General features: G+C 38.7%; 2 protein-coding genes across 2 annotated transcripts; both read right to left on the bottom strand.

The window, feature by feature from the left end:
• Positions 1–4,128: 4,128 nt before the first annotated feature.
• On the bottom strand, positions 4,129–11,712 carry LOC131928834 (sodium-dependent multivitamin transporter). The gene is made up of 9 exons (XM_059284972.1): positions 11,568–11,712; positions 9,958–10,166; positions 9,121–9,186; positions 8,669–8,720; positions 8,314–8,381; positions 6,878–7,032; positions 5,085–5,225; positions 4,371–4,494; positions 4,129–4,266 (listed from the first exon to the last, which is right to left on the bottom strand). The coding sequence occupies exons 1-9, from the start codon at positions 11,710–11,712 to the stop codon at positions 4,129–4,131; spliced, it is 1,098 nt and encodes a 365-aa protein (XP_059140955.1).
• Positions 11,713–35,645: 23,933 nt separating this feature from the next.
• On the bottom strand, positions 35,646–59,658 carry LOC131928726 (sodium-coupled monocarboxylate transporter 1). Its single transcript, XM_059284819.1, has 17 exons — positions 59,501–59,658; positions 51,542–51,709; positions 47,185–47,605; positions 45,248–45,456; positions 44,673–44,738; positions 43,405–43,456; positions 42,552–42,619; positions 41,988–42,142; positions 40,426–40,566; positions 40,151–40,277; positions 38,686–38,774; positions 38,388–38,515; positions 37,935–38,092; positions 37,307–37,539; positions 36,891–36,988; positions 36,456–36,523; positions 35,646–35,882 (listed from the first exon to the last, which is right to left on the bottom strand). Exons 3-17 carry the CDS (start codon positions 47,327–47,329, stop codon positions 35,709–35,711), a joined length of 1,911 nt encoding a protein of 636 aa, XP_059140802.1. The 5' UTR covers positions 47,330–47,605; positions 51,542–51,709; positions 59,501–59,658; the 3' UTR covers positions 35,646–35,708.
• Between the last annotated feature and the right edge of the window lie 9,192 nt (positions 59,659–68,850).

Below are 68,850 nucleotides of genomic sequence, written 5' to 3'. Positions count from 1 at the left end.
ATGACAGCACTAGAGAGGCTAAAAAATACCTGCAGCAGAATTGTGCTGCAGTGGATCCCGGGCCACTGCCAGATCCAGGGTAACGAGATCGCAGACCAGCTGGCAAAAATTGGGGGAAAGAAACCACAACCGGAAATTTCGCTACACCCAAAAGAAATAAAAAGAATAATTAAACACAAACAAACGCAAATGTGGTCTGTCACACACCCTCACTACATTAAAGACGACGGCTATTACAATTTAACACGAAAACAACAATACATAATCTTTCGACTTAGAACAGGCCACAACAGACTAAATCAACACATGCACAAAAAACTGAAGGTTGGGTGTAGCGAAATGTGCCCTTGTGGCAAGGCCCCGGAAAACACGGAGCACGTACTCCAGGATTGTACTCTGTATAGCCAGGCAAGAGGCAGACACTGGCCCCAGCCCACCCCACTCAGGGAAAAATTATATGGGACACCTGACAAACTGGAAACCACAGTCCGGTTTGTCCATGAAGTTGGACTTGTTGTCTGAATCCTCCACCATATTCAAAAATTAAGAACGAAGAAGAAGAAGAAGAAGAAGACTCATCTGTTGTGGAAAAGGAATTTACAATATGGTACACATCCAGATTTATTGAAACTTCAATGTGAAGTGTATGGTATGGGCAACAATTTTACCAAACAACACATTAACAAATAATTATGCTCACAAACATTTCATTTATAAATACAACATAAAAGGATTTACTTTACATATGTACATTTTGTATTTCACATTTATTTAAACTTAGAATCATTGAAGGCTCTATTCAGTTAGCTGTATACATCATATAGCTTCATAAAAAATGATAAAATAATCTAATTTGTATAGTTATGGAAGTTGGGTAACTATGAAAACAAGTTTTAAACAAACTTGTTAGATTTATATCCCTTAGTTTCCAACATTAAATGTTTCAAAATTTTGATTAAGGCTTAATTAAACGCTTGATTAGTGTAGGCATAATCTGGTAAAACATGCTTAGTCGTGTCCAGCATCCTAACACCAGGGCTTTCTAGATCACTTAGCTTGCTGTCTTGTTGCTGTCCAGATGTGATGTGGTAAACAGGGCTGTTTAGTCCATGTGGTTTGTGGTCTTGTGGCTGCCCAGGTGTGGTGATGTGGTACACTGATGAAGACTAATGAAAAGAAAATACATATAAATGTTAAAGTTTGGAGATGAGAAAACTGGTGGTATAAAATAAGAAATGATGAGTTCACATTAAAATATATATTTCATTGGGCAAAGAGGATAAACACAGGACTCATTAGAGAGGAATATGTTAACACTATGGAACAAAAAAAATTTCAGAAAGAAAAGATGGCACCATCAAAGTTGTAGGGTTTCTTCTTCTTTGTCATAACAACTTCAATACAATGATCAATTCAATAAATAAAAAACTTCAAACACTAACCTTTCTCCAGCTCTTGCAAGAATATTTGTAGTATGTCCGTTCATCTATTTCCTTCCCTTTATTGCAGCCTGCTCAACGTATATATAAATAAGTCATATATATAAATACATATTTTCATGTCTTTTTATCTTTGACTCACAATATAGGACAGACACTATCATGGCAACAATTATATGACTTACATGTGAGGGCAGACACTATCATGGCAACAATTATATGACTTACATGTGAGGGCAGACACTATCATGGCAACAATTATATGACTTACATGTGAGGGCATATCATGGCAACAATTATATGACTTACATGTGAGGGCAGACACTATCATGGCAACAATTATATGACTTACATGTGAGGGCAGACACTATCATGGCAACAATTATATGACTTACATGTGAGGGCATATCATGGCAACAATTATATGACTTACATGTGAGGGCATATCATGGCAACAATTATATGACTTACATGTGAGGGCAGACACTATCATGGCAACAATTATATGACTTACATGTGAGGGCAGACACTATCATGGCAACTACTATTGAAATAATGAGAGCAAGTGTTGCATAGTGGATATAAGACAGGCGAACTGGAGCACTATGTGAAAAAAAAAGAAATTTTATAAATTAAAATAATTACTTGCTAGATATACAGGTTATAAATATAATCAGTTTAAATTTATATGAAAGTAAATTGGATTTGGAAATTCTAAAATACAGGATTAAAAACAAAAAAACAATGAAGAAAAACACTATACAAGTAACATTTAGATTATATATATATATATATATATATATATATATATATATATATATATATATATATATATATATATATATATATATATATATATATATATATATATATATATATATATATATAAGGGTCCATGTTATGGGCTATGGTCTGGTCTATATATTTAGAGTCTATATAATATATATTATATAGGCCTATTATCATTTTAATCGAAATTCATAAAAAACTATTTTTTTTTTTATTTCTAAATTTTAATACAAATATCAGTGTTTTATTTTAAACAAAAGCTGCTTTATTTAACTAATTAATTTGCTTGCATATCTTAAATCATCCCAATAGTAATAGTGTACAGTGTACACTGTACACTACTGACACAGAATATGAAAAAAAAAACAACTCACGCCTGAGTTATGGGGATTGATGAATCATTGAAGTTGATGTTTGTGCCCACAATTTGAAAAGTATTGTTTGTGTCTTGACTGGTACAGCCATCTGTTCTCAAAGGGAGATCAATATTTGGCCCTGGGGTTAGAATTGGTTCGATTCCCACATACAAGGATACAGCCAAGCTTGTTACAAGTCCTGCTCCAGCCCCCTAAACAATAGAATTCAAGTTTTAAATTAACCATGGGAGACAACTCATTGCATAGTTTACAAGCAAGTAAAACAGGGCCTAGCAAAGACCATCTTTCGGTTATCATGATTAACTTACTTGCCACATTTGTTTACAATGTACTTAAATGAAGGATATGTAATAAAGTCTAAGATTAATGTATTCATATTTAGGCCCAATTTTTATGAAGTGTTGATAAAATTGGAAATATTATAAAAAACATAAAAAATACAAAACAATAGGCCTATTTAAAACCTACTAACTTTTGTTTTGGGATAGATCTAGAATAGATCTACGTCAAAATCAAAGGGTCAATATCTTTTGTTTTACATAGGGGAGATAATTCGTATTCAAGAAATTACATAGTATAATAGAGTTATAGAACATTACCTATAACAAAAAATATTGCATATGAAGAACCTACCCAGCTATTTACAAAAGGTATAAATATCCCGTTGATGATAAGACCCAGCAGGGGTCCACCGATGACACCAAAAACTATGAAGGACAAGGCCAAAGACGTTCTGCCCAAGAGGTCAGCACCATATGTAAGTCCAATCGTGACAAAGCCAAATAGAATCGCTGGGCGAAACAAACAAAACTTATAACCTGTGTACTCTCGTAACATAGGAGACACGGCGTTATAGAAACAAAACTTATTATAACCTGTGTACTCTCGTAACAATAGGGCTGGTAAGTAGGTCACCAACCAGTTTTACGGCTCAATAAAACCTGCATGAGCCATAGAACTGGTTGGCGACCTACTTACCAGCCCTATAGGAGACACGGAGTTATAGAACATTTGCATGTTTCTAAACTACAAAAATTAATTAGGAAAATATTAAATGTCGATCGTGTATGTACTTTTATGACAGCTAATCTAAATTTAAACAAAAATAAGTCAATGTATTAAAATTGGTCAGTTTTGAAAAACTAACTTAAATTAAAAAAATTTTCAAAAAAAAAAAGTTAAAATGTTTACACGAGTTATTGGCCTTGGCTCTAATAATAACTGAATATCTACATCTAATGCACGTCATCAATGTTCAGTAACTCTCAACATCTAATCCACGCCATCAAAGTTCAGTAACTCTCAACTTACTTAACACAGTGGCAGCTATCGTGGAGACACGCTTTGATGGACTCTGCTTGTGAACTCGTGAGTGCCAAGGTTTGTAGAGGTCTTCTAAGGTGACAGCAGCCAGTGAGTTCACGCCCGAGGACACGGTACTGTGGGATGTGGGTGGGGGGGGGGGAGATGTGTGGGGTTAGTTAGTATAGATAACCCAAGTTTTAAACTTAAGAAAGGGAGAATCAGTAGTAAGTACTGACCGAAGTGATGACAACACTGCTAAACACGTACCTTATTGACGCACCAAAAATAGCTGCTACAAACAACCCAGGTAATCCGGGGAAAGAACCCAGAGTATCCAAGACAAACAAGGGAACTAACTGAAAAAAATAAATATATTTAAAAATCTTTAAAATATATAAAAATCTAATTTTTCTTCAAAGATTAACTGGAGTATGGTTAATCTGAGAAAAGATCAACACACCTGGTCTCGTTTAATCCCTGCCGAGAGAGGGTCGCATGTCTCATAGTAGGCGAACATGACTAGCCCTAGTAGACTGAGTATGGTCAGGTAACAGAGCCACATGGGCAGGTTCAGAAGCAGGGCCCTGGTGGTAGGTAGATGTTATGGCATAATTCAAGCACATCCCCATACACATATTGCTTTTATACCCTACCACAATAACCAACTGCTTGTATAATACAATATTGGAGAGTGCATGGATATTTATGGAGGATATATATATATATATATATATATATATATATATATATATATATATATATATATATATATATATATATATATATATTGCTAAGACGTTTAGCACCTATTCACAATCGTTTATGAGTTTATGAAAGCCGCAGTGCCACTGTGCACGTCGTCCCTACATAACAGCTTCACCCTCCCTACATAATAGTTCCACCTTCTCATCATAATAGCCCCACCCTCCCTACATAATAGCCCCACCCTCCCTACATAATAGCCCCACCCTCCCTACATAATAGCCCCACCCTCCCTACATAATAGCTCACCCTCCCTACATAATAGCCCCACCCTCCCTACATAATAGCCCCACCCTCCCTACATAATAGCCCCACCCTCCCTACATAATAGCCCCACTCTCCCTACACAATAGCCCCACCCACCACAGAGTGACAAATGTTAAAGCCTCCTCTGAAAAGACAAGCGACTCACAATTTGGACTCTCTCAGTGTCCGAACACTGGCATATCTCTGTAGGTTTGCCTGATTGGCGCCATACACTGTCATCATGTTGATGCCCCCGCCCACCACCAATGTCCAAAACGTGTGACGAACAAACGGATCGGGATTCATGCTAGAAATCATTGGAAGAACACACAAAAGTATAATTTGGTTATTAACGTCATGGAAAGTGTATGAGTATATAATTAGGATCTGTTTTATCTGTCAGTGTTTTTTTAAAAAGAGGATGAAATGGATTTTTTTCTGTTTATTTATTGATATCTAGGCTCAGATGTTTATTACTATCTTAATACTCAGTCAAACTTTCTTTTCGATAACCGTATCAGAGTAATAACGTTAAAAAAAAACAACTGATAGTTTGTTATGCTGATAGGTCACTTGTCTTTCTCGCTTTCGTTAGAAACAGAAACATGTTAGATAATTATAGAACATTGATGTCACGATCTATAAATAGATTTGTCTGCATCCCCGAGCAAATGATTAAAGAAAATCCCTTGCTAGTCGGAAATAAAGCGAAATACTAAGGGATTAGTGTAATCACGGCCTGTCAGCTGACTGATCACGTGTGAGGGATCTGCTGGATTGTCACGCTGATCGCCGCGGGGAAGTGACGTCACCAATGTCATGGCTGTCAGTGTCGCATGTCAGTGATACGTGTTACTATAATGCATCTAACCCGGACATTTCCGTTCTAAACTTTCGAATCAGTTCGACTTGTCATACTGTTTCGCTGACATTGTAGTCAGTATTTAATGTATTCACACGGGATGGTCCGCTACAAGAAGACTTTCTGTCAGCGTGTTTATACAATATTTGCAGGTTAAAGGATCTGTATTGTTTCCGCACAGTAGTTTTCTGTACACTGTCATGTACCAGGAGAGTACTAATAACAACTGACAACTATAAGCACAACATACTTCCAAAGTCATCTAGAGTTATCCCTATTGTCAACGATTCTTGCTCTCTCTTTCAAGGCAAATGTCTGTCACGAATTATATGCTAGTGTTTACTCTTCCATTCCTATGCGTACATCTGACAGCTCTGGTCAAGCGCGTGCCCCTATCACGTTCAGACCTTGTTGTTTTGACCTCTGTGACCCCCCACATTCACGCCCCTGCATACCATACGCCACAGGTTTCTCGTTACAATAACATTAATTAGTTTTCTCCTGGCCTTAAAGTAAGGGGTTAACCCCACCCCTTGGAAAGCTGTCAAACAGTGTTTGTAACTATCCTCTAGTTACACACACACAGACACACACACACTATATATATATATATATATATATATATATATATATATATATATATATATATACATACAAATATCCGTATGTATGTATTTATGTATATTACCAAGACACATCCATCAATAATTAATACATAGAATGTATTATCGGCTGTAGATATAATTTTGACTTTAAAAATAACCCCGTGAAGATAGATCTCTGTTCACGTTAAAATATCTGTCAAGGAAGTCACCGGATCCCTCCCCTGTCAATCCACAGCCGAAATAGCAGGTTAATCCGTTTTATTAATTCTTATAACCTGAGGCTTTACAAAAATTCTAAAAGGATGGCTCGGTGTCGCCTGTACTAAGCGGACATCCACGAGGCGAGAGAACTACAAAAATAACAGCTTTAAATTTACATTAGGGGACTTTACATTTGACACCATTTACGTGAACCGCGACACGTTATGTGATAGTTTAACACCAGCCATTTTTGTGACACAGTTATACACCCGCCATCTTTGATGCACTCACTCAAACCGAGGCAGCCTCGCGCCCGTCCTGGAAATGTCCCAAACTTGTGTCCAGCCTCCCACGTCCTCGGCGCCCTTGAACATGACGACCAGCAGGCCGACCCAGACGACCAGCAGACGGAAGGCGTCTGTCCACACCACGGCCTTGATCCCGCCCTGAGGAGGAAACAGTCAAGTATAAACTCTCTCTTGGTTTCAGTCACGTCTACACTCTATTTAATGAACTGTTGCTCATTTACATTGGTTTCACGATCGTATGGATTCTAAACACCAGATTAGACCCATGTAAACACACCAGCAGGTGCCAAAAGAGTGAACAGCTAGGTGATATCATTGCTGTCACTTTGTCTAGAAAACTCGACCTTTACCAACACAGTTCCAACTAACGTAGGCTATGGTTTAAGCACCAAAGAAATAAATCAAACAATAAACTAAAATTGCAATGAGGCCTGTGTTGTATAGTTTAGTTTTACCACAATGATGTGCTCTGAGGCACGTACGGACTAGTATGTATTACAGCCTGTCCCTCCATTATCTCTCCCCCCCCCCCTAACACACAACCAATGGTTCAATTAAAAATGTTTTTTTTTATCTATGCATGAAGATTGTAGTATTCGTATTTATAAAAAAATAGTAAAGTCACTTTCTGTAACAAAAGTTCACAATAAAGTATGTGTCCTGGATGTGTGTGCACATCTGAATGAGAACCACTGCCCAGACTGACATTGATAATAAAGTCTATGTCCGGGGGATGTGTGTGTACATCCGAATGAGAACCACTGCCCAGACTGACATTGACAATAAAGTCTATATGGGGTGGGGGCGGTGTGTACATCCGAATGAGAACCACTGCCCACACTGACATTGATAATAAAGTCTATGTCTTGGGTGTGTGTGCACATCTAAATGAGAACCACTGCCCACACTGACATTGATAATAAAGTCTATGTCTTGGGTGTGTGTGCACATCTAAATGAGAACCACTGCCCACACTGACATTGACAATAAAGTCTATGTCTTGGGGGTGTGTGTACATCCGAATGAGAACCACTGCCCAGACTGACATTGACAATAAAGTCTATGTCCGGGGGATGTGTGTGTACATCCGAATGAGAACCACTGCCCAGACTGACATTGACAATAAAGTCTATATGGGGTGGGGGCGGTGTGTACATCCGAATGAGAACCACTGCCCACACTGACATTGATAATAAAGTCTATGTCTTGGGTGTGTGTGCACATCTAAATGAGAACCACTGCCCACACTGACATTGATAATAAAGTCTATGTCTTGGGTGTGTGTGCACATCTAAATGAGAACCACTGCCCACACTGACATTGATAATAAAGTCTATGTCTTGCGGGTGTGTGTACATCTGAATGAGAACCACTGCCCACACTGACATTGCGTACAGACAAGAAAAAAAAACAACTTACAATCGAGGTGTACAGCGTACAGAACAATCCCATGGCTAGTATGGAGATTTCCTTCGACAGCCCAGTTACTGTAAACAATTGTTCTAAATTTAGTTCATATCAAAGTGCAACGTAAGGATGTCTGATAAAGGGAAGTAAGTACAAGGGGACTATTAACTGGGGTCAAAATAGCAATGCTGAAATTTTAAAAAAGCTAGAACTGCCTAAATTGTTTTCAATATTGACGAATTAAATTCTTACACTTATTTCACAATCATGTGTTAACAATTAAAAACATTGAAAACGTAGTTTTTTGTGTGTGTCAATAAAAAATTTGAACACTTCCGGTTTCGTCAACCGGAGTGCAGTTGCCTACCTTGACTTAATGCAACAGCAGGAGCGTACAACACGGCCGCCATGTAGGTCAGCTGGAATAAATAGATGACGTGTTAGCTACAGTTTCTAAAAATATCCGGTGTCAGACAACATTGTCTTTTAAGTAAAAAAATATTTTTGTAACGATAAAATTAAATATAAATGAAAGTTTATTTGGCTAATAGATCTAGGCAAGTCCAGCAGTGATATATGAACAGAATAATACGTTTATTATAGACAAGAATAATTAACTCACTATGATTATAGACAAGATTATACTCACAATGATTATAGAGAGAAGATTATACTCACAATGATTATAGAGAAAAAGATTATATTCACTATGATTATAGAGAAGAAGATTATACTCACTATGATTATAGAGAAGATTATACTCACAATGATTATAGAGAAGATTATACTCACTATGATTATAGAGAAGATTATACTCACAATGATTATAGAGAAGAGTATAGAGCCACTGTATCGTATGACGTAGTTGAACCTCAGCTCCAGGTACTGTTGGGTTAAAACATTTTTAATCGAGTTACGTTCAACAGTAACGTATTATTTTCAAAAGTAATATGGTATATTCAACTGTAACATGTTACGTTCAACAATAAAAGTTTTTTTTGAAAAGTAAAATTTTACATTCAATAGTATCATGTTACGTTCAAAAGTAATATTTTATATTCAACTGTAATATTTTATATTCAACAGTAACTTTTTACATTGATCAATAACATGTAACATTAAACAGTAACATTTAAAACAATGACAAGAATGTATTGACAATCTGACCGTAGACAACTTACATAATGAATATTTTAGAATCAAAATTTAACTTAAAAAACTAAAAGATATAACAGTCAACATTGATAGATGAAGTAGAGTTATTCTGTTCTCTAGACATGACATTTTGAACACCCCAACGAACCGGAGTGCCTGAGTGTTTAAACGTCACACGAAGTTACACTAGTAGTGAATCTGTGCTAATAGTGACGTCAGTGTTTCTTTCAGACTTTTTTCTCCGGGGGGGGGGGGGGGGAGGGGGCACTGAAATTTCCGAGGGGGACGGGGCGTACACTGCTAAAAGGATATATTTCCTATATAAATTCTATTTCGCTCGGGGGGGGGGGGGGGGGTCGCGAAGAGATGCATGAAAGAAACTCTGAGTGACTTCATATAAAAAATTGGAGATCTCACTGAAACAAGAATCAACTTGTCTGTGTTCCCGTTAAATTGTCAAGGCCACGGTCAAATGATGGGTCGTCTGCTAGTGAAACTCACCTCATAGGCGTTGTTGAGGTGCAGCTTGTAGAAGATGGGCAGTATGAAGTAGGCCACGAAGAGAAAACAGGGGATAAAACCCAAGGCCCACAACCACTGCTCGCCTCCCCTTGAGTAGACCTCAACGGGGATTCCCAGAATGGTGGTGGCGCTAGTGAAGGTCGCGCTCAAGGACATTGCTACCGGAAGTACTGGGAGTTTCCCGCCTCCTGTAGAAATGTTCATCAATGTTTAATAAATATTTATAAAATCAATTTTAGGGGGCTAAATTTATTTTTGGAAACAGTTCATCGATTTTCAAAGAAGTATTGCACAGGGTGTTAAAAAGATTATGTTGAATTTTTAAAAATTCAAGGTCACCGAAGTCACGTGTTTCCTTAATCACACAACAGATCTGTGCGTGACATTACAAGACATTAAAGTCCAGGTAACAAAGGGAGGGAAGTCAAATCTGCTATTTCATCCCGCCCTGATTATCAAACCTTGTTCTAATTCTGTCTAATCCCCTGCATCCATTTCACCTGATACCTTCAGTTTCTCCATAAGCCGATGTGGATTATAACGCGTATGTTTTAAGTGAAATTTAATCTGTTTGGATATTTACAATTATTTGGCTTATTTTCAACTTTGTCTAATCGTTTCTTAATCCTTTAGCAACAGCTTTTTCCCACAACAGTACAAAGTATCATGCTCAGTGTTACACAAAGTAATGCTCAGTGTTACACAAAGTAATGCTCAGTGTTACACAAAGTAATGCTCAGTGTTACACAAAGTATCATGCTCAGTGTTACACAAAGTATCATGCTCAGTGTTACACAAAGTATCATGCTCAGTGTTACACAAAGTAATGCTCAGTGTTACACAAAGTAATGCTCAGTGTTACACAAAGTAATGCTCAGTGTTACACAAAGTATCATGCTCAGTGTTACACAAAGTATCATGCTCAGTGTTACACAAAGTAATGCTCAGTGTTACACAAAGTAATGCTCAGTGTTACACAAAGTATCATTCTCAGAGTTACTCAAAGTATCATGCTCAGTGTTAGACAAAGTATCATGCTCAGAGTTAGACAAAGTATTACTTTCCGTGTTTAGGCTCCCGACCAATAGGCTCCCGACAAAATGACTCCAGACATATTGACAAAAGAAATCGTATGACCACTTTGGCATAAGCGTAACCATTTAATCCAACCCACCAAAGACACGCAGAACCTACATACACTACCACCATCATCTCTTTAAATGCCTGAATGAAAAACTCCGGGAACTAGCAATTAATAAACAAACCGAGATTTAAAATTTTGACGATGTTTTATTAACCTCCGATTGCTTACGTTAAAAGCGAGCACAGAAGTTTAAATGTATGACATATATGATGTTTACAGGATGAACGACGGGTTGTTTGAATAAACTACAAACAAGGTTACTTATGACGTCACTATGTGAAACAAACGGACTTAAGCTCGGTGGAGTTGAGATTTTCGGAATTGCAATTGTGTGCTCTACTGCTCCACCACGCCGCTACATCAAAACATTAATTAATTAATTAATTAATTAAGATGGACGATTAAAGGGATTAAATTGACTATAACACAATACAAGTTGACCTACCGGTTATCATGTCGTTGGCTCCAGACTTCTTTTGTCGCCTTGACCTGATGCCGAAGACCAGCCCAACGACTGAAGACACGGCCAGGATGACACTGAACACCAGGTAGTCCTGCCACTTGAAGGTCACGAACGTGCTGGCCCCCATGACGATTAGAAGCTACACTCACACACTACACACGTTTGTTTCGTTGGTTTATATTCGCCCTGAATGATTCCTACTTTTGAAAAAAAATATTTCAGGATGAGATATCAAACAAAGCTCTCACAATAGTACACATAATTGTCTCTTTTACATGAGATTAGAATGATTCCCACTTTTACAGAAAAATATATGAAAAAGATATGAAACAAAGCTCTCACAATAACAATCAAATTTGTTTCAGTGTTAGATTCGGTTTGAATGATTCCGAATTTTAAAGAAAAAAAAATGTCGGAGTTGGATTTCTAACTAATCGCTCACAGTGGAACAAACAATTGTTTCGTTGGTTTATTTTCGATTTGAATGTTTGCAACTTTTAAAGAAACAACTTGTTTATTTGTGAGGTGATCGATGTCCTGTCAAGTAAGAACTTGACCATTGGTTTAAACATGGCCTTCTGACGGAGGTATCCGTCGTTGTTTGTCATACTTACATGTGACTGTCATACTTGCATGTAGCTGTTACCTCTACAGTGCAACAGTCACAGCCTACAAAAACATTGCGTCACTAATGTCAATTTATACGGAGCTGTGACTGACAAAAAAAAACTCACATGGGCGTCCTCGGATATGTTTTAAGATGGGGTTGGTGATTGTCTAAAATTTCCTATGTTTTTGTTTATGAATATAACTTAAAAATTGTATACTGTTGTGGGCTGCTTATACACCCTTCATCTTAGCTTTCAACAACCGTTCTTTCACCACATATACAGAAACAATAAACCGGGAGTGATCTCCCCTAAACTTTCTCGAATATTCTTATATGAAACAACAGGGGATGGCAACTCGGGATATAGATCTAGACATGATTTTTAATCCATTTTAAATACTTAAACTTTTAAAAATAAAATAGAATCTCATAGAAAAAAGTATTGCACACCAAGCGAACGCCGAATAAAGATGTTCATAATGGTGCGCAATATTATAAGTATGGCCTACTTTATAAATTCACATGCGTTTTTTTGAGAAATCGGAAATAGCAAAAATTACTACTTCTGGTCAATGGATATTACTCAAAATTTGACAGAAGACAGAGAATAAGATATTTTACTTCCATGTGAAATTTCATTTATCCATCTGAAATAGTACTCAAGTTATAGGCTTTTAAAAAAATTGAAAGTAGAGAAAGTTCCACTTCCGGTTATCGGAAATTGCGCAAAAGTTGATACGGATCTACGATTTTGATATAATATTTATAAATGAAATTTCATCAACCTAGCTGTAACGGTACTCAAGTTATCGTGTTTACACACACACACACAGACACACATACACACACAGACATACGGACAAGAATGCGAAACTATGTTTTTCCGACCCAGGGAGGTGTAAAACGTCGAGATTTGCAAAAATCTTGATTTTTTTTTGCACGATTACAAGACTTTCTCTATACTTCGTATATACGAGAAAGAAAAAATACACGCATCTAGAATTAGATTTTTGAAGTTTATGTTAAAAATTTAAACTTTTACATTCTGTAGGTTAGAAACAAGAAAAAAACGAAAGTTCTGATCAACTCACCAGATAGTCAATGTTTTGTGTCTAATCTCGAATGTTCTTATCACGTATACCACACGCGTGTAACTTTCACTAATACCGTCCACAACAACAACAGAAATGTAACTAACAAAACTGTCAGCACAACAGATCAAAGCAATTAACAGCACGACCACGAACCACTGACTGCCACACCACCGATAGGCGACCAGCAAGTGCCACCCATCCCCTCCCCTCACTACAGGTGGGCTATTGATAGGCTGTGATTGATTTCTGTGGCGTCACAACAGCGGCGTGACGTTATTGGATGGTCAGAAAGGTGTGATCTATCAGGAAATGTTCTCACGGGATAACCCAGGAGGAGTGGTCGTTTGAAGCTCATGAGGTGGTAGTTTGAAGCTCGCTCAGGTGGTGTTACTCATGAGGGGGTAGTTCAGACACCTCTCATAAGGTGATAGTTCACACCTCTCATGGGGGGGGGGGGTAGTTCAGACGCCTCTCATGAGGTGGTAGTTCAGACACCTCTAATTAGGTGTTAGTTCAGACACCTCTAATGAGGTGGTAGTTCAGACACCTCTAATGAGGAAAGTCAATGTGGTTAATGCGAATCTACAGGCCGTGAGTTGTGTGATGGTTATCAAAGACTTGAAACTTCGAGAATGTATTGTGACTGTTGTGTACATATGTAATAACGTCCCCCACCCTACCATCACAAAACCATCGCCATCAACTTTTCATAGCGTAATTGAGATGGTAAATGAGAGGGGGGCGGCTAGAAATAAATAAGAGGGAGGGGGTTGTATTATTGAAAACAAAATTAAATGTGATTTTGATTTAAAAAAAAATCTTGACCATTGAGACTCAGTATGGCGGTAGATATATTACTAAATTTGTTTAACGGGCGGATCTATTTCATATTTTATTTAAAAATATCAAGAAACAAGATTTTCAAAAGAGCGTACTTTGACAACTAACCTACTACAGGTACTAACCACCATACATCTTTATAATAATTAACTCTAGTTACGATGATTAATTATCCCGCCCGAACAGTAGACATGCCTGTCAGCTATTTCAAAGTTTAACGACCTACAAAACGTAATGAGTTAATCTCATTAATGACATAAATTTCCCCGTTTTCTGCTGAGCGCTACATTCTACTCTTGTTGGCAGATGGTTGCTCGGTCTTGAGGTGAATTAGTTTTTAGTAAAGTTATTCAACTACAGATGAAAAAAAGCTTATTTTTACTTTTGGGAAATTAAACGTATTGTATAACTCCCCAGGTAGACCTTAGAGTCCATGCCATAGAAAGACAAAAGGGGAACCAGCAATCTCACCGCGAAAAAAGGCCACAAAAATAAAAGAAAACGTTGGTCTGAAAGATACTGGCTGCTATGGACAAAATAACTTATGGCATTCGCCTCCAAGATGGCTGGCACGGGTGAATGGCTCATGACAGAGAAACATATAGAGAACTCTGGACAGCCTCAGTTGACGGCCCATACCTCAGCAGGACAGTGAACTCAGGAGGGGTGTAGGACATAAGGCCTTATGGTTTTGTCGGCTTTATGGTTTGTCGGCCTTATGGTTTGTCGGCCTTATGGTCTGTCGGCCATTTGGCTGTCTGCCTTTTGGATGTCGGCCTTATGTCCCGTCGGCCTTTTGGCTGCCGGCCTTTTCCCGGGTCAGCGTTTTGTTCAGGTCGGCCTTTTGTCCGGATCCCCTCTGGAGAGCTGTAGTTGGTGGCCCATACTCCAGCAGGACAGTGAACCCTACACATCTCTGTTGGCGGGCGTGTGAGTACCTTCTGGAGGCTGAAGGTGCTGGAACTCTTTTAAAATGGACTGCGCTCGGTGACTCAACCGACATTAAATTTAAACATTCTTGTCATTACCCCCCTCCCCTCTGAAAGTTTGAAAATGCTTCCCCCACCATAGCAAAATGTCTGAAAGGAACCACGAATGCATGCTAATAATACATTAGTTCTACCACTAGCGTGTATTTATATTTTTAATTGTTTTGATTATAACTGAAAAGTTTTGCTGTTAAAAACAATTTAATCTAGATCTAGGCCTAGATGTTTTAGGGTTGACAAAATTAATATCAACAACCTTTAAATAAACCTCAGGTTTGTTGTGTGGTAGCTGTTTTTGACCACGATTCACGACAAACTATTGTTCCATCAGCGGTGAGGTAATCAATTACAACAGAACATGCCATAAATTCATTCAGTATAGCCCATAATTATGATGTAGCGCGGTGTATCTAGTTTTACATTAATCGCGTTTCAAATTTTCTAAGCCAGTTTGCCATAAAACAATAACGTTAGGAAATTTGTTTAAAACTGAAGCTCAAAAATAAAAGTTTTTACTTTATACAGAATATAGAGCAGTGGTTTTTTAACCTGGGTTTGATTGAACCCCAGGGAGCTCGGTGAGTCAGTCGCAGGAGTTCGGCGGAGGTCAAGACACATACACCGACTCATATGATTTGCGATGGGGTTTACAAGTATGAAACAAAATTGTAACGTAACGTTCTTTCAACGTTTGAGGGATTTCTGCTAACCGGAAGTTTTACTTACTCTACTGCCGGTTTCTGAAAAGCAAACAACTTGTTCCGCTTAAGTTAGGTGAACGAAATTTCAGTTAGATTCTATAAGGATTAGCTGGTATGCGCAGATTTCTTTCAACTTTGGAACGATTTCCTGTATCCAGAAACGGTATTTTACTCTAATATTTTCATGGGAACAAGACAATTTAAGTACGTTTAAAGTTAGCTAGATGAACGTTCATATATAAGTATAAGATCTTATACTTTGGTACTTGGATTAATCTCAATACCAATAACATTGGCACCGTTTACGGTAGGTAGAAGAAATTAAAAAAATATGTAGGCCTTTAAGATTTTACTCTCTTGATTCATACCAATTTTGAATGATCTCAGGTGACCGGAACTACTACTTTAATGCTATTTCCGATTTCTAAAAGACATAAGAAATTGATAATTTGATATCAATTTAGGCGCTTAATGATTTTTCCTTCGTGATTTTATTCTATTTAAAGTGTTTGTTAGCAGAAAATAGTGCTCTCGCCCCATTTCCAATTCCTAAAAGACCTTCAGAATTTGATAATTTTATTTCATTTTCTTGTTATCGAAAAAATAAATACACCTCTAAAAACAACAAAACACGAGCGGTTTTGTCAAAAAGATCTGAATTTCAATAGCCAGATTGCACAGAAAAGGTCATCTTACTTACTGTTAATATATTTAAAACAGAATATTCGAAAAAGTGAAAGGGAGATCACTCTCGCTTTCAATTCGGCAAGAACTTTTCATCTTTACAAAAAATTATTTTATTTTGTTTGAAGTAGCGACAGCTTTTTTTTTTTAGTTTCGGTATTTACATATCCATAACTTAACTGTTTAAAAAAAAAATGTCTGAGGGGTATAATAAAATAACAATATGTCCAGCACTTAGTTTAGTAGGTCAAATTGGTTTGCTTGTGATCTATCCCAGATGTTTCTTCAGCCAATCAGATCCGGTATTTTTATAGCCAGGTGATTAACGTGTCGGATAAATCAAACTTTACTTCCTCATTTGGTCCATTCGCACCGGAATGACCATCACCCCTCCCCTCTCAGCCCCTACCGGATGTCCCACCCCTGACATTAACACCTGGTCAATTACCTCCCTGTATATAAAAGTAAAAGTACATTTTTCCTTTCGGACCTAAAGTTCTAAGGACAGATGAAGTAGAGTTCAACACCATGCCCATTCAACATTAAATTTGACTAAAAAATGGAGTTGGCATTACAAGTTAACCCTAAATCTAACAATAGACAAAGGTAAACAAACGTAAACAAAGGTAAACAAAGGTAAACAAAGGTAAACGAAGGTAAACAAAGGTAAAATTCGAGTTAGGGATTTTCTGGAGGACATAAGCTTTTACTGTTTGTTGTTTGGCTTTTTGTTTAGTTTTGTTTGAAGACAGAAGTCTGTGTGTAAACCTATGATAGCAGGTAATTTATTCAACCTGATTTGGTCGATGGGAAGCCATGAAAGTTAATTAATTTGATTGGATTTGACCGTGCTTGATCAGCCATTTACCACATGATTGATTAGATAAAAGATTTACTTTGACGAAAGTACACCCTCCAAGCTAGACACAAACGAATGACTTGCGCTTAGGGCGCTGTGGGGTCGGGCGGGGTGAGAGGGGGGTGGGGAGGTGTGAAATGTATTGAACTGAACTAAGACTATCAACCATGACTAAATCAAAGGTCCCAAATCTGAGGTATGTTAAACCCCAATGGAGGAAACATGTCGATTAAGGATAGCCAAATTTATCGAGAGGCGTAATGGTTCAAATAAAAAAAGCCCATAGTTGTAAAGGAAAGATAAAATAAAATAAAATAGGTGTATACTACCGGCGACTAAACGACAGGGCTATATAATCTGTGCAGCTGAGGTGTATATTCAGCCTGATGAAGTAATTAAATAAATTGATGACAACGATGTGAAATCAGTTAACTAGTGCACACCTGTAACATATTAAAAGTTTCAAGTTAGACAGGTGTGAACACAGTTAGTAGACACCACGACGTAAACGTAAACTATAAAGAAAAAAATTCTATATCCAACTGTATTATAAACAGACTGTAGATAAACATCGTTACTATTAAGTCTGCAGTGATTAAAGCTTATACACGTACATGTACTAGCATGTGGCATATATATAAATTTTAGGTCTATGTAGGCCGATGCACACACACCAATTAAACAACAACAATAATAACAAAACAAAGAAAAACCAAATACATCTGGGTAGAATATTTCTATGTACATTTTATTATACGACATATCCACACTTTATTTAGAGTTACGTGAGATATCTTTCTTACTCTGTACAGTGATGCATCACACTTGTGAGCCAACACACTCGCTTTTACCACACACCCAACCACACACTCAGAAATATATATATATATATATATATATATATATATATATATATATATATATATATATATATATATATATATATATATATATATATATATATGCTTTGTTTCCTGGGAGGGGGGTGACACTACGAACTGCCGCACCGGGTGACACCCGACCTAGCGACGCCACTGGCCTAACGGCTGATAATTTTTGCATAGGGGCCCAAAAATCCTAGCTTCGCCACTGCGTCAGATTCTTAAAGGTACTACAGCATCTTACCGACAGGTACTAGACAACATTTCACCGACAGGCACTGGACAGCATCCCACAACACGTACTAGACTGCATGACATCAGGCCGCACAACAAGACTACACCTTGTACAACAACAGCGACCAGCCTTACCACTCTAACAATAATGCGACAAATGCCCAAATGGACACTTGCCCGAATGGACTCTTGTCCGAAAAATGTTAACATTATATATTACCAAATAGTCATTCGTAAGTAATTTAAATTTGAAATTTTGATAAACAATACACATCTTAACAAAATAAAAGGAAAATAATTATTATAATATATTAACACGCAGAAATTCTTAATTAATTTGTATTTGCTATATAAAAAGTGTGCAAACATATTGAATATAGTATTGAACAATTAGTTACAAGCTTGATATCAGTATAAACGTGTTTTTTTAAATATGTGCAATAAAGATGTTTACTTGTTTTTACGCCATCGCCTACACTATATAGCGCCTGGTCGAGACATCTTACTCTAAAATAAACGTGACTTCATTGATGGACGACTGATAACAAAACTCAGAACGTGCTGAGAAGAAACACTTATGATAGAAAATATAACGTAAATAATTTATTTAGATATATAATAATACACTACGAAAATAACTATAAAGAAAATCGTTGGTCTCTTACTAAATATTATCAAAGGTATTATTTGATGGCTATTTAAATAGTACAGTATTATTAAGTCTTGACATTGGTACTTGCCCTACGAGCCAAGTTTCATAGAAATTAGCCTGTTAGAAATGGTCGAAATTTTTTTCGCCAGTTTCAACCTATGGTGGAAGAAGCATTTAGCACGATAGACAGACAAAAGAACGAGGAAATAGGTTAAATAAAAGCAATTAAAGACAGATACATATCACAACTTTATAGAACATCTTGTAAATTTCTCAAAATAATGTTTCCACACTTAACTGATAAACTTTAAAAAGGTAGCAGTTTATGCAATTAGCTTTTCAATTAAATAATTCTGTATATAATTATATATATATATATATATATATATATATATATATATATATATATATATATATATATATATATATATATATATATATATATATATATATATATATATATAGTTTATATTTAATCGAAAGAAGTTTCAAAACGGTGATTGATTTTTTTGTAAGGTTGATGTATAAGTACCTGGCCAGAAAAGCAATCTTTTCCACACCTCGTCTATTTTTGTCCCATCATCCTCCCATCTGAAGTCCCCTTCAGTCACAATGTCATTCAACCCAAACCATGCATTTCTCTTCAGAGGGTCCAATAATCCTTTCATGATCTTTAATTTCTCCGCATTTATAGGCGTGAAAAGATGTACTCCTCAGGCTTGAAGGACAAGAACATTCTAGATAGAACTGAATTGTTTTACACATTCTTGATATTATACGTTGCTTTGTAAATACATCCCATTGCACGTTGCTATATCTTGTCTTATATTTTTCATGCTAATTAGTTGTTATGAGATTTATCAAAGAATTTTCAGTGTATAAACGCTAAGTTAAACTAGTATTCCCAAATAAAATAAAATAACATGAAAAAATAAGATTAAAATGAATAAAATAAAAAACAAAATGAAACAAAACTAAAAAAAACAACAGAAAAACAATGAGATTTAGTTGTTTAAATAAAATACCTTATAGCAAATACCATTATTTTAGACTTTGAAATCAATTAGATTTTCCATTTATAAAAACAGCACTTAATTTATTGAAAAGGCCTGTTATAAAAGATACCTTTACAGTCAGCTCTAGCTGTGATGTAGTCTGCTGTTATATTCGACAAGAAGATGCAGTAGGTGTTGTTCTCCGTTGTTGTGATGAAGAAGTCGGTCGTGTTACAGAAGTTGGTGCTGTGTTAAATCTTCTCGTCGTTCACAATCTGAGTGCTGGGCCCGGACGTCACGAGCCAGGATCCTGTAAGGTGGAGTGAAGAAGTGATATATTGAGGAGATATTAGCTTTTTGACATACATATGATCAGCTGCTGTGTTTGTAGTGAACAATATCGTAGTCAGTCTTATACGTTATGGTTAAACCATGTAAAAGACGATACCAAATGGGGAGGGGGTGACACCAAAGTTAAAACAAAATCGTAAAATTAACTATCGAAACATAGGTTGATCTAATTAAAATAATAAAATAGAGGGAGGGTGACGCCAAACCAAACATAAGGAATTGCTTGAGGGGGATAATACCTTTAGTTTCTTTACCAGGTAAAACATGTCTTTGTAACGTCATTAATTTAAATTTTAATGTACGTAAGTACATTCAGGGGGGGGGGTCAGTGTGATGACGCAAGATTACGTCAGACATGTTTAGCAGATATAGTTTAGCAGAAACAGACTATAGGCCTAGTTGGTTGGTTAGAGAGGCCAATGGGCGCACAGGGCTGACCGGTCACGTGGGACGGTCAGCTGACCACTGAGGCGTGGGGCAGTAGAGAGATTAGCGGGTTGATATGTAGATAGCGAGGAGAGAAGGTGTTAGGTAGTGGTTAGAGACGGTTGTAATTTGCAGAGCTACGGAACAGTTAGTTAGTGTTAGGATTGGTCATGGGAGTGCGTAGTAGTAGGTAGCATGTGGTATGAACAGTCAGTAGTAGAAGTAAATAGTACAGTGTAGATCAGTTAGGTAGAAACTTGAACATATATATCATTTTAATAAAGAACAATTATAGTTGAACTTGAACTGTGTTGTTGGATTCATTCGTTCCGCCTTCATAAAATCCCCACCCTCACAACTGGTGGAGCGCGGGTCGAGTACAGGAAAGACTGGGTATATCGGGTTACTCATGACGGAGTACATCTGGTGTACAGCTTTCTTCAACTCAACACAACAGCGGGTTTCTTCAACCGGAACGAGTTTGGATTAACAACACAAGGAACCAGTCTACATATTAAAAAAGATAAGTACCTTCCAACAATTTTTTTAAACGTTTGGGTTTAGACTCGTGCTGGATATTTTGTACCAGCGGGGTTCCTGTCTGTTGTTTCTTCGTTACACTTACACCCTGTTGCCTTAGTTGTTTTTTTTTAACTTCCTCAACACTACACACAAATACACCATGGAAGCAGAATTAGAATTATATAAACAGGGTATGGCAATGAACAAAACGGGCGAAGAGCTAGACGCATGGGTAGATGGTAGGTTAGAACAACGGCTAGAAAGAGAGGCTAGAGTAAAAGCAAAAGCGGCAAAAACATCAGCAGAGGCAGACTTGGAAAGTAAAAAATTGGAAGCAGAAACAGCTAGGCTTAAAATAGAATCGGACAAAGCAATAGAACTAGAAAAACTGAGAATACAGCATGAATCAATAACAAACAACCAAAACAACACTATTCCTGCTCCAGTAAAACAAGAACAAACCAACACCCATAAGAGCATGCTTTTTAAACTGCCAAAATTTCAAGATGATAGAGATAGCATAGACGCATACATTCGCAGGTTTGAAACTATAGCAAAAGGAGAAAACACACCAGAACACCTCATGAGCACACACTTACTCTCCCAATTAGGAGGTAAAGGATTAGACGCTTGCCACACGCTCACCGAAGACGAAATAAAAGACTACAAAACACTCAAGCAAACACTCCTGGAATTCTATAATTTAACAGAAGAAAACTACAGAAATAAATTTCACAAATTACAGCCAAACAAAGAGGAAGACTTCAGAGTTTTTTCAAACGAAATTAAGCTTACATTAGACAAATGGATAGAATCATCAGGCATCAACAAAACTTACGAAGACCTCCTACAATTCATACTTATAGACAAAGTACTAAACAGTGTACACGCAGATCTATTTGCATTCCTACAGGAAAGGAAACCCAGAGACATGAAAACAATAACTGATCTATCCCAAAAATACATTGCTGCCCACCCCACAAAACCAATTAGCAAACGAATCGAATCAGAAATAGTACCAGTCTACGTAGCCAACATAAACGATGGGGACAGAAGCCGTAACCGCAGTGCTAACAACAATCGCCCACACCCAAGTAGACCAGAGCAACGCCCACTGCCAAGAAATAACCTTTACCAGACACCAAACAGAGAACCTCGATGTTATAGATGCAATCAAGTTGGTCATATGGAAAGAAACTGCACACAAAACACGAACTACAGGACCAACAACGCCAACTACACATACAACGGACCTAGGAACAACAGATATAACACACATGCAGCATTTATAGCCTCCCAAACGAAAAACAGTAGACTCAATACATTCCAGGCAAGAATTAACAACACACCAGCGTACGCAATGAGAGATACAGGTTGTTCGACCGTTGCAGTACGCAACACATTCGTACAACAGCATCAATACACAGGCAGATCACAAAGAATACAAAGTTTTGGAGGTGCGATACACACATGGCCTACAGCTATTGTTACTATAGAAACACCAACAGCATACAAAACAGTTGAAGCGGTGGTATTCAAACATGGCCCTTACGACATGATTCTGGGCAACATACGAGGTGTAAAAAGATTCCAGGTAGAACACAACACACATAGACACGCGCCAACCCCATGTCAACAATGTCCTGCAATAGAAAGCTACAATTCTCTCAAGTTAGTATGTACAACACAACAGCAAACGATTGCCAGATTACAAAATGATATCACACAACTCATAGAACAGCTACAATGTAACCATCTACCCCATCGGTCTTAGCACATTAACCCCATGACCAAGCATTTGACCCGGAACGCCCCCACGAATGATTTTGAACAACGGACTAAAGTCAAGTCGATGTTTTTTTTTGTGTGAATCTAAGTCGTCGAGAAATCGGCGTGAAGTCAAAGAAGTTATTTGAAGTCAGTCAAGTCAGTCAATAAGTTGTTGAAGTCGTAGTTGGAATCATAGTGACGTAGTGAAGTCATGTTGCAGTCAAAGAAAAGTCTTTGAAGTTATATTAAAGTCGTTGAGGTCATAGTGAAGAAGGGAAATCGTCGAAGTCAAGGAAAGACGTTTAAGCCGTCGAAGTCAAAGTGAAGACGTTATTTAAAGTCGTCGAAGTCAAAGGGAAGTCTTTGAAGTCATATTGAAGTTGTTGAAGTCAAAGTGAAGTATTTGAAGTCATATTGAAGTCGTTGAAGTCAAGGAAAAGTCATTGAAGTCAAAGTGAAGACGCTTAAGTCGTCGAAGTTTAAGTCGGTCAGTGAAGTCTTTTAAGTTGAATTGAAGTGAAGTCGTCGAGGTCAAGTTAGTCTTCAAAGTGAAGTTAGTCGTCAAGTTGAAGTAATTGAAGTCGTCAAAGTGGAATCAGTCGTTAAATTGAAGTCAGTCGAGTTACTGAAGTCAAAGTGAAATAAGTCAAGTTACTGAAATCAGTCAAGTTACTGAAGTCAAAAGTGAAGTCAGTTAATTATTCAAGCCAGCCAGTTTAGGTCAAGTCAGAAGTCACATAGTGAGAGCTGCTCCACTATATGATTACGTTGGAATATTGATTTGAAATGGCACTATATTATTGATATACACTTACATGTCTATTCTTTTTGTGAAGCTATTTCTAGGCTCTAGTAGTGTTTACGTCTATTGAGTTTATTAGGCTTTACAGATTGTTGTTAGATTAGAGTGTACTGATTTTTGTATTTGGTCATTTTTTGTAATGTTATATTTGTAATGTTATTTTCTTAATGTTGTTATGCCGCCAGACAAATGTTCAGCACGTATAAATTTGGGATTGAGGTTTATTTTTTTTCAATGGAAGGTACCTCTGTCTGAATACTTGTCTGCGCGGGCACTAAGATAGTCACGTAAAGCCATTGCTCATGGTCTTGTAACACAATTTTCAGACCCACTACGCTTATTCAGAATGAGACGAGATAACAGACACTTTAAAGAATGCCGCCACCTGAAGACCTGATTACGTTTCATTACCTGGACAGCGAACAGCCCTGCTGAACAGAGAATTGCCCTGGTCAAGACAGCGGACGCATCGCCACCGCTTCGCCCCACCCTTGGGTTATCTAACAGGCCGCAGCTACGTACACCTACGTCGGCACATACAAAGGGTAGAAGACCCATCGTCCAAGTTCCCAGCGTCGGAACGTTACGTCATTGTTCGCCACCGCATCAGACAGCTCCAGTTCATCGTATAATCACTCTACATGGACGTCTCAACCAGCGTTGAGATGAGATTGTTGCGTCATCACATTGACCAACAAAGTTACGCCTACACCCGCCTCACGGGAATTTACATCAAAACTCGCCACAACCCACCCACCACAGAGGAACGACAACAACTACATAACACTTCCACATACACTTACACTGCTCGCAGAGACCGTTCAACCAGTTACACATTCTACTAAGATTAGCTCAAGGCCAGTACACGACAACCTAGCCAGAACTGAGTTACACATGAGTGAATTCACACATACCATAACATAGACATACATTAGCAAGCAGAGACACCAGTCACACCACAAGATTTCAGGAACTAGAACAATGACATTTCTTTCAAGAACACAGACACAAGAGTTTATGTTTTTGTAAACTGTGCTGTCCCATTTTGTATTTGATTTACATGATTGATGTTAGGGATAGAATAGAGTAGTAAGATAGATAGTTGTTGATGTATTAGATTAGTAGTAGACGCTGAAAAATATAATTTGTCAGCTACAGAAAGGGAGGGAGATATGTGATGACGCAAGATTACGTCAGACATGTTTAGCAGATATAGTTTAGCAGAAACAGACTATAGGCCTAGTTGGTTGGTTAGAGAGGCCAATGGGCGCACAGGGCTGACCGGTCACGTGGGACGGTCAGCTGACCACTGAGGCGTGGGGCAGTAGAGAGATTAGCGGGTTGATATGTAGATAGCGAGGAGAGAAGGTGTTAGGTAGTGGTTAGAGACGGTTGTAATTTGCAGAGCTACGGAACAGTTAGTTAGTGTTAGGATTGGTCATGGGAGTGCGTAGTAGTAGGTAGCATGTGGTATGAACAGTCAGTAGTAGAAGTAAATAGTACAGTGTAGATCAGTTAGGTAGAAACTTGAACATATATATCATTTTAATAAAGAACAATTATAGTTGAACTTGAACTGTGTTGTTGGATTCATTCGTTCCGCCTTCTTAAAATCCCCACCCTCACAGTCAGTCGAATTTTCATCAACATATCTTTACATTAAACAACCAATGTTTGGTTAGAAATGTTGAGCAGTAAAATGAAGAATATAAAACTTTAATCATGCTACTTTATAATCAAGTAATGGTGATTCCAAAATAGAAAAAAAAAATTAAAATAACCATTTCTATTGACGTCTTGATATGTCTAGGTTTTAAATTTTTGATTAATATCATATTAAAATACACCCCGAAAACATTATTTTATTTAGCCTTTTTTTGTATTTCCTAATTATCAGCATCAAAGGCACTCCCCCATTCCGCCACCTCTCTTAGCTACGTTACTTAATTATTACATTTGACTGAATTAAAAAAGTTACAAAAATAGAAACTCTACTTCCTCTACACTCCCCAGTCTGTTGACTGTGGATGAAGCTGCGACAAAAGACGGATGACGTCATGCACAAGACGCCACAGGAAATGGCTGTGGTGTTGCTGAATCTGTAACCCAGGTCCCAAATGGTTTTCGTGCGATCAGTCAGTATGGAATATGTCTGTAGCTGAGTAGATGCCGTCACACACACACTAGACGATGTAATAAGGAACAAAACCGTACACTACAATGTGTTGATGGGCAATTGGTTTAGCTATTTTCGAATATTCCCGCATTTGAATATTACATTTTGAATATTAATAATTTACAATTATACATTTTAAATTGAAGGGCTCGAGTGGTCGAGTCGGTAAGGCTCATGGTTGCTAAACCGATAAGTCTCGAATTCAAACTCTCGGGCAGATGAGGCTCGTTAGCTGGGGACAGCCACTCTTCTAGGAGAGACAACTCTAAAATCAAACAACTTCTGCCTTGTAGTTTGTTCTTGGTTAGACTAAGGCTATGGAAGCAAATCCAAAAAGAAAAGCAGGCTGAAATCGGAGTCAATGGCCTCAATGTTGCATAATCAGTTGACACGTATACTTAATTAAGTACAAAGAAAAAGAAAGCCCTGAAGTTTAAAAATAGTTTACGCGTATCCAATTATGCAAAAGTATTGTATACTTTCGTAAAGTGAAACCAATAAGCTGAAATTCGTTCGAGTGTAAAGGCTTCACTTCTTTGACAACTTATTTTTCACACAATAAAATTAATTCCCTAATGAGTTACTTTTTTTACTACCAAAATTTTTTTAAATTGACTAACGAAGTTAGAACAGTATGCCCGAGACGCATGGGGCAGATAAAGTAGAGTGGACACAGGGACTCGAGGCAGGGGTCCCAACTTTCGAGCTAGCTGTTATAGGATTGCATCTATAGACGACACTAATATATATGCTTCCAAGTTTCATGTCATGTTGAACATAGTTGTGAACCAGTTGTAACCACAGAAAACATAACCTTTAACCCTCAACAACCGTAATTGGTTTGTTGTAACTGGTAAGCCATATACATAAATGGAAAAAGATAAATAATTCTGGACTTACGATTGAAATAAAGCAGAACAGTCGCCAAAACACATTGCAGTAGATCAGCTTGCATTGTCGTATAGAAGTCTGGAGTAAGTAATAAACACATATGTATACATTTAAGAAGACAGCAAAAATAACTATATAGAGAGTTTATTTATGAATTCTTAATTTTAAAAATCGTACACTCAATACAGAGCCAAACATAGACCTCAATGAATTTTATTGTACTATATATTTAATTGTACTATATTAGCAGTATATGCTAGTGACGCTACATATAGTTTCACGGATTGTAGGAAAAAAAGTCACAAGAAAATAAAAACACAGAAAAAAACCACAGAAAAACACCGAAAAAAAAAGTCACAGGAAAAAGTCACAGAAAAAAGTCATATATATATATATATGTATATATATATATATATATATATATATATATATATATATATATATATATATATATATATATATATATATATATATATATATACTAGCTGCATCCCGTGCTCCGTCACGATAAATCTTTTTTAAATGTACCATGTATATATATAAAGATATATATTTATATATATATATATATTATATATATATATATGTATATATATATATATATATATATATATATATATATATATATATATATATATATATATATATATAGCTGCATCCCGTGCTCCGCCACGATAAATCTTTTTTAAAGGTACCATGTATATATATAAAGATATATATATATATATATATATATATATATATATATATATATATATATATATATATATATATATATATATTATATGTATGTATATATATATATATATATATATATATATATATATATATATATATATATATATATATATATATATATATATATAAAGAGAGAGAGAGAGAGAGAGAGAGAGAGAGAGAGAGAGCGTGTGTACAACTACATAAAATAAATGTTTCACGGTCTTCAAATAGTTATAAACTAGCCGTCCCGGCCAGGCCCTGCTCTGGCTTCTGTGAAAAACCTTTCTGTTAAAGATCATTACCTGTGTTTAGTAATCATCATAAACCCGGCATTGCCCACCCAAACCACAACCAACCAAAACCAAAACAACAAAACGCAAACATAACGCTAACACAATTACAAATACAAACGAAAACAAAAACCTAACAACAAACCCAACCACAACCACAAACACCAATACAAACACAAAGAAAAAACAAACAAAAAAGCAAACGAAAACAAAAACCTAACAACAAACCCAACCACAAACACCAATACCAACACAAAAAAACAACGAAAAAGCAAACGAAAAAAACCAAATCCAAACGCAAAACCAACCAAGACACAAATACAAACCCAAAGAAAAAAACACAAACAAAAACGAAAAAAGAAAGAACAAAAACGAACCAAATCAAAACGCAACCACTAACGCAAACCCACCTAAACACAAAGAAAACACTAACGCGAACATAAACGCCCGGGGCGGAATCACCTGTTTTAGCTTAATGAACGACTATAGTACCCCAACTTATTCATAGTCTTTTGCACTCACTTAAACGAACGCGCCTGTTTCAATTTGATGAACAATTATAATACTCCAAGCTTATCCGTAAAATACCTACAACATTTGCACTTGATCAATCCCCGCTAATTATGTAATTTTTTTTTTCCCAACACCAAAACAAAGTAATTAAAAAGTAAATCCTTTACACAAATGCAATGGTTTTATAAAGGGAAGTAATTGTGTTTTCCTAATTTATCAAAGGGAAGTAAGTGCTATAGGACTAAATAAAGACATAATTAGAATTGTTGTAAAAGATGATATTTTTTTAAAACTTGTGTTTAATGAACATGCCGAAAATTATTACTTTCAGTTTGATAAATGAAAATTATTTCCCAAAACTTTCAATAGTAATTTTTTAACTCATAAATGTAGACCATAAGGACTTTAATTATCTAACACTTAAATCCATGGAAGACCAACGACAAACATATGTTTTACATACAGAACTGAGCTTTATATATTAGATAAAGACGTACTTTTTATGCAATCATTTTTAAAATTAAATATATCACATTGTAATATATTATAAAGCTACTTACATAGACAAGAAAATTAATGTCACATCTAGCAATCTTCACAAATACTCAATGTTAAGAGGTTAATATTTTTAAAGAAAGCATTTGTTTAAATACAAAAATGTAGAATTGCTTTGATTCATGCGGTCTTTATCAATTCAAACATTATGTTCTTTAAAATAAATTTAAAAAATTTAAAATAAATAAACTTACCAAAACAACCAATCTGTTTTAAGGAAATTTTAAGAATTAATTTAAGAATTAAAATTTGCTGCAAGTTGACAAACGTGGCACTCCGCATAAAACATCTACCAAACAACGCATTGTTTTATGGGCCCGCCTATTGCATGCTCCTCACACGGGAGGTAACAAATACAAAAAAGAAGGAAGAAAAAAACTGATTGTTTTATAATTAAACGATAGTGTTGTAGAACTCTGGAGATGTTACAACAGTGATCAATGATCATTGATGTGGTGACTGCAAAACTATTTCGTGTAAGTTGTAAGATCGTTACTTGAAGGATATACAAGTGAATACTGGGGCTAAAGTCACAGATAGTCAAAGGGCAGGAGGGCTAGTCAAAGTATAGGAGAGTAATACTGGTCAAGTCACATAACATTAGGGCTAGTCAAGACAGGTAACAGTAGGGTTAGTCACATATCAGTAGGACTGGTCAAGTCACATATCAGTAGGACTGGTCAAGTCACATATCAGTAGGACTGGTCAAGTCACATATCAGTTCGACTGGTTAAGTCACATAACAGTAGGACTGGTCAAGTCACATAACAGTAGCACTGGTCAAGTCACATAACAGTAGGACTGGTCAAGTCACATAACAGTAGGGCTAGTCAAGTCACATAACAGTAGGGCTAGTCAAGTCACATAACAGTAGGACTGGTCAAGTCACATAACAGTAGGACTGGTCAAGTCACAGGACAGTAAGAACAGCCAAGCCACAGGACAGTAAGAACAGCCAAGCCACAGGACAGTAGGGCTAAATTCAATGACAGTGGGGCAAAGTTTAAAGTAATGTTCTCAAGATGTTCCCGGCATGAAATGCAAATAACGCAAATTAAGCTAACATTTGCTTCTGTAGAAAATATAGGACGTTTCTGTAGCCAAGATAGCATCATGAATCCTTTGTGCGTGTTCTTCTTAACACGAGCCCATGAATATTGGAATTTTTTCTTGTCAACTTTTAACAACATTTGTTTTAGAGAGCATCAGTAAAGGGACATAAAAACGCTAAATGAAACATGAATAGAATATTTAAATAGTTCAATAGAGATAATATTAATTACACATTTCGGAATATTAAAATATGCAAGATAATTCAATTTAAAATAATATAAGATATGCTAATTATATATTTATCTATATTACGATTGTTGTATAGATAATTTTTCTATATTATGAATAATGATTAATGAATTATGACTTTCTTGGGTTATATAAATGCTAAAAAAAACTGTGTTGATTAAAACCTTCCAGCTGAAACATACAGGTGATTAATTTTTTTAACTAACCTGCAGAAGGCTCGTCACATTATTTTTGTATTGATTAACATACAGCTCCGTACTTTAGATCTGCCATCAATATAAGCATTAGCGATTTTTTTCAAGTTAAAACTTTGATATTTTTAAACTATTAAGCGTAAGTTTTGTTGTATTAGAAATTCTGAAATAGATACTATTCTCTACATAAACTTCATGAGACATTGCTATTTGTTTTCCAAATGTTTTAGAGTCTCTAAATTATGCCCTTAGTCTTTGTTTATATGAAACTCTTTATCTCAAGTCTGTTTTTGTTGTCAATTTTGAAGTGGCAGTTTTTCTTAACTAAGATGGTTACGTTAAAACACGAGTATTGCTAATTGTGTTTTCATTTTGATGTTTACACACGTGTTTAATACTTACTTCAAAACATAATAAATACACAATTATAGAATGTCTTATATTTGATACGTTTTTATCTCTTCTTCTCCTTCGTTCTTAAATCTATATTAGGAACATATTCCCTCCAACACAATTAAGTCTTACGTGTCACCATGTGTGCGATATAGGTCATTGACTACGATTTCAGCCTGCTTTTCTTTTTGGACTTAATTCAATAGCCTTTGTCCAACCAAGAATTGTCTCTCCTAGAAACGTTTCAAAAAGGGCTAGCTCAGGTCTAAAATTTTTTTATAAAATGAGCGAAAAAATCAACACGCAAATACAGTAATATGTAGGCTTAACTTTCTACATTTGTCTTTTAAACTTCGCCAGAGTAATTTCTTTACCTGTTTATTGTATTTCAGTCAAGTCAAGATGAATATATTGGTCAAGTGTTTCGTTGTGTTACTGGCCATGGTATCAGTTGGTGAGTGACATATAAGTAAACAATTTGTTCGTCCACTATGGTACATACACATATATTGTCCTTTAGGGGATGGGGATTTTAGCTTGTGTGTCCTCTTGGTATGTTTGGTGAAGATATTCTACGTGTTGGGTTGTGGTGGTTGTAGTGTGATGATGTGTGGGGTATCTGGTAGTGGTGGTGTAATGATGTGTGAGATACGTGTACTTAGGGTTTCTTTCAGATTTTTTTCTCAGGGATGCAAAAGCACTTGAAACTTTAGGGTTAAGGTGGGGGGGGGGGGGGGCTGACGTACACTGGTCAGAGTATACATTTTTCGTAAAAATTATAATTTTTCTATTTCGTCCGTGGGGGAGGGGACGGTGATTGGAGGTAGGGGCGGTACCACCTCGAATAAATGCCTGAAAGAACTCTATGCTTATTGTTTACACAGCTTCATCCGGGGTGATTATCCGCAAGAGAAGCATCTTCAACCTAGCGGGACTACTGACCCAGGCTACTGGAAGAGATGGCGCCATATACTACAACGCTACGGCTGTTTTTGTGGTTTAGGGGGGTATGGAACACCCGTGGACGACACTGACAGGTATAAGCTAGTAGTTACAATAATAGGTCTTCTACGCGGTAATATGTCCGGTTCCTTAATCTAAGTCTGTAGAAGGTACATGAATCCACTCAAATTTGAAGGTACATGTATTAAGGTATGGAAAGGAAAGGCCGCTGAGCATAGTGCTGAAAATGCCGAATTTACAGAAAACATTTGAACTCTACTTCATCTATTGCATTGGTGGCCAGGTTCAAAAGGGTTACTTCACATAGACTGCAATATTGTAGTATGTGTAAAATTTAATGTTAAATTAGTGATAACTCTGTCAATTAATGAGTTCTGGTGAAACCAGTAATAATTCTGTTCGACAAAAGTTGTCAAGTTTAACTATTTCTAATGTGAATCAATGGGTGCTGGTGAGTGTTCATACAATTATGAGTATAAAGTAAGCGAGAAATATTTCCCTATTTCAGATGCTGTAAAGCCCATGACGACTGCTATGGTACCATCATGGATTGCTGGCCTTACGTCGTAGACTATAAATATTTTTGCAGTGGCAACAACTGTACTTGTGGTGAGTTTACTCACACACACACACGCGCACACACACCTAACTCATCAATGGCGTTGCTTGGTCGGGTGTCACCCGTTGTGGTACCTAGCGGTGAAGGTTGGTGTCACCCCTCCCCCCCTCTTTTTTTGGATAGGTCTAATTTTTGCACGGACAATAGTAACGTTGTTTATCTATCGTCAGTTATTAATACAGATGGGTGTTGGGTGTTACATTGTTTTCTCTATTCTTAGCAAGTGTACGAAATAGTGTCACCCCCCCCCTCCTGTTCGGGTTTCGTCAATTTTGCTCTTAAAAACAATTTGTCTGTAATTAATTATTCATTTAAATGGAATCATCTTTTTTTTTTCTACATAAATGTTGCTATTTTTGCCTGGGTGTCACCTCCCTAAATGGTGTCACCCGGTGCGGTCCGTATCCCCGCCCCGCCCTCGTTACGCCTCTGTAACTCATGTATACACAAACATACATACACACATACACACATAACAACAAACGCTTACACCTACACACATAGTTCAGCCAATGGACGAAAGCTTGTGACTACATGACAAATGTTCAGTTGACAAGTCACACCTTCTAAAAATACAGCAGGAAATTTGCCGTGAGATGTTTTAAATCCGAGATAATTTATAATTAATATATTTTGTCCTGAAATACTTTGTCCATAAAATATTTGTTCTGAAACAATTTGTACTCCTCAGGTATGAAAACCTTAAAATCACATAACAAATATTACGATTTTAGAAATCGTCTAACAAATTAATTAACTTACAAGTTCCATCTTTATTCTATAAAATAAGGATAACAAATTTCTCAATTTATTCTAACGCAGCACCTTCTAACACCTTCTGTGGACAGAAATCCTGCAAGTGTGACCTTGACTTTGCCAACTGCGCAGCAAGGTCCAAGTACAACGCCATCTACTGGAACTATGATAAGAAAAACAAATGTTAAGTTCCAGCCGTAACATTTCTGTAACATTCAAATAAAACGTAAGCAGAAGTAGACTTAGACTTAAAATTTTGTTCACGCTTTTGTAAGTTTTTGCTTTTTCTTAACGTGTGCTTGTAAGGCCTTCGGATTTTTAATAGAAAACCAAGATAGTACACATTTACAAAACAAATCATCTCTATACTACTAAAACTCAAGTTGGTTTACATGTTTGAATATTTATTTGTTTTTTTTTTGTTTGTTTTTTGTTTGTCTGATTGGATACTGGAGAGAATCTGCAATATGTGTAGAGCTGTAAAATAGTATATAGGTAGGGGGTCATCCATAAATGACGTCACGCTTTTTTGGACGATTTTTACCTCCCCCCTCCCCTCCGTCACACGTCGTCACAAAAAGCCAGACCCCCCATAACATGACGTCACACCTCAGCCTACTGTTGAATTTTTCTTAAAACATCGATATTTTTCCAAAATCAAGTGAGGTGCATTGACGGATGTTTTTATACCGGAGTAGGGCTTGTGAAATATGGCAGGGATGTTTTTATAGTAGGGCAATGTCGTAACTATTATAGCGAGCAATATTTTTACTAAAGAAAGAAAGTTTGTTTTATTTTTAACATTTAAGTGCATTTGAAAGGTTTTTATTATTTTTAAAAGAAATTTATAATTGGTTGAAAATATCAGTTTTATGCATTATCGTATATGTGGTTATTTTTTTTTATTTGTAATACAAAGTTAAAATCATATAAAAATGTGTTACAAATAATCAAACCTCAGCTTATTATTAATATCTCTTGTATTGTATGTATGTGAAATTCCAGTAAATGTATTTCTAGACAAAACATTAGCAATTTAAACACAGCTGTTTATTCTGGAGCCAAGTAGGTTACCTCTACATAATCACATATAATCAATCAATAGAAAACATGAAGTCAATTCAGCAATTATTTAATAGGTCAGTCAGAAAAAAACTCATTTCCTCAGCAACAATATGTTTATAACAAAGATTGTTGATCACAGAATGGGATTCAAACACATTATAACATGTCGCGTCTGATTCAAACACATTATAACATGTCGCGTCTGATTTAAACACATTATAACATGTCGCGTCTGATTTAAACACATTATAACATGTCGTGTCCGATTTAGAATAATGGAAAATCATATATTTTACATTATTTTAAATAAAACAAAATAGAAACATTTATAAATACTTACAGGAATTTTTATAAAAGTAACATGAATGTATTTAAAAATTGGTAACAAATATAAAAATATTACAATAATCTGTAAAAAACATAGGTCTAACACTAATTTGTACATTTGTAAATACTTGGAATCTAAAAATTTAGATTGCCTTCAATGCACAAACAAACAAAAGCACATTTTTAAATAAACCGGGAGTGATCTCCCCTAAACTTTCTCGAATATTCTAATATAACACTACGGGGGGATGGCAACTCGGGATATAGACTTCTAGACATGATTTTTAATCCATTTTAAATACTCAAATTTTTAAAAATAGAATATAATCTCGTAGAAAAAAGAAATGCACACCTAGAGAACGCTAAATAAAGATGTGCATAATAGTGCGCAATATTATTAGTACTTGATAAATTTACATGCGTTTTTTGAGAAATCGGAAATAGCGTAAATAAGTACTTCCGGTCAACGGAAATTACTCAAAATTTGACAGAAGGTAGAGAATTAGATCTTTTACTTACATATCAAGTTTCATTTATCTATCTGAAATAGTACTCAAGTTATAGGCTTTTGAAAAATTCAAAGTAGAAAAAGTACCACTTCCGATTATCGGAAATCGCTCAAAAGTTGATACGGATCTACGATTTTGATAAAATACTTATATATGAAATTTCATCAACCTAGCTGTAACGGTACTCAAGTTATCGTGTTTACACACACACACACACACACACACAGACACACACACAGACTCACAGACATACGGACAAGATTGCAAAATTATGTTTTTCCGTATCAGTGAGGTGTAAAACGTCGAGATTTGTAAAAATCTCGATTTTTTTTTGCACGATTTCAATACTTTCTCTATACTTCGTATATACGAGAAAGTAAAAACAAACTCTGATCATCAAGTTGGTCAGTGACAAAGGTCCTTAAGACTGCTCTTTGAAATCATTGCTCATTAAATGTAGTATTTGAGTAGGTATAGTAGGATGATAAGGTTGTGACAGTGCCATTTCGAGAGATGGAATCTTGCTCACGAAGGACTTCTTTATGGACTAGATTGTTGTTACGCTTATGTCCGTTAGCATCATCAAAATGGTGGATGTTATACGAGGAGCATTTCTGGGGAACAAATTATTAAATACAAGATTAAAAAAAAATAAAAATGCATAAATATTAATATAAATGCCCCTCTCTCTTTCTCTATCTCTATATATAGGCTACATATATTTATGAAAATTGTATATATATATATATTTATACATATGTACATACAGTGGCGTAGCGAGGTCGGGTGTCACCCGGTGCGGCACTTAATGGTGTCACCCCCAGAGGCGTAGCGACCCTTCCCGGGGACAAACTTTCAAATTTTCGATTTGCACCCCTCCCCTTAAACTTTTGATTTACACCCCCCTCGAACTTTCGATTTGCACCCCCACCCCCTCAAGTTTTTCTCTATATATTTTGCTATTTTTTGCCTTGGTGTCACCCCCCTAAATGTTGTCACCCGGTGCGGTCCGCCCTTCCGCCCCCCCCCTCGCTACGCCTCTGTGTAAATGCAAATACATATGTATATATTTACATAGGTATATACATGATTCAGCTAAATTATTTGACCTGGGGCAGACCCCACCACTCCATACCTGGTTAAATTTAGTTTGTAAATAACAAAGAAACTTGTCTATAAAAATGTACCTTCTTTGGACAGCACCACGAATAGTTCAGGTAAGTTCTTGGATCTATTTCTTTACCTTTGTTACAGCCTTCAAGAAAAAAAACAACAACATGAATTCTGATTTTTTGAACATTTACGTCATGTTGGCTGGGTAAGATGTATGCATTTACCAGGTTAACATGTTACAAACGTTTAGCTCATAACTTTCTAAGCCAATTTGTTTGCCAAATACTACATCAACTTACATGTCAGAAGTGAGACTATGATTACAACTATAAACAACTTACAGGTAAGAAGTGAGACTAAGATTACAAGTATAAACAACTGACATGTAAGAAGTGAGACTAAGATTACAACTGTAAACAACTTACATGTCAGAAGTGAGACTATGATTACAACTATAAACAACTTACAGGTAAGAAATTAAACTATGATTATAACTGTAAACAACTTACATGTCAGAAGTGAGACTATGACACCAACCACTGCTGACACAATCAATGCAAGCGTTGAGTAATGAATGTAGGATAAATAAAGGTGATCGCTGCTTGCACTGGAGAATAATTGGATTGGACTCATTTTTTAAAAACATTTATTAAGCTTTGATGCAAAAAAAAAAAACAAAAAAAAAAACAAAAAAAAAAAACAACAAAAAAACAAAAAACAAAAACAAAACAACAACAACAAATAAAGCAACAAAAATCAACGATTGTGAATTCCAAAACCTCGATAAAAAGGCGCCCATACTATTAAAATAAGAATATAGGATCAATTTTTTAAAATGATTCGAACGTTTATTGTGTATTTTGAAGAATTAAATATTATTATGTTTTCCATGTTTAAAACAAAATAAACTAAAAATTCTACATACGTTGTGGTTACAGTGGCAGACGACACATTTAGAGATGCTGCTGTAGTTGATGTGAAAGATGATGCTGTAGTGGATGTGTTCCACTCATCCAGTATTCTAACGAGACTGGAGTTGTCATAGGGGCAGCCATCAGATCTCAGTGGCAGATCATTGCTGGGGGGTGGGTATAGCACGGGGTCGATGCCCACATAGAGGCAAGCAACTAGACTCGTGATGAGGCCGGCGCCCGCGCCCTGTGGAGGAATTAATTGCACACGTTCGACATGAAACTAGAAGAACTAGTGATGTGGACTGTTTACATTGTTTTACTAATATTTTTTCTTCTTTGAATACAAAATGCAGAAATTAACATTGTATATCTTGAAGTTAGATGAACATTAAACTTTTAAAGCTACAAATGATAGTTCATTATCAAGGCTTATGTCTGCCTTTTGTTCATAGTAGTATACTATCAACATAAGGTATTTTGGATGGGGCTATTTTTGGCACTAATACATAGATCTAGAGCTAATGAGTTATTACAATTGATTTAAAAGCTTCTTTTAAAAGCACAATTTATTTTATTAGCTTTTTCAGATTTTGTTATGAAATTTACTTAGAAATAATTAGATTAGCGCAAACAATTTACCCAGCTGTTGATAAAAGGAATGAAGATTCCATTCATGATCAGGCCTAGCAGCGGTCCTCCCACCATACCGAATACACCGAACGATATTGTGAGGGCCGTTTTACCCAACAGCTCAGCTCCGTAGGTCAGTAGAATTGTGAGGAGACCAAAGAAAATTGCTGGAAAAAATCTCTGTTATTTCACCTCATCAATAAAATATAATCATCTCTGTTATTTCACCTCATCAATAAAATATAATCATCTCTGTTATTTCACCTCATCAATAAAATATAATCATCTCTGTTATTTCACCTCATCAATAAAATATAATCATCTCTGTTATTTCACCTCATCAATAAAATATCATCTCTGCTATTTCACCTCATCGATGATACATGAAGCAATGCGAAGTTTCAGACACTACTAACGGCATGACGTGTCTCAAACAGTACTGACGTCATTTCCACAACTTACTGAGGCAAATGGTTGCTATGGTAGCGATTCTTTTTGAAGGTTTTTCGTTCCTGGCTCTCTTGTAGCAAGGCTTGAAGAGATCCTCAAGGGTGACGGCTGCTAGAGAGTTCACCCCAGAGGACACAGTGCTGTGGGGGGGGGGGGGGGGTCATAGGAAACACAAATAATGAATTACGGAAACAAATATTTAACATAATTAAATGGTCTACTTGTCCAACATAATTTAAATTTTAAAATTTGTTTATTAAACTAAAATTGGCTAAAACTAAAATAAAGTAAAGATTGTTGATTGAGGTACCTGATGGAGGCGCTGAAGACTGTGGCAACAAACAGGCCAGGTAGGCCAGGGTACACTCCCATGGTTTCTAGCACAAACATCGGCACCAGCTGGGGAAGGTAAACATTTGTGGGACCAGGGTAAACATTTGTTTATGTGGGACCAGGGTAAACATTTGTGGGACCAGGGTAAACATTTGTGGGACCAGGGTAAACATTTGTGGGACCAGGGTAAACATTTGCTTATGTGGGACCTGGGTAAACATTTGTTTATGTGGGACCAGGGTAAACATTTGTTTATGTGGGACCAGGGTAAACATTTGTTTATGTGGGACCAGGGTAAACATTTGTTGATGTGGGACCAGGGTAAACATTTGTTGATGTGGGACCAGGGTAAACATTTGTTGATGTGGGACCAGGGTAAACATTTGTTGATGTGGGACCAGGGTAAACATTTGTTGATGTGGGACCAGGGTAAACATTTGTTTATGTGGGACCAGGGTAAACATTTGTTTATGTGGGACCAGGGTAAACATTTTTTTATGTGGGACCAGGGTAAACATATTTTGTTGATGTGGGACAAGGGTAAACATTTTTTTATGTGGGACCAGGGTAAACATATTTTGTTGATGTGGGACAAGGGTAAACATTTATTTATGTGGGACCACGGTAAACATTTGTTTATGTGGGACCAGGGTAAACATTTGTTTATGTGGGACGAGGGTAAACATTTGTTTATGTGGGACCAGGGTAAACATTTGTTTATGTGGGACAAGGGTAAACATTTGTTTATGTGGGACCAGGGTGAACATTTGTTTATGTGGGACCACGGTAAACATTTGTTTATGTGGGACCAGGGTAAACATTTGTTTATGTGGGACGAGGGTAAACATTTGTTTATGTGGGACCAGGGTAAACATTTGTTTATGTGGGACCAGGGTAAACATTTGTTTATGTGGGACAAGGGTAAACATTTGTTTATGTGGGACCAGGATAATCATTTGTTTATGTGGGACCAGGGTAAACATTTGTTTATGTGGGACCAGGGTAAACATTTGTTTATGTGGGACGAGGGTAAACATTTGTTTATGTGGGACCAGGGTAAACATTTGTTTATGTGGGACCAGGGTAAACATTTGTTTATGTGGGACCAGGGTAAACATTTGTTTATGTGGGACCAGGGTAAACATTTGTTTATGTGGGACCAGGGTAAACATTTGTTTATGTGGGTAAACATTCGAGTTTACCATGTTCGGATTCCGGGCGTCAGCCTGTAGGATGGGTACCTGACCATTACCAACGGCGGCTGGGCATGGGGTTGACCACATCCCCTGTATGCCATTAAAATATATAAACTCAACTTCAACTGCCCCATGTGACACGGGCACGAACGGGAAAAGATGACGATGATATAAAACAATGTACCTAGGTGACACAGTTGACCATGTCTATCATGTGACGTTGTAGTTGTGTGTGCCTGTACTCACCTGGTCACGCTTGAGGTGAGAGAAGCTGAGAGGGTCACAGGTCAAGTAGTAAGCGTACATGACTAGACCCAGCAGGCACAGGATGGTCAGGTAAAATATCCACATGGGCAGGTTGAGGATCAGAGCGCTGGTGTGCAAGAGGAAATACGGAAGTTCAACGGACAATCGATAGATCTTTAAGTAAGGGAAATCAACTATTCTACTTATGTGTAGATGAGAAGAATAATTTAGTATAAGTGTGAAAGAAAAAAAACTCAAAGAATTTCCGAACTTACAGTTTGGCTTCTCTGAGTGTCCGTACACTGGCATATCTCTGTAGATTTGCCTGATTGGCTCCATAGACTGTCATCATGTTGGTACCGCCGCCTATCAACAGAGTCCAAAATGTGTGACGGATGAAAGGGTTGGGGTCCATGCTGTAACGTGGGTATTAGAACAGTATTAGAACAGTATTAGAACAGTATCAGAACAGTATTAGAACATTATTAGAACAGTATTAGAACAGTATTAGAAGAGTATTAGAACAGTATTAGAACAGTATTAGAACATTATTAGAACAGTATTAGAACAGTATTACAACAGTATTAGAACAGTATTAGAACATTAGAACAGTATTAGAACAGTATTAGAACAGTATTAGAACAGTATTAGAACAGTATAACAGTATTAGAACAGTATTAGAACAGTATTAGAACATTATTAGAACAGTATTAGAACAGTATTAGAACAGTATTAGAACAGTATTAGAACAGTATTAGAACATTATTAAAACAGTATTAGAACAGTATTAGAACAGTATTAGAACAGTATTAGAACAGTATTAGAACAGTATTAGAACAGTATTAGAACAGTATCAGAACAGTATTAGAACATTATTAGAACAGTATTAGAACAGTATTAGAACATTATTAGAACAGTATTAGAACATTATTAGAACATTATTAGAACATTATTAGAACAGTATTAGAACATTATTAGAACAGTATTAGAACAGTATTAGAACAGTATTAGAGCATTATTAGAACAGTATTAGAACAGTATTAGAACAGTATTAGAACAGTATTAGAACAGTATTAGAACAGTATTAGAACAGTATTAGAACAGTATTAGAACAGTATTAGAACATTATTAGAACAGTATTAGAACAGTATTAGAACAGTATTAGAACAGTATTAGAACAGTATTAGAACAGTATTAGAACAGTATTAGAACAGTATTAGAACAGTATTAGAACAGTATTAGAACAGTATTAGAACAGTATTAGAACATTATTAGAACATTATTAGAACAGTATTAGAACATTATTAGAACAGTATTAGAACAGTATTAGAACAGTATTAGAACAGTATTAGAACAGTATTAGAACAGTATTAGAACAGTGTTAGAACAGTGTTAGAACAGTGTTAGAACAGTATTAGAACAGTATTAGAACAGCATTAGAACAGCATTAGAACAGTATTAGAACAGTATTAGAACAGTGGAATCAGATCAATAATTGTAGCGTCATTTTTGGACGACATGTAGATTGGTAATATTTTAAAGTTTGTCTTTTAAAATAGAAAGCAAGGAAATAAATGGAGAAAAGTGTCAGGAAAAGGACAAGTTACATCTCTGAGGATTGTCCAGATTTCGATACAGGAAAAGTCCAGATCAGATTTCTTTTTATCAAATTTGTATCAAATTTTTCTACTCACTCGAACTTGGGCAGACGGTATCCTTTGATCAGATTTATTTTATCAAATTTTTATCAATTTTTTTAGACTCACTCAAATTAGGGCATACGAGATCCTTTGATCAGATTTATTTTATCAAATTTTTATCAAATTTTTCTACTCACTCGAACTTGGGCAGACGAGATCCTTGTCGTGAAATCTCCCAGACCCGTGTCCACCCCCCGGCATCCTCTGCCCCCTTGAACAAGACCGCCAGTAGCCCCGCCCACACCACCACCAACTGAAAGGCGTCGGTCCACACCACGGCACGTATGCCGCCCTGTGGACACAAATATTTTATTTTTTACTGCTTTATGTACAGAACAAATAATTGACTGTTCTAATTAACATCTAGCAATGTTTGTAAACATCGAGTAGACTAAACATATGTTTTCTAACTAGTAGGCGCGGGATCTGTCACTTGAAGCCAATGGGTTGTAAATCAGCATCAGCCACAAACTTTGTGACATGCCAGGACAACTGACCAGTAACACATGTACTAACAGCCTAAATTCCAGAAACTGGTGGCCAGTTTTAGGTACGTGTTTAGTGTTTACCACAAAGTAGATCTATTCTCTACTTACAATAGCTGTATAAAATGTGCATATGAGATAATATATCTATTCTCTACGTACAATAGCTGTAGAAAATGTGCATATTAGACCAATGTACATCTAGATTCTACTTACAATAGCTGTATAAAATGTACATATGAGTCCCATGGCTAGTATAGATATTTCTCTTGAAAGACCAGTCACTGAAAATAAAAACAACATAATGGGGTTAAATCAGTTTTAAGTTTCAATATGCAGATATGAAAACAATGAGTTATTTTTCTTTATGTGGAGGGGCAGGTGGGTGGCAGTTTGATTTACTGTGTGCCAAACTTATACCCGCCACACTTTAAAATCATTCAGCTTATCTAAACAGCACAACAAAACCACACTAACAGTAGCACCACCACATCACACCACACATACACAACACCACCATTTGTAGCAAGAAAACAACAACAAGCACTTATATAAGTAAAGCTGTTATTTAATCTTTCATCCGGTGAAAGTAAGTATTGTTTCAACCACTGTTGATGCAAATGTTTATTCTGTTTTAGTATAATCTGTTTTCGCTTATTCTGTTTTCGTTTGTTCTCTTTTCGTAAATTCTGTTAACTCCTTTATTAAAATTAAAAAAAAAAAAAACTTTAACGAAAAACATAATAATGATGCGTTGAAAGTATAATAATTGAAGGGTGGTTTATAGCAGAAAAAAAGTAAGGATAAAAAGAAAAACAAATGTGTTTTTGTTGTGATTATTCAAGTTATTTTAAAATTGAAACACTTTTTCGAACCTTAACTCATAACAATTAGGTTGCCTTCAGCTTGAGGTCGGTATACTTGATGTTTTAAAATTTTTTTTTTTATGTAATGTTCTACATCTGTCCGACCAAATTTTAAACTTTGACAGTGGTCGTAAACATGTCGAGAAATTCAAAATGGCGCTATGCCTGCTGGCTATAGACAGACATAATTTTTTTTTTATTACCTTGACTGAGAGCTACGGCTGGTGCATACATCACTGCCGCCATGTAGATCAACTGTGGGAAAATTAATTAATTAGATCGTTGTTACATAAAGCCCGCTATGTAGACCAACTTGGGTAAAAAGTTAATTAATTAGATCGTTGTTACATAAAGCCCGCTATGTAGACCAACTTGGGTAAAAAGTTAATTAATTAGATCGTTGTTACATAAAGCCCGCTATGTAGATCAACTGTTGAAAATTTTAATTAATTAGATCGTTGTTACATAAAGCCCGCTATGTAGATCAACTGTGGGAAAATTAATTAATTAGATCGTTGTTACATAAAGCCCGCTATGTAGACCAACTTGGGTAAAAAGTTAATTAATTAGATCGTTGTTACATAAAGCCCGCTATGTAGACCAACTTGGGTAAAAAGTTAATTAATTAGATCGTTGTTACATAAAGGCCGATATGTAGACCAACTTTGGTAAAAAGTTAATTAATTAGATCGTTGTTACATAAAGGCTTATATATAGATCAACTGTAGATAATTAAAAGTTAATTAATTAGATCGTTGTTACATAAAGCCCGCTATGTAGACCAACTTTGGTAAAAAGTTAATTAATTAGATCGTTGTTACATAAAGCCCGCTATGTAGACCAACTTTGGTAAAAAGTTAATTAATTAGATCGTTGTTACATAAAGCCCGCTATGTAGATCAACTGTAAGAAATTAATGTTTATTACTTAGATCGTCGTTACATTATTCATGATAAAAGTAATTAACTATTTCATTTTTTGCGTGATTTTAAAATAATTTCTATTTTTTCCGTCAAGTTTTATGTCAATTATATTAAGTGTAATGTGTTATCTGGTGCAATATAGCCAGTAAAGGTAGTTTAGTTTCTTGGTAGTATAGGTTGGTCTAAGGTGTGGTGTAAGAGACATACAGCACTTACAATAATACCACCACGACTTACAATAACAACTAGACTTAAGACAACACCTACAATAGGGCTGGTAAGTAGGTCACCAACCAGTTCTATGGCTCATACAGGTTTTATTAAGCCGTAGAACTGGTTGGTGACCTACTTACCAGCCCTATTACAACAGCAATACTTCCAACAATAGCTAAACTTACAACAACAACAGCAACAATAACAATAACAAAAACATCAGCATCTAGACTTATAACAACAACTAGACTGACAACAACAACAACAACAACAACTAGATTTACAACAACACCTAGACTTACAACAAAAACTACTACAACAACAACTAGACTTACAATGATCACAGAAAACAGCAGAGACCCAGCGGCACGGAGCAGACGGTTGTACCTCAGCTCCAGATACTGAAAAAAAAAAACGTTTTATTTATTCTTTAGTGGTTAGTGTAAATTTAAATATTCTACGATGATTTAAAGTAAATATTAATTAGTTTCATTCTAATTTAGAAAGGAAAAAATCATATCGATAATCTTCGATTACGCTTTCGTAAATACTAAGCCTAACGTATCCTAACTATACAACACCTAGACAATAACAAAATCAGAATAACACTTAGACACACAATAACAACACCTCAACTCATAAAGCCAACACCTGGTGTAATTTTACATGCACATACTAATTAAAGGGAAGCAACATTGTTTTTAAAATCATTTAATAAATATTCATTGTTGCTGCCCTTTAACTAAAGCGATTCTATTCTATTATTATATTAATGTCTTTCAAAAAAGAAAAAGCAATGAATTAAAATTATGTACACATTACACATTGAGATTCAACACACACACTGTTACAATATCAATCTAACGTAGATAAATCAAGACCAGGGGACGTGCACAAATGTCAGACTGACCTCATAGGCGTTGGTGAGTCGCAGGTTGTAGAAGACGGGCAGGATGAAGTAGGCGACTACGATGAAGCAGGGGACGAGCCCGATGCACCAGAGCCACTGCTCACCCCCACGGGTGTACACCTCTGTCGGGATCCCCAGGATGGTGGTGGCACTGGTGAAGCTGGCACTCAAGGACATGGCCACGGGCAGCACGGGAAGTTTGCCGCTCCCTGGGTGGGGGAGGGTCAGGTACAAATACATGGTCAGGTACAGATACACGGTGAGGTACAAATATAACGTTTAGGTACAAATACAACAGTCAGGTACATCTTCAATGATCAAGTACAAGTTCAATGGTCAGGTACAAATATAACGGTCAGGTGCAGATACACGGTCAGGTACAAATATAACGGTCAGGTACAAATACAACAGTCAGGTACATCTTCAATGATCAAGTACAAGTTCAATGGTCAGGTACAAATATAACGGTCAGGTACAGATACACGGTCAGGTACAAATATAACGGTCAGGTACAAATATAAGTCAGGTACAGATACACGGTCAGGTACAAATATAACGGTCAGGTACAAATATAACGGTCAGGTACAAATATAACGGTCAGGTACAACTTCAAACAATTAGTACCCTCTTTATTCTTTCTATTTCTTAATTAATTGGATGACCCAAGTGAGTACATCTTTTCCACTAGAACCCAATCACTAGCTTACGATCTGAACTGTAACCAACTCTTGCCAACGTCTGTGATCACTTCTCAGGTGTGACTACATCATGAACACAACTCACCGACGTCATAACATCGTGACGTGAACACAACTCACCGACGTCATAACATCGTGACGTGAACACAACTCACCGACGTCATAACATCGTGACGTGAACACAACTCACCGACGTCATAACATCGTGACGTGAACACAACTCACCGACGTCATAACATCGTGACGTGAACACAACTCACCGACGTCATAACATCGTGACGTGAACACAACTCACCGACGTCATAACATCGTGACGTGAACACAACTCACCGACGTCATAACATCGTGACGTGAACACAACTCACCGACGTCTTAACATCGTGACGTTAACACAACTCACCGACGTCATAACATCGTGACGTGAACACAACTCACCGACGTCATAACATCGTGACGTGAACACAACTCACCAACGTCATAACATCGTGACGTGAACTCAACTCACCGACGTCATAACATCGTGACGTGAACACAACTCACCGACGTCATAACATCGTGACGTGAACACAACTCACCGACGTCATAACATCGTGACGTGAACACAACTCACCGACGTCATAACATCGTGACGTGAACACAACTCACCGACGTCATAACATCGTGACGTGAACACAACTCACCGACGTCATAACATCGTGACGTGAACACAACTCACCGACGTCTTAACATCGTGACGTTAACACAACTCACCGACGTCATAACATCGTGACGTGAACACAACTCACCGACGTCATAACATCGTGACGTGAACACAACTCACCGACGTCATAACATCGTGACGTGAACACAACTCACCGACGTCATAACATCGTGACGTGAACACAACTCACCGACGTCATAACATCGTGACGTGAACACAACTCACCGACGTCATAACATCGTGACGTGAACACAACTCACCGACGTCATAACATCGTGACGTGAACACAACTCACCGACGTCATAACATCGTGACGTGAACACAACTCACCGACGTCACACGCCTGATCGAGTGATCGCTATACTATACTTAATCCCGTTGATTTCTTTTGTTCTTATTGAATAAAGTAAATTTTAAATATATTTTTAACGACTAATTTAATATCTAATTAAATAAAAATGAGATTCTTGCGTTGTCATAAAAAACAAAATACTTATTTATCTTTGCATGAAATAAAAAGTGAGAAACTATTTTGGTACCGGTCAACATGTCGTCTGCGCTGGCTGTCTTTTGGCGCCTGGCTTTGATGCCGAAGTAGAGTCCTATGACGGAGGACACGGCCAGCATGACGCTGAACACAAGGTAGTCCTCCCATTGGAAGGTGGCGTCTGTGTGACCGTACATCGTGCAGCAGGCGTACAGCAGACGTACAGCAGGCGTACAGCAGGCGTACAGCAGGCGTACAGAGGCGTACAGCGGGCGTACAGCAGGCGTACAGCGGGCGGACAGCAGGCGTACAGCAGGCGTACAGCGGGCGTACAGCGGGCGTACAGCAGGCGTACAGCGGGCGTACAGCAGGCGTACAGCAGGCGTACAGCAGGCGTACAGCAGGCGTACAGCAGACGTACAGCAGGCGTACAGCAGGCGTACAGCAGGCGTACAGCACACGTCAGGCCTGGGCTAAAGAAGGACATAAAATACTTTTGTTTAATGACTGATGAATATACAATTAACAATTTAAATAATCTTCCATCGGAAACATAAGAACATCTGTCTATTATTTTAAAAAAAAACAACTTATAAATATTCATTGGAAAATAATTGGAATTTTTTTTTACATTGTATAAAAACTTTGGTCGAATTACGAAGCAGGAGATATAACATTTAAAAAACAAAAACATTTTTACATAAAACAAAAAATCTCCTTTTTGTATCCTCACATCAAACTATTATAGCTAGAGTCTAGGTCTGTCTATTTGTCAAGTTCCTCCTCAGTGGCAAGTAGTCAGTGAAATGACATGAGCCAAGCTGTACGTCCCCCTATATGGCACCATACATCAAAAAACTGTCTGTGCCGACTGGTATGGGCATGCTAAAACTATCTACACCTGCAGACAGTCTGGATGTGATATAAAAAACAGCCGCTGTTTTATTCGCTTATTAACACAAACAGCATGCTGTAAAATTCGTTAGTGAACTTGTTTTTGACAAGTCAATCGGAAAAGTTTGCTAACAAGAAAATGATGAACAGGATAACGTCACCAGTGAGGTAAGATCTAAGGGAGATAACAAGTTAATTGATGGTTGTTTCCCTTGTGTCATTGAAGGTGATTTTTTACTGCCAAAACATTCTAGTTGTTGATTTATAAAAAACATGAATTAAAACAATCCCCTTAGGCTGTAGGCTAGTAAGGAAAATTATAATAAATGTTTAGAACTTTGGGTAGATGTAGGACACATTGAAAAGAAACAACTTTAGACGAAACAACTAAAATATATAGAAGACAATTTAGCCCTTTTTTTCTGCACAGGTAAGGCAGTCAGTGTTGAATCATGTTCTGTTCTAAAAATAAAACAGCGCATTATGTTGAGATGACCATAAGGTCGTGTCAAAGGTGAAACAATGAGCACATACTATATTGGCCTGTGCATGCATTGTGTTAACAAAATAAAGCGCAGACTAAAAGAAAAGCGACCAATCAGAATTCATGTTACTTTAAGTAGCCTTACGCCCCATCTAAACTCTACCGTCACAATAGCCAAAACACTCTGTATAGACCACATACAAATGTTTCATGAAAACAATAAATTCATGAACAAAGCTCAAAGGTTGCGTTATGAATTGTTCTACAAGTGGACGGACTGACCAGATCCAATATAAAATTAATTAAGCACAAATTGTAATTGGCACGTTGACACGAGCGAATCTAATGAAAAGATGGCGTACAATGTGGGACGATTAGATGAGCCTTTGCACGGTGACTGATGAGTTTAAACAAGGAATTCAAGAAATTTTAATGCACAATTTGACATCGTTTTCAGGCTTACAAATGTTACACACTGCTGGTTATTTTAAAACACCTGCAGAACACTCTATTTTAGCGGCGTTTTAAGATGGGGCTTAAGCTTGCTGTCTAAGGATAAGTTCAGTGCATGGATTAGTATTAGGTTTACATGTATTAGGTTTACATGTATTAGGTTTACATGTATTAGGGTTACATGTATTAGGTTTACGTGTATTAGGTTTACGTGTATTAGGTTTACATATATTAGGGTTACATGTATTAGGGTTACATGTATTAGGTTTACATGTATTAGGTTTACATGTATTAGGTTTACATGTATTAGGTTTACATGTATTAGGTTTACATGTATTAGGTTTACATGTATTAGGGTTACATGTATTAGGTTTACATGTATTACGTTTACATGTATTACGTTTACATGTATTAGGTTTACATGTATTAGGTTTACATGTATTAGGGTTACATGTATTAGGGCATGGGTCTGGATTTGGGTTAGTGCTGGAGTTAGGTTTAGGGTAGTATTCGTCCTGACGAGTAGCCAAAGTACATGCAAATATTTTCATACACTTACCTTTCTCACCACACAGCTCCCCACACAGACACGCAGACACACAAACAAACATACATACAGACACACAGATACACAGATATACAGACATCAAGACACAGACACGCAGATACATAGATACACAAATACCCAGATACCAAGACACACAGACGCACAGGCACACAACCAGAGTCGCAGATACACAGATACCATGACAGACATACACATAGACACACGGACACATACAAAGACACACATATAAAAGACACACACAGACACTCAAATGCCCAGACCCAGACACACAAATACACAGACACACACATACAGACACACACACACACAGATACCCAGATACCCAGACACCTTAAGACACGATGTACTCTGATGTAACTTTCCCCCACAGCCCCAGGGTGTAAGATGACAGAACTGCCCGTGACGACAGGAGGTGAGAGATTGTGTCACCTGTCTTTGATGGTATCACGTGACAGCATAATGTTTACCTAAGTGACTCATAAGTGATAATTTTTTTTACTTCAGTTTTTAAATTTTTTTTTTTACAATTTGTATCGCTGGGCTCAAAATTCTTAGTTAACCTGAAACTGAAATGGGGTGTGTACAGTGGACGGCATATCAACATATACCCTCCCATCACAACGCTTCCACGAACATAACGATGGGTAATTAGCCTACCTCATTACCCATACACGCTTCTTAGTTACTTGCTTATTTCATAACCTTACTGTCCACAACCTACTATCTACTACCATCCACTCGATCTACCATAGACTGTCTACCATCCACGACCTACCAACAACCTACCATCGACACAACCTATCATCAACCCATCATCCACACAACCTACCATCCACACACCCACCATCCACACAACCTACCATCTAGACTTACCACAGACTTGTATATCCATATTTCAACGTACACCAACTTAAACTTGTCAACTACAATTAGAGTAAAACGTGTGACAGGTTTTAATCAACTTTAATTAAAACAGACCGGACCATGGTCAACTTGCACGTGATGAGTATAAAGCACGTCACTTCCGCTTTCGTTTTGTTGTGTCTCCATTGTCGAGGCTGCCTTTTGTTTTGTTGGGTGACCTTGAACTTTTTCTCAGTGAATGACACATTTGTAAGTCCGCGAACATTGGTGTAGTGGTAACACTAGACCTCAATGGACGCCACAGAATGAATTATGGGTACGTTCAGGGGACACTACCCTGGGGGTAGCTTTATGGGAGATAACCTCAAAAATTTAAGGAGAATTTAAAAACAGAATGATCATATCAAGGTGAGTGAACAAACTTTAATACCTAGTTCCATCTGATATGAAGCGTGTGATTCTGTGTGACATTAAGGTCCCATTTAAGCCGATATCTGACCACATGTCTCCATCCATATCTAACATTTTCTGACCCCATATCTAACCCTCGGTCTGACCTCATAGCCGACCCCACGTTTGACCCCTAATATGGACCCATGTCTGAATAAATATCGGAACTTATATCTAACACCAAATAAGACCCTCTGTCTGACCCCTTGTGTGACCCCCTTTTGTGACCCCCATGACTGATCCCATATCTAACCCCCTAGTGTGACCCATGTCTGACCTTTGACCCCACAACTGACCCATGTCACTCTACCATCAAACAGTTAACTGTGGACACTGTGACCCAATGATCCTGACCCAACCCGTCCCAGGCATGTTTACACTGGGCAACCACAGGCATTGATCACGTGATTACCGCTCAGTGAAGAGTAGAGAGGGGGGGGGTATCGCCGGGTTCAATGAGGACAGGGACATTTTGTACTCGTGAACGTTTTTAATGTACACAACTATGATGTAATACCAGCCTGAGTCTACACACATTACACAATACCAACACATAAGCGAATACATTACGACAGACAGCTAGCCATCACAGGGATTAAATTACACTAAGTCGCTAAAATCAATAATTATATTCCCAATTTTTACACAGAAAAATTAAGCACATAAAAAATAACGAAAAGAAAATCCAATACTTACATTTTATTTGTTATAAATTTCTCCCATAGGTCCGCTGTAGAATCAGCTGATTTGAGTAGTTCCAAGAATTGATACCAGACTATCTTCTTGTTGTATTTCCAGATTTGGCATCAAACTGCCGGTTGGTGGCCCACTAAACCAACGGTTTCTTGAAGACAACGATCACAGCTTAGATAAGAAAAAAATATTTCGTGACATTTTTCACTATAGGGTAATTGACATTATGAAAAAAATTTAACACTGTAAAAAATGTGGCTAAGTGTCGTTAAGAGAAAGGCCAGTTAGTTTTTAATTGACCTTATCAAACTATTTTAACACAGGCGTGTAAAAAACTGGCAAAGTGTCGTTAAGAAAAAGGCCAGTTGGTGTTTTTTATACAGGCGATTAGCAGAAGTTGACCCAAGTTCGCGCCAAGTCCCTGACCTGACCAATGTCAACTGACGTCTCGGTCAGGGATTAGAATAGTTGCGTGAGGTAGGCTACAGTGTAGGGGCAGTTAGATGGTAGACTACAGTGTAGGGGCAGTTAGATGGTAGACTACAGGCTACAGTGTAGGGGCAGTTAGATGGTAGACTAAAGTGTAGGGGCAGTTAGATGGTAGACTACAGGCTAAAGTGTAGGGGCAGTTAGATGGTAGACTACAGGCTAGATGGGGCAGTTAGATGGTAGACTACAGGCTACAGTGTAGGGGCAGTTAGATGGTAGACGGCAGGCTAAATGGGGCAGTTAGATGGTAGACTACAGGCTAAAGTGTAGGGGCAGTTAGATGGTAGACTACAGGCTACAGTGTAGGGGCAGTTAGATGGTAGACTACAGGCTTCAGTGTAGGGGCAGTTAGATGGTAGACTACAGGCTAAAGTGTAGGGGCAGTTAGATGGTAGACTACAGGCTAGATGGGGCAGTTAGATGGTAGACTACAGGCTAAAGTGTAGGGGCAGTTAGATGGTAGACTAAAGTGTAGGGGCAGTTAGATGGTAGACTACAGGCTACAGTGTAGGGGCAGTTAGTTGGTAGACTACAGGCTAAAGTGTAGGGGCAGTTAGATGGTAGACTAAAGTGTAGGGGCAGTTAGATGGTAGACTACAGGCTAAAGTGTAGGGGCAGTTAGATGGTAGACTACAGGCTAAAGTGTAGGGGCAGTTAGATGGTAGACTACAGGCTAAAGTGTAGGGGCAGTTAGATGGTAGACTACAGGCTAAAGTGTAGGGGCAGTTAGATGGTAGACTACAGGCTAAAGTGTAGGGGCAGTTAGATGGTAGACTACAGGCTACAGTGTAGGGGCAGTTAGATGGTAGACTACAGGCTGAAGTGTAGGGGCAGTTAGATGGTAGACTACAGGCTACAGTGTAGGGGCAGTTAGATGGTAGACTACAGGCTACAGTGTAGGGGCAGTTAGATGGTAGACTACAGGCTACAGTGTAGGGGCAGTTAGATGGTAGACTACAGGCTACAGTGTAGGGGCAGTTAGATGGTAGACTACAGGCTAGATGGGGCAGTTAGATGGTAGACTACAGGCTAAAGTGTAGGGGCAGTTAGATGGTAGACTACAGGCTAAAGTGTAGGGGCAGTTAGATGGTAGACTACAGGCTAAAGTGTAGGGGCAGTTAGATGGTAGACTAAAGTGTAGGGGCAGTTAGATGGTAGACTACAGGCTAGATGGGGCAGTTAGATGGTAGACTACAGGCTACAGTGTAGGGGCAGTTAGATGGTAGACTAAAGTGTAGGGGCAGTTAGATGGTAGACTACAGGCTGAAGTGTAGGGGCAGTTAGATGGTAGACTAAAGTGTAGGGGCAGTTAGATGGTAGACTACAGGCTAAAGTGTAGGGGCAGTTAGATGGTAGACTACAGGCTAAAGTGTAGGGGCAGTTAGATGGTAGACTACAGGCTGAAGTGTAGGGGCAGTTAGATGGTAGACTACAGGCTAAAGTGTAGGGGCAGTTAGATGGTAGACTACAGGCTACAGTGTAGGGGCAGTTAGATGGTAGACTACAGGCTACAGTGTAGGGGCAGTTAGATGGTAGACTACAGGCTACAGTGTAGGGGCAGTTAGATGGTAGACTACAGGCTAGATGGGGCAGTTAGATGGTAGACTACAGGCTACAGTGTAGGGGCAGTTAGATGGTAGACTACAGGCTGAAGTGTAGGGGCAGTTAGATGGTAGACTAAAGTGTAGGGGCAGTTAGATGGTAGACTACAGGCTACAGTGTAGGGGCAGTTAGATGGTAGACTACAGGCTGAAGTGTAGGGGCAGTTAGATGGTAGACTAAAGTGTAGGGGCAGTTAGATGGTAGACTACAGGCTAGATGGGGCAGTTAGATGGTAGACTACAGGCTAGATGGGGCAGTTAGATGGTAGACTACAGGCTACAGTGTAGGGGCAGTTAGATGGTAGACTAAAGTGTAGGGGCAGTTAGATGGTAGACTACAGGCTACAGTGTAGGGGCAGTTAGATGGTAGACTACAGGCTACAGTGTAGGGGCAGTTAGATGGTAGACTACAGGCTACAGTGTAGGGGCAGTTAGATGGTAGACTACAGGCTAGATGGGGCAGTTAGATGGTAGACTACAGGCTACAGTGTAGGGGCAGTTAGATGGTAGACTACAGGCTACAGTGTAGGGGCAGTTAGATGGTAGACTAAAGTGTAGGGGCAGTTAGATGGTAGACTACAGGCTGAAGTGTAGGGGCAGTTAGATGGTAGACTACAGGCTACAGTGTAGGGGCAGTTAGATGGTAGACTACAGGCTACAGTGTAGGGGCAGTTAGATGGTAGACTACAGGCTACAGTGTAGGGGCAGTTAGATGGTAGACTACAGGCTAGATGGGGCAGTTAGATGGTAGACTACAGGCTACAGTGTAGGGGCAGTTAGATGGTAGACTACAGGCTGAAGTGTAGGGGCAGTTAGATGGTAGACTAAAGTGTAGGGGCAGTTAGATGGTAGACTACAGGCTAGATGGGGCAGTTAGATGGTAGACTACAGGCTACAGTGTAGGGGCAGTTAGATGGTAGACTACAGGCTACAGTGTAGGGGCAGTTAGATGGTAGACTACAGGCTGAAGTGTAGGGGCAGTTAGATGGTAGACTAAAGTGTAGGGGCAGTTAGATGGTAGACTACAGGCTAGATGGGGCAGTTAGATGGTAGACTACAGGCTAGATGGGGCAGTTAGATGGTAGACTACAGGCTAGATGGGGCAGTTAGATGGTAGACTACAGGCTACAGTGTAGGGGCAGTTAGATGGTAGACTAAAGTGTAGGGGCAGTTAGATGGTAGACTACAGGCTACAGTGTAGGGGCAGTTAGATGGTAGACTACAGGCTACAGTGTAGGGGCAGTTAGATGGTAGACTACAGGCTACAGTGTAGGGGCAGTTAGATGGTAGACTACAGGCTAGATGGGGCAGTTAGATGGTAGACTACAGGCTACAGTGTAGGGGCAGTTAGATGGTAGACTACAGGCTACAGTGTAGGGGCAGTTAGATGGTAGACTAAAGTGTAGGGGCAGTTAGATGGTAGACTACAGGCTGAAGTGTAGGGGCAGTTAGATGGTAGACTACAGGCTAGATGGGGCAGTTAGATGGTAGACTAAAGTGTAGGGGCAGTTAGATGGTAGACTACAGGCTACAGTGTAGGGGCAGTTAGATGGTAGACTACAGGCTACAGTGTAGGGGCAGTTAGATGGTAGACTACAGGCTACAGTGTAGGGGCAGTTAGATGGTAGACTACAGGCTAGATGGGGCAGTTAGATGGTAGACTACAGGCTACAGTGTAGGGGCAGTTAGATGGTAGACTACAGGCTACAGTGTAGGGGCAGTTAGATGGTAGACTACAGGCTGAAGTGTAGGGGCAGTTAGATGGTAGACTACAGGCTAGATGGGGCAGTTAGATGGTAGACTACAGGCTACAGTGTAGGGGCAGTTAGATGGTAGACTACAGGCTACAGTGTAGGGGCAGTTAGATGGTAGACTAAAGTGTAGGGGCAGTTAGATGGTAGACTACAGGCTAGATGGGGCAGTTAGATGGTAGACTACAGGCTACAGTGTAGGGGCAGTTAGATGGTAGACTAAAGTGTAGGGGCAGTTAGATGGTAGACTACAGGCTACAGTGTAGGGGCAGTTAGATGGTAGACTACAGGCTACAGTGTAGGGGCAGTTAGATGGTAGACTACAGGCTACAGTGTAGGGGCAGTTAGATGGTAGACTACAGGCTAGATGGGGCAGTTAGATGGTAGACTACAGGCTACAGTGTAGGGGCAGTTAGATGGTAGACTACAGGCTACAGTGTAGGGGCAGTTAGATGGTAGACTACAGGCTAAAGTGTAGGGGCAGTTAGATGGTAGACTACAGGCTAGATGGGGCAGTTAGATGGTAGACTACAGGCTACAGTGTAGGGGCAGTTAGATGGTAGACTACAGGCTACAGTGTAGGGGCAGTTAGATGGTAGACTACAGGCTAAAGTGTAGGGGCAGTTAGATGGTAGACTACAGGCTACAGTGTAGGGGCAGTTAGATGGTAGACTACAGGCTACAGTGTAGGGGCAGTTAGATGGTAGACTACAGGCTAGATGGGGCAGTTAGATGGTAGACTACAGGCTACAGTGTAGGGGCAGTTAGATGGTAGACTACAGGCTACAGTGTAGGGGCAGTTAGATGGTAGACTACAGGCTACAGTGTAGGGGCAGTTAGATGGTAGACTACAGGCTAGATGGGGCAGTTAGATGGTAGACTACAGGCTACAGTGTAGGGGCAGTTAGATGGTAGACTAAAGTGTAGGGGCAGTTAGATGGTAGACTACAGGCTACAGTGTAGGGGCAGTTAGATGGTAGACTACAGGCTACAGTGTAGGGTCAGTTAGATGGTAGACTACAGGCTACAGTGTAGGGTCAGTTATATGGTAGACTACAGGCTACAGTGTAGGGTCAGTTAGATGGTAGACTACAGGCTAAAGTGTAGGGGCAGTTAGATGGTACACTGCAGCTAACATGAGACTGCAGCTAACATAACCTATTGCCAGTACCACTGGCTTGCTGAAGCTAAATGATATATTACCAATCTCACTGCAGCTAAAAGATATACTGCCAATCTCACTTAAGCTAAAAGATATATTGACAATATTACTGAAGGTAAAGGAGTCGGTATGGTCGAGTCGGTAAAGCTCATGGTTGCTAAACCGAATAGTCTCCAGTTCGAATCCTCGGGTAGATGAGGCTCGTTAGCTGGGGACAGCCACTCTTCTAAGAGAGACAACTACAAAATCAAACAACTGCTGCCATGTAGTTTGTTCTTGGTTGGACAAAGGATATGGAAGCAAATCCAAAAAGAAAAGCAGGCTGAAATCGGAGTCAATGGCCTCAATGGCGCATAACCAGTCGACACGTATCCTTAATTGTGTTAGAGGGGATATCTTCCAACACTAAAATTAAGAACGAAGAAGAAGAAGAAAGACTGAAGGTAGAAGATAATTATATTTACAATATCACTGTAGCAAAAAGATATAATATAATGACAGTACCACTAACTTGCTGCAGCTAAAACATCATCTTCCCTCTTTTAAACTAAGCGAATGTTTGTCTAGTCTATTCAAAAAACCTTTAAAGAATAACGTTTCCACAAAGTATTATTCTATATATAGTACGAGGAAACTCCTAGGAGGAAATTCTCCCATTTTTCTGTGGACTACGTCATTCATTTACGTATGTGAGGCTGAATGTTTTGACCAAATGGTGTCAAGACCCGGATATTCCCCCACACCCACTTAAGGCCTACATTCTCTATGGGTTTTGTTTTGCCGTGTAATTAGCTATATACGAAGCCACCTGTTTTAATGACGAAATATAATTTATCGCGTGCTTTGAGACCAGATGTAAAGTTTAAAATATTTAGGCTGCTGGCGGATGTTTTAACCGTAATGTTGACACATGTAGTGGCCATTAATTTATAATTAATGCGACACGTTTTGCAGCCATTAAAAAGATGGGTAGAATCCGTATTTGTCCCGTTTGATACACGGGAAGCCTAGTGTGTTACCCTTTCAGATCTGGTGGATTCTTAAAGCGGATGAAGTAGAGTTCACCTGTGACATTGGCAAATGATTAGAAAGTGTGGTCTTTTCTATGACGAGCCCGGGATCTGAACTCGACGCCCACAGGCTAGCAATGCTGCGCTCTACCCTCTGACCACACCATTCCATTACAATCAGGTCCCGTGTGTATGCTGTCTGACCACACCAGCCCATTACACAATATACAGGTGACACAACATGCATGTCACTATATACTGATGGCGTTATATACAGATGACAAACTGTACAGATAACATACAGATGACACAACACGGCATATAGACGAGTCAGCAATCATATGACACATATTCACTAACATAACGTCCTCGATAACAACCATTAAAGTGGAACAAATCACTAACATAATGTCCTCAATATTCTCAACTCCTGAGACAGACCAGGTATATTTACGTTTAAGATAATAATTTTTGTATAACAACAACAACAACAACAATAACAACAACAACAATGTACACCTTCACTTAAAAAATTTGAGCGGAAATTACGTAATGCAAGTTTTCAAATATCTTAGCACACAGTAATAGTTTATATACAAAATGGCGGCTCATTATTTGTATTTCACACTTGACCTATAGTGAACTAATGCGTTTTTATAAGTTGTAAAACTCGATTGTGTAAACAAAATCATGTTATGACAAATGCAAACACGAGTTACAAAAAGTGATAAATACATATATGTTACATGCAACACATTACACATTGTAACCATTACATATTACCTGATGTCAACATATTACGTCACACGACCAAACAAAGATAAGGTTTTACAGTCCGCAGATAAAAATAGTTTTCTTTAGCAAATTTTACGGCCGCACCACACGAGAAGTGGCGAGCTCTGATAATATCTGTAGCAGATCAATATGGCAGGCAGGTTGGTAAATGTCTGGAGTCATGACAACCATCTAAAGACAACCATCTAAGGACAACCATCTAAAGACAACCATCTAAGGACAACCATCTAAGGACAACCATCTCAAGACAACCATCTCAGCTGTAACACAATGTAACACAATGTAACACAATGTAACACAATGTAACACAATGTAACACAATGTAACACAATGTAACACAATGTAACACAATGTAACACAATGTAACACAATGTAACACAATGTAACACAATGTAACACAATGCTCTAAATGAACGTGATACCCGAGTAACTGACATACAAACCAGGTTAGTGAAGTCAGCAAACGATCAGGTTAGAGCAGACGGCCAGTAGAAGATAGGCTGGCGATCCAACAGCTGACAGCCACGGCTACACTGTAGCCCACCGAGAGGATTTATCCAGTCTTAATAGTGACATGATGGTGTACGGTGTAGGTGGAGTAGAGTCAGCCCTATTCTCAGTGTACAACCACCTAGCAAGGGTTTAGGAATGTGTTTATGTGTGGTGCAGTGTGTCTATGTCCGTGTTGTAAAGCCGTGTTGCAGTATCCGTGTTAACACGTTACACATTAATTGACCCACTTTTAACAAACCATGACTTGAAGCATGGGGGTGAAATGAAATAACCGAGCACGACAAAATCCCGAACAAGACCCCGCCCTCCCCATTGTTGCATGTATGCCACGAATTTTTACCTGGGAATATTCTTTCACAGTTGCTTCAAATATTTACAGGATTAGAAATACCAACGTTAATTGTTTTTGTGATTTTCCCCATTTGAACACTTTAACTCAGAAGTGAACCATTTCACCTCACTGATAACGATCGAATGAATGATTTAGCATAATAATGCATTTGTTTATTTCTTTTAGATTTTCGCTGTTCGTTAAGTTTTGATAGTAGGCTTAGGTTTCTGTGTAACGCTGTCCTCTTTACATGTGTGTATGTTTTAATAAATTTTCCACACACACACATTAAAATTAAAATACAACTTACTGTGTGGCTGACTAATTATTTCCAGCACACACGCACTAAAACGTGCCGTGTTCTGTGCAGATTTCCTTCCCCTGTTTTACAACACAAGCAAAGAAAGACGTCTAACCACTTAGTATTTCTCCACATTTTTATCCGTGTTTACTGAAACTCTAATGTAGCGAGAGATCGTGGTGTGCGGTGTAAATAAATGAATGTTTGGGAACTCGATAGGGCTGAGCTCGGGTAGAAAGAAAAACATCCGGGTCTTACACAATAGCTAACACGGGGTATCAGTTCCGTCCCGGTGTGGTGGTAAACATCACTTTGTTGTGGACATTTTTAATAGGTGAGCTGTGCTTCAGGCTAGCGTGTGATAGAGATCTATAACAGACTACTCACTTCTACAATTTCACTCTCTAAATACAATTGAAAACATTTTTAAAAAAAGTTGAAACTTAATCCCGATTATGTCTCATCATTATTATTCTCATAATTTCAATACGTTGGTAAAATGCTTGAATAAATATCTTCTGTATACTCTCTCTCTCTCTCTCTCTCTCTCTCTCTCTCTATATATATATATATATAATTATATATATTATATATATTATATATACATATATTTATATACATGTATAAATACATGTATATATACATATATATATATATATATATATATATATATATATATATATGTATATATATATATATATATATATATATATATATATATATATATATATATATATATATATATATATAACATGGAAAAAGAGCGAGGTAACTGTAGACATCACGTGTTAGCAGGCGAGTAATTAAATAATTAACAATGAAGCATTAATTGAGACGTATCAATGACCGTGTTTGATATAAATTGAGAACAACTTACCTCACACGGGTGATGGGACGAATGTTGAATACACCACAACCATTGCACACGAATGTAATCAAAAGTTGAACAAAGTTGATGAAGGAAGAAGCGACAACTGGGTGGGGCTATCCTTTAATCACATTGATATAGAGCGTCATTAACAAATAGGTCTGGCCTAGTGTCCACTCGTCTTTCAGGATATTACTTGACGGTACTAAAATATATACAGTATCAGCCTGTATCGACGTAAGCCACTTTGTGAGACACTTACTTCCCTTGTGATGGTTTTCCTGAGTGACTTCCCCTTGTGACGGTGAGCTCACGATAGAAGATCAACATGAAATAGTGGACCAAGGTAGGTAGCTTTTGGTGGCGTGGAGGGCGGGGTAATAAAGGTAGGTGGCCTTTGGTAGCGTGTGGGGCGGGGTAATAAAGGTAGGAGGTCTTTGGTGGCGTGGAGCGCTAGGTTGTCGAGGTAATGGGCCTTTGTTAGCGGGGATAGCGGCGTTGTCGAAGTAGGGGGGGGGGGCCTTGGTAGCGTGGAGGGCGGGGTTGTCAAGGTAGGTGGCCTTTTGTAGTGTGTAGGGCGGGGTTGTCGCTGGTGGTGGCCTATCTTTCAAGTGTTTTGGGCTGGGAAGGAAATAACAAGGGCAGGCAACTCACTCACTGGATCACAGGGGCAGACTACTCACTCACTGGATCACAGGGGCAGGCTACTCACTGGATCACAGGGGCAGGCAACTCACTCACTGGATCACAGGGGCAGGCTACTCACTCACTGGATCACAGGGGCAGGCAACTCACTCACTGGATCACAGGGGCAGGCTACTCACTCACTGGATCACAGGGGCAGGCTACTCACTCACTGGATCACAGGGGCAGGCTACTCACTGGATCACAGGGACAGGCTACTCACTGGATCACAGGGGCAGACAACTCACTCACTGGATCACAGGGGCAGACTACTCACTCACTGGATCACAGGGGCAGGCTACTCACTCACTGGATCACAGGGGCAGGCTACTCACTCACTGGATCACAGGGGCAGACTACTCACTCACTGGATCACAGGGGCAGGCTACTCACTCACTGGATCACAGGGGCAGGCTACTCACTGGATCACAGGGGCAGACTACTCACTCACTGGATCACAGGGGCAGACTACTCACTGGATCACAGGGGCAGGCAACTCACTCACTGGATCACAGGGGCAGGCTACTCACTCACTGGATCACAGGGGCAGGCTACTCACTGGATCACAGGGGCAGACTACTCACTCACTGGATCACAGGGGCAGGCTACTCACTGGATCACAGGGGCAGACTACTCACTCACTGGATCACAGGGGCAGGCTACTCACTCACTGGATTACAGGGGCAGGCTACTCACTGGATCACAGGGGCAGGCTACTCACTCACTGGATCACAGGGGCAGGCTACTCACTCACTGGATCACAGGGGCAGGCTACTCACTGGATCACAGGGGCAGGCTACTCACTCACTGGATCACAGGGGCAGACTACTCACTCACTGGATCACAGGGGCAGGCTACTCACTCACTGGATCACAGGGGCAGACTACTCACTCACTGGATCACAGGGGCAGACTACTCACTCACTGGATCACAGGGGCAGACTACTCACTCACTGGATCACAGGGGCAGGCTACTCACTCACTGGATCACAGGGGCAGGCTACTCACTCACTGGATCACAGGGGCAGGCTACTCACTCACTGGATCACAGGGGCAGGCTACTCACTGGATCACAGGGGCAGGCTACTCACTGGATCACAGGGGCAGGCTACTCACTGGATCACAGGGGCAGGCTACTCACTCACTGGATCACAGGGGCAGGCTACTCACTGGATCACAGGGGCAGACTACTCACTCACTGGATCACAGGGGCAGGCTACTCACTGGATCACAGGGGCAGACTACTCACTCACTGGATCACAGGGGCAGGCTACTCACTCACTGGATTACAGGGGCAGGCTACTCACTGGATCACAGGGGCAGGCTACTCACTCACTGGATCACAGGGGCAGGCTACTCACTGGATCACAGGGGCAGGCTACTCACTCACTGGATCACAGGGGCAGACTACTCACTCACTGGATCACAGGGGCAGGCTACTCACTCACTGGATCACAGGGGCAGACTACTCACTCACTGGATCACAGGGGCAGACTACTCACTCACTGGATCACAGGGGCAGACTACTCACTCACTGGATCACAGGGGCAGGCTACTCACTCACTGGATCACAGGGGCAGGCTACTCACTCACTGGATCACAGGGGCAGGCTACTCACTCACTGGATCACAGGGGCAGGCTACTCACTGGATCACAGGGGCAGGCTACTCACTGGATCACAGGGGCAGGCTACTCACTGGATCACAGGGGCAGGCTACTCACTCACTGGATCACAGGGGCAGGCTACTCACTGGATCACAAGGGCAGGCTACTCACTCACTGGATCACAGGGGCAGGCTACTCACTGGATCACAAGGGCAGGCTACTCACTCACTGGATCACAGGGGCAGACTACTCACTCACTGGATTACAGGGGCAGGCTACTCACTTATTGGATCAAATTATCGACCGTTTTGTGAAACTTTGACATTTAAGGATTACCATGGCAACTGACAAATAGATTTCACTTGTTTCACTGCCCTGTGACACAGTTTCAAATATTATCGAAAAATGAAACGAAGTAGATAACTAGTGATGAAAACAGCACACGGAACTAACCCACAAAGTTGTGTAAAACCCCGACACGCATCAGAAAGAGAAAGTTGTAGTTCCTGAACTAGCATCACGATGTTTGTTTGACTAGAACAGAGCTGACACAGGGAAGCAGGATGTTTCTACAGGTCAGAGGTCAAGTTAGGGTGTTTTCTTCTGGTTTTATGTAGAAATAAAAAAATATACACTAGGAAAGTGTTGCTTAAATGTGTTATTAAATATTATTTCGACGCTACATATCGAATTGAGAACTGTATTCGATATACACGATTGACATGATCTATGACAAGAACTGTTGGGTTATATCAGAACTGGCAGTGGTCATCTTGTTATAAAGTTGTAGTGTGAGTCACCGTGTTGTATATTGCCACTGTGAGTCACCGTGTTATATATTGCCAATGTGAGTCACCGTGTTATATATTGCCAATGTGTCACCGTGTTATATATTGCCAATGTGAGTCACCTTGTTGTATTCTGCCAGTGTCAGGCTGTCGACTAGTAGATTTTTAACCCGTTAGTCTCATGCTAGATTATATTTCAAAAAGCTGTGAAGCTGTAAACAGTCTACTGAACACAATGTAGCAATCTGTGACTAGATGGTATGTTTTCTTGTGTGCTGAACACAACCTACTAAACACAATGTAGCAATCTGTGACTAGATGGTATGTTTTCTTGTGTGCTGAACACAACCTACTAAACACAATGTAGCAATCTGTGACTAGATGGTATGTTTTCTTGTGTGCTGAACACAACCTACTAAACACAATGTAGCAATCTGTGACTAGATGGTATGTTTTCTTGTGTGCTGAACACAACCTACTAAACACTATGTAGCAATCTGTGACTAGATGGTATGTTTTCTTGTTTGCTGAACACAACCTACTGAACACAATGTAGCAATCTGTGACTAGATGGTATGTTTTCTTGTGTGCTGAACACAACCTACTAAACACTATGTAGCAATCTGTGACTAGATGGTATGTTTTCTTGTGTGCTGAACACAACCTACTAAACACAATGTAGCAATCTGTGACTAAATGGTATGTTTTCTTGTTTGCTGAACACAACTTACTAAACACTATGTAGCACCGCTGTGACTAGTATTCTTGTGTGCAGTCATAACCAAGGGAAAAACTGATTCAACGTTTATAATTCATAAAACCATTGTCAATCTACTTGTCAGGTGGTTGTCCATGTGTCACGTGATGGTCCATCTATCTGTCGCGTGATGGTAGAATTCTGAAATAGAATTCTAAAATAGAATTTTGAAATAGAATTCTGAAATAGAATTCTGAAATAGAATTATGAAATAGAATTATGAAATAGAATTATAAAATAGAATTATGAAATAGAATTATGAAATAGAATTATAAAATAGAATTATAAAATAGAATTATTAATACTAATAGTTTCGCTGTCTCTCTATGTATCTATCTATCTATCTATCTATCTGTCTGACAAAAACGCTCTAGAGAAAACACAAGCAAATTAAAAACCTGCATAGTAATTCGAAAAACGAAGTATGACGTCGACACATTTAGCATAGAGTTGAAAATAATCTCAAGGCGGAAAGTGCACACAGTAATATAATGACGTCATTGATTATCGCGTAAACATTGAATAAAAAGGAAATGTTGTCTAATCTAAATGGTTTGCGTGAAGAGTTTCTTGCATACAATTCTTCGGGTAGGGGCGAAGCCCCACCCCACGCGTAAGAACGTCTGAGCCCACCCCCCCCTCCCCAACTCAAAAGAAATTTCTTCATCGATACTCTATAATAAAATTACCGCCTAATTAATGTGTCTAATCTAAAAAGTGGTTTTCTTGCAATTTCTTTAATGCAATTCTTCGGGTAGTGGCTAAGCGCGACACCAGTGTTTCTTTCAGACTTTTTCCTCCCCGGAGAGGGGTGGGGGTAATTGAAATTTTCGGGGGCGGGGGTAGAATTTTCGGGAAGGGGGGCGGACACTGGAAAAAGTATATAATTATATTTCGTTGAATGGGACGGTAGACATGATTTTTTTGGGAGTGGGGGGTGGGGGGTAGGGGGGGGGGGGGTGGGGGTGGTGTGTGTGTGTGTGGGGGGGGTGGGGTGGGGTGGTTTCCTCATCGATACTCTATAATAAAATTACCGCCTAATTAATGTGTCTAATCTAAAAAGTGGTTTTCTTGCAATTTCTTTAATGCAATTCTTCGGGTAGTGGCTAAGCGCGACACCAGTGTTTCTTTCAGACTTTTTCCTCCCCGGAGAGGGGTGGGGGTACTTGAAATTTTCGGGGGCGGGGGTAGAATTTTCGGGGAGGGGGCGGACACTGGAAAAAGTATATAATTATATTTCGTTGAATGGGACGGTAGACATGTTTTTTTGGGGGGTGGGGGTGGGGGTTGGGGGTGGGGTGGGGGTGGGTGGGGTTGGGGGGGGGTGGTGTGTGGGGTGGGTGGGGGTGGGAGGGGTGGGGGGTGGTGTGTGTGGGGGGGGGGTGGGTTGGTTTTAGTTTAGAGAAAAGAGACAGCACTATCAACCTAGCGCCCGGTGTATCCTTCCTCAATGGGCCATTTTTCTCGTTAATACTAATAGTTTCGCTGTCTGTCTATGTATCTGACAAGAACGCTCTGTCTGACAAGAACGCTCTAGAGAAAAGACAAGGAAATTAAAAACCTTCACAGTAAAACGAAAACGAAATATGACGTCGACACATTTAGCATAGAGTAGAACATAATCTCAAACCAGAGAGTGCACACAGTAATATGACGTCATTGATTCTCGCGTAAACATTGAAAAAAAGGAAATTTTGTCTAATCTAAATGGTTTGCGTGAAGAGTTTCTTGCATATAATTCTTCGGGTAGGGGCGAAGCCCCACCCCCCGCGTAAGAACGTCTGAGCCCCCCCTCCCCAACTCAAAAGAAATTTTTCATCGATACTCTATAATAAAATTACCGCCTAATTAATGTGTCTAATCTAAAAAGTGGTTTTCTTGCAATTTCTTTAATGCAATTCTTCGGGTAGTGGCTAAGCGCGACACCAGTGTTTCTTTCAGACTTTTTCCTCCCCGGAGAGGGGTGGGGGTACTTGAAATTTTCGGGGGCGGGGGTAGAATTTTCGGAGAGGGGGCGGACACTGGAAAAAGTATATAATTATATTTCGTTGAATGGGACGGTAGACATGTTTTTTTGGGGGTGGGGGTGGGGGTTGGGGGTGGGGTGGGGGTGGGTGGGGTTGGGGGGGGGTGGTGTGAGGGGTGGGTGGGGGTGGGAGGGGTGGGGGGTGGTGTGTGTGGGGGGGGGGGGTGGGTTGGTTTTAGTTTAGAGAAAAGAGACAGCACTATCAACCTAGCGCCCGGTGTATCCTTCCTCAACGGGCCATTTTTCTCGTTAATACTAATAGTTTCCCTGTCTGTCTATGTATCTGACAAGAACGCTCTGTCTGACAAGAACGCTCTAGAGAAAAGACAAGGAAATTAAAAACCTTCACAGTAAAACGAAAACGAAATATGACGTCGACACATTTAGCATAGAGTAGAACATAATCTCAAACCAGAGAGTGCACACAGTAATATGACGTCATTGATTCTCGCGTAAACATTGAAAAAAAGGAAATTTTGTCTAATCTAAATGGTTTGCGTGAAGAGTTTCTTGCATATAATTCTACGGGTAGGGGCGAAGCCCCACCCCCCGCGTAAGAACGTCTGAGCCCCCCCCTCCCCAACTCAAAAGAAATTTTTCATCGATACTCTATAATAAAATTACCGCCTAATTAATGTGTCTAATCTAAAAAGTGGTTTTCTTGCAATTTCTTTAATGCAATTCTTCGGGTAGTGGCTAAGCGCGACACAAGTGTTTCTTTCAAACTTTTTCCTCCCCGGAGAGGGGTGGGGGTAATTGAAATTTTCGGGGGCGGGGGTAGAATTTTCGGGGAGGGGGCGGACACTGGAAAAAGTATATAATTATATTTCGTTGAATGGGACGATAGACATGTTTTTTGGGGGGGGGGGGGGGGGGCGGGGGGTGTGGGTGGGGGGAGGGGGTGGGGGTGGGGGGGGGGGTGGGGTTGTTTTCCTCATCGATACTCTATAATAAAATTACCGCCTAATTAATGTGTCTAATCTAAACAGTGGTTTTCTCGTAATTTCTTTAATGCAATTCTTCGGGTAGTGGCTAAGCGCGACACCAGTGTTTCTTTCAGACTTTTTCCTCCCCGGACTGGTGTGGTGTGTGTGTAGGGGGGGGGGGGTTGGGGGGGGGGGGTGGTGTGTGTGTGTGTGGGGGGGTGGGGTGGTTTTAGTTTAGAGAAAAGAGACAGCACTATCAACCTAGCGCCCGTTGTATCCTTCCTCAACGGGCCATTTTTCTCGTAAAATAGAATTATGAAATAGAATTATAAAATAGAATTATGAAGTAGAATGGACAAATTCAAATTTTAATACTGAGGTAGTCAGGGTCTCGATGCGATATTCGTGTGTAAGGTGGGACAAATAGCCTCTATTTCATTTTAACTGGGTCGGACGTGGTGGTCTTTCGTTCGTTATATATGCTGAACTTAAAAAGGGGAAGTAAACAGCTTTAAATGCTCTATTGAAAGATTTCACTATTGCTTCCCCTTAAACACCAGTTCATTTATTATTTCTTTTAAGGACTTACTACATTTTGTTTACAATAATAAAAAAAAATTAATAAAAAAAAAAACGTTTGAAATTTTAAGTCAATACACACATATTCAATTCGATGAAAATAAAAAAATAAAAATTGTTGAATTTATTTTCGAAGTAGCTTTGGAAACAACATTGTAAAAACATCCAAAAACTTTAAAAATAAATTGTAAAAATATTAAAGAAAACAAAAGAGAAACACGATGATTATTTTTGTGTCAGAAAAGCTGAGTAAAGCTACCTTTTTGAACCCTGCAGTCCACTGTACACATTAGGTAGAGCTGACCATGAAGGGACAGTGTGGTCAGCCCAGCAGTCTTTCATTAACGTAAGTCAGGTACCCATTAGAGCTCGATGACCTCAGGGGCGGGATCGATTCTTCTGTGTTCAAGTCGTACACTACCATCTAACCACTCCTCCCCATTCAAACAGCGTTGTATTTATTTTCTCCATTTAAAAATATCCTTAGCCGTAAAGTTTATAGATTTGGTCACTTTTCCCTTTTGTGTAATCTACCTAAGCACATATTCCCAAATGTATTTAACAAAACTCACGGTTTATTGCTCACTGATATGCAGTCTTAAAAGATAACATTATACAGCTCCTAACATTTTGAATAACATTTTAACAAAGAAATGTCGAGAAGCTCTGTAAAATTGACGTCTGGATAATTCCCTTCTCTGACGTCACCTGTTCAAAATGTCAGGGACTTTAAAATAAATTCTGCCGTGCCCAATATGTCATTTTTGTTATCTCCCCCACGCCATTTTTTTTTAAAGACTGGTTTCAGTTTATAAAACTAGAGGGCGTTACTTGGCAAATGCCAGTGACAGAAATGTAGCTAAATCAAAGCAGATAAAGATTCATTCTAATTGTGTTAATAAACGCTATTCTGTAAAGGGAAATAATCAATACTGGAAATTCCTGTTTAAGGGGAGGTAATTATAATGTATAGATCATGTGAAGAGTTATAGTTCTTATCTGGGCTAGTACTTGTGACGTGGGTCAAGATTTAAGTATCGAGAGCTAAACTGATGAAAATGTCAGAGCATTTTTTTCTCCATGATTCTAGATCTAGATCCAACACAGACAAGGAAACTCAATGCGCT

Source organism: Physella acuta, unplaced genomic scaffold (assembly GCF_028476545.2).
Source record: "Physella acuta isolate Inbredline_101_S28 unplaced genomic scaffold, ASM2847654v3 ptg000091l, whole genome shotgun sequence".
NCBI lineage: Eukaryota > Metazoa > Mollusca > Gastropoda > Physidae > Physella > Physella acuta.
The sequence above is the reverse complement of the archived record's forward strand: the minus strand, read 5'-3'. Positions and strand labels throughout refer to the sequence as shown.

Coding starts and splice junctions, on each gene's coding strand:
- LOC131928834 (XM_059284972.1), bottom strand. CDS start 11,712: ATGGGGGCCAGCACGTTCGTGACCTTCAAGTGGCAGGACTACCTGGTG. Junction 8,382..8,668: donor TGCTGTTGCATTAAGTCAAG/GTAGGCAACTGC, acceptor AATTGTTTACAG/TAACTGGGCTGTCGAAGGAA. Junction 7,033..8,313: donor GTACGCTGTACACCTCGATT/GTAAGTTGTTTT, acceptor TTTCCTCCTCAG/GGCGGGATCAAGGCCGTGGT.
- LOC131928726 (XM_059284819.1), bottom strand. CDS start 47,329: ATGTACGGTCACACAGACGCCACCTTCCAATGGGAGGACTACCTTGTG. Junction 38,775..40,150: donor CTCACCTCAAGCGTGACCAG/GTGAGTACAGGC, acceptor TACCTTCCCCAG/CTGGTGCCGATGTTTGTGCT. Junction 37,540..37,934: donor TTCCTTTTATCAACAGCTGG/GTAAATTGTTTG, acceptor ATTCCTCCACAG/GGCGCGGGCGCCGGCCTCAT.